We start from the raw sequence: 72,089 nt of genomic DNA on the forward strand, positions 1-72,089 counted from the left end.
ACAGTCTCCCCGCTGGAGCACTACCCACCTACCCGATTCAAGTGCACAGCGCTGTCAGACGATGAGGGTACAAAGAACTGCATGCGTTCCTCTGACCCGCTGCCTCTAGACTTCCCCACTAAATCGTCCTAACAACTGCACCATGTGTCATTAGCATTGTCATCCCTGGTTTCTGAACCAGGTCAACAGATTACATATTTCATACCAACACAATGATTACCAACATTATAAGAAACAACAAAATAAGGCTTAACTGTCTTCCATTATGACTCCAAACAATAGGAACCGATAAAGACATTTAAAATAAAATGAATGATCAAAAAAGAAGATGGAAATTCAAGACGTTATTTGTTTACTTCAAATTTACACATTATAAAATTTATTAAACATTGAATTCATTTTTTAGTCATAGGTGCCCAATATTTAATCAAAACTGAAGACTACATGTTATATTCTAAATATGTTGAAGTTAACATTTCTTATCTATAAAATGGGGATATCTAAATACGCCAACTGTAAATACTTTCCCAATAGATGATTAATTTTTTGGACTTAATTAATGGACAGGATGGGTGCTAAATAAATTATTTTCACATGTCTTTTCCAGGTGGAAGCAATAAAGGGAAATGTCAGTCAACATTTTATTTTAGTTTTCTAAAATGTTAATGTAATGCTTAAGAATCTGAAATGTCATAAATTTTATGACAAAAAAAGATTTGACAAAGTCAACAACACAAAAAAATGTATTTACTGCAAAAGGAAAAATAGTCTGTTATTTATACCCAAGCCTTTATACCAGCGGGGAGGCAGTAAGGCAGTGAGATTATAATTATGTATTTCATATTAAAACATAATTATATTTTAATCTGATTTATAACACTTTCCTAACTGTGTAACTCTGGGCATGTTACTTAAAATCTGAGTCTCCAAGAAGTATATAATAAAGGTAATAAAAATATCTAATGTTCTCTGAGTGTATACTACATTCCAAGAAAGACTCTTTCATGTTGGTACAATTATCATCATCCCCATTTTATAGATGAGGATGATGAGACACCAAAGAACTAAAAATTTGTCTAAGATCACACAGCACCTCAATCTGTCAGTTTGTCTCCAGAGTCCATACTCTAAACCACAGCTATGCTGACTTTTAACAAGGCGTGGTATGATTATTGGGAGAATGAAATAAGATAATCCAGTAATTGCTCCATAAATGTTAGCTTGCATATTCTTTTTGTTATTTGCAATTAGAATTCTGAATTATTACTAATATTCACATCATTTTTGTGTTAATAATGTGCACATTTAAATATTATAGGCTTCATATAATATCTCTAAGATAAAATACTTGACATTAACATTGTAAAAGGTGCTTGACAAAATTGTACCTATTGTTAGGGCTTGATTCTGTTCCTTTGCCTGTGTGTTATTGTGGATTCTTTTAGAGAAAGGTGCCAAATAGGCTTTTGCCAAAGTTGAGTTCAGTAAGAGTAGGGAGTAGGGACTGAGAGAAGAGGGCAAAGCTGTGAGCTATTCAAGAAGCAAATGGACAGGGCCAGTGATAGATCGAATAACCAAAGTAAGGGAGACTGAGGAGTCTGGGATGTATAGGATTTCCAGGATAGCATCAGGTTTCTGGCTTGGACAACTGGATTATTGGTGCAAATGGCTGAGAATGGTGAGTTTAGTTTTAGACAACTTGAATGTTTTGTTGCTTTGAGTATATAAATGGAAATAGTTTGGGGCTGCATGATTGAATTTTTGGAAACTCAGGAAGGAAAAGTAATCTTCATGGTAACCAACATATAAGTTACAGGATATTTTAACTGGACCCAAACTAGTACCCCTGTTGGTCTCCAGACCAGACGAAGACTCTTTATCACAGAATACTTAAGGACAAACAAATATCCCAATTTATGTGCTTGGAACCTAGAGAAGGGATGTGGGTTCAATTTTAATCATCTCCAAATGTGGAGTACAGACATATATGGTGGGATTCTGGTGGAGTGATACAATTCAGGTTAGAAAGAGAAACAAACAAACAAAGAAATCAGCATAAGGAAAAAGAATAATAAATGGCATGGACTTAGGCTTATGGCCAGGAGGCAGGCAGAGTAGGATACCAACCTTTAAAAGTAAACATAGAGTAAACTATAGGTCAGTGGCAGGGACTTATAAGGCATTTTTAAAATTCTGGAAATTTTATTACTTTTTCACATAATTATTTTTTTTCATGGACTATCCATTTTCTTTCATAACTCACAGCAAAACTCTTAAAAATAATTGCAGGCATATGTACTGCTTCATTAGAAAAGTAAGGGAGGCATATTTAAGGAGTTTTTCTTCTCCAGATACAATTTTGAGGAGAGAAGGATCTTAAACAATAAAACAAATATTAAAAAAATGGTATTTTAAAAGACAGTTTCTCTGTTTTTATTCCTTTAGACTCTAGAATGAAATAAGGATCCAAAAGCATAAACTGAATGGAGATCCTCTTCTTTCCACAATCTGCTTTCACATCCATTTTTCTTTGGTGGGAGATTATTTTTACTCCTCTAACACAGAACTGATTAGGTGTGAATTCCAGCCTGATAGCTACGTATTCACCCTTCATAAGGGTCTCCATGAGGCAACAGAAAGTATTCATTTTAGCCTAAGGGTTTTCTAAGAGTTATGAAGGCTTAAGAAAATGGGTTTTCCTGCAAACCTGAGGGGTTTATTACTATTATTATTATTGGGTCCCTCAGCCAATTGGTATCCTAACAAAGTTTAAAATGCCACCAGAGGTATTTTGTAAGGTTTCCCTGCCCCCATGGTGACAAAGAGGAGGGAGCGTGGATAAAAAGAAAATTATAGACAGTATCAACGTTTTTTCCCTGTTTTCCAAATACATACATGTAGATTGCAATAAAAAATATATATATATATGCTTGTATGCAGTGAGGAGCTGATTTAATGATTTTATATTGCTGCATAATAAATTACCATATAAATGTAGCTTAAATAACAGGCATTTATAATCTCACATTGTCTATGGGTGAAGTCTGCAGACAGCCTTCCTGATTCCTCTGCTGGCGTCAGCTAGACTCCTCTCTCATGTTGAGGCTGGAAGAATCCTCTTTAAAGCTTATTTAGGTGGTTGGCAGACTTCATTTCTTGATATGATTAAGGGCCCTGGCTTTTTGCCAGATGTTGGCGAGAGGCTGCCCTCAGATCTCGGAAGCCACTCGCAATTTCTAGAGCCTGCCCTCGGTGCCTAGCCAAAGTGGGCTTTTCCAACATGTTGGCTTCAGTCAATGAGGCAGCAAGCAGCTTCTCTCTCTTCAGCTGGAGCCCAGACCCTCTTTTAAGGGCTGATTGAGTCAGGCCCTTGCAGAATCATCTCCTTTTTTGATTAACTCAACTGAGTTGGGATCTTAATTATGTCTGAAATATCCCTTCACTTTTGCCTTCGTTCTTCACCCGCCTGGCTCCAGATAAAGATATGAAGCTGCCTACTGCCCCACAGCTTAAATTATTTATCCATGTTTAATTTGAACTGTAATTTCTTGATGCATATATATATTGAATACATAATGCACATATAATGTATATATATATATGTATGAAATGTGATAGGTTAGAAATAAATTAACCAAGCTGGCTCTTGTACACCTCCATCTGAGAGTCCCATAGGAAACTTGAAATCAACATAAGCCAAACTGACTTTTTTTCTTACTTTGAAACATGATACCCCTATTTGCAATGTTCTACGTTGGTTGGTCGTTCTCACATCCTCCAGGAAATTGAGTTATTCTATATTAAACATACCACTGTGCAGTTATATCTTTAAGTTCCTTCTAAGTAAGTTGTTCTGAAATAATAGCATGTGGAGGCTTGTTAAACAGAAGTTGCTAGGCTTCACTCCCAGAGTTTCTGATTCAGCGGGTTTGGATTGGGGCCTAAGGATTTCCATTTCTATCAAGTTTCCGCATGATGGTGACGATGCTGGCCATGGAGCCAGCACTGCAGCTCCCTCTCTATAGCCTTGAGCCAGGAGAATCCTTCAACTTAAGTTGTGCCACTGATGGGGAATACCTGGTTAAAATGAGGCCAGTTAATGACTTCTCAATGGTCAGGTACAGGACGTTTTCCCAGCAGGATATAGCAGTGAGGAGAACCAACGAAAATCTCTCGCTCATGGAGAATTTAAATGTTAGCAGTAAAGAAAGAGAGTCCCAACTGATAGCAAGAGAAGAGCACAAACTGACAGTGAGAGAAACAGCAAGGTAAAGAATCCATGAGGCCTCAGTAGTCATCAATAGGAGAATTTCTGAAAAATCATAAGCTGAAGGATACCAGGTATGGGAAATCTAGGTAGTTGGTAATAGCAGCAGTAGGAGAACCAGAGAGAGGGAAGAGCTACCAGAATACTAATTAGTGTTTCAGGAAATCTTTTCCGAGTGTGGCGGGGAATGATGGAGAAAGGTGGATAAAATGAGTTCCTAGAGATGTGAAATCTTCTGTTACGCTCTAGCCTTCAGGAGGCCCAGCTCCGTTGTGATCCTTGTGTTTTCCATAAAGGTTTACCTTAAGTCTTTCTTCCATGTTCCCCTGAGTTCTATCTATTTTATCAAGATTCCTGTCTTGTTACAGTTGTGAGATAAATTTTAGTACACAAGCTCAGTCCTAGAATAAATACATGGATATCTCAATACTTTTTTCTACTACAGCACTTTCTAATTGTCATATTAACATAAATGCCTGGATTAATTTCTGTTCATTGTAACCTGAAGAACCTAACACACTCTCTCAGCCTCACTCATCTGCCCTAATATCAAGTCTTTCTCTGGACTCACTCAGGCACATTCATGTTCCGTAGCAGCCTCCATGGCACTGGCTGGTAATAAAAAGATGGAAGCATAGCAGGGGTGGTGGGATGCACCCTTATACCCATTCTAAGTATCCTACTAGTAATTAGAACAATGTTGGAGCCAGATTTTAAAACAGCGCAAAGTGGTGAAATATTATAACAAAATCTAAAGTCAGGCCAGGATTAAAGTAAAGGTGGAGGAGTTCTCAGGCAGAGGGAACAACCCAGGCAAGTGTCCTAAAGCAGGAATGTGTGAGAGGCTAAGAGAACTAGCACAGCAGAAGGGATGAAGAGTGTAAGGAAGGAGCTAAAGAGGAGATGTGTAATGAAAAAGAGATGGCATGGGAGCTTGTGGGCCATTGTAAGAACTTTTTGGCTTCTACTGTGAATAGCAGGGCAGTGATGGTGATCTTTTTAGTAGAGGAGTTACACAGTCTGCCTTCTTTTTAAAAAGATCATTCAGAATGTAAAGAGGACTGGGATTGCTTATGAAAAGAACACATTTTCTTCCTTTAAAAGTAAGAGAATATTTAATGAGATGGTTGTTAGTAAATGTGTGATCTAGACATGCGGAGTTATTATGAGGATTCATTAGCCAGGATCATTAGCTAATTACAACTAGATACTCTCTTTTCTGTTCCCGGGATTTAGCAGCCCGATAGATTAGAGTTTATGAGTCAGAGCAACCTCAATGCTGAAGGAAATGCAGCGCTACCAAAATTACAGGCGACGTTCAAATGTTTCTCTCTCTAGTTATCCTCTTCTCGATTCCATGCTGTGCACTGTCCACATATTCCAGACCTTGAACTCTAGCTTTCTTCTTATTCTTCGAGTTCTCCCAGTTACAGACCTGCATTGTCATGCCTCTCTTGCCTGTTCTTCAGTCTTCTACTATCATGCTTAACTCCCACCCAACCGGCATAACACGGGGTCAAATAGTCTTTTTCTGAAGTTTTTTGAGAACTACCCTAGTCAGATACAGAGACTCCTTCCTTTGCCCATGTCACATATTTTACATCCCAGTAATATAAGCTTTATGACATTTAACCTTATTTGTTTGACATAACCATGAATTCCTTGGGGGCAGGGGTAATGTCTTACTCAAATTTCAGAAAACTCCAGGGCTACAAGGCATGGAAAATCATATTGTGGCATTTGCATGATACTGAAATAAATATTTGGAACAGCTGAGGAATGAACATCCATTTGTTTTTTCATGCTGATTTATTCAATGACTTGGATTTCATCACCTTGTACTTGTCCAGCCTTGTCTCTTTTTGTCACTGTAAATTACTAAATGCAGGGCTGACCCATGGCTGAATGGTTAAGTTCGTGCACTCAGGTTGGGGGGCCCGAGTTTCCCCAATTTGGATCCTGGGTGTGGACCTAGCACTGCTCATCAAGCCATGCTGTGGCAGCATCCCACATAGAAGAACTAGAAAGACGCACAACTAGGATATACAACTATGTACTGGGGCTTTGGGGAGAAAAAAAAAAGAGGAAGATTGGCAACAGATGTTAGCTCAGAGCCAATCTTCCTTAGCAAAAAGCATACTAAAAAAAAAAAGAAAGGGCTCTGGGGTCATCCTCAGATCCCAGCCTTGCCGTTAAAAAAACAAAAATTACTAAATGCAGGGGGAGTTCTTGTGAGTTTTCATGCCTCTTCCCAATATTTGCTCTTTGTGCTATAAATGTAGCACAAAGAGTTACTTTGAGTTACTTACATCAAAGAGACTAATGATCTTATTAGAATTTCTACTTCTCTCTGGAAATATTTAGTGCAGTGTTCCATATAATACTTTATAAAATGTAAAACATGATACAAATGCATTATTCTTGATTTTATGATTCAAAAATTATAACTGCTGATTAAAAATAGGGAAGCCATTGATAGAAATCAACACATTAAAAAGTGAAGGCTGACAAAAAAATTAGTGGATGACTGATCAATTCTGACAGTATAGTTCTTGAGACTCAGCAGCAAGCAGAGCTCATGTAACTTCTCTGAATGATGAAGATTTATCAAGAAACCATAAAACTGTATCAAAATACTCTGATTAATAAGGGAGGGCATGGTGGTATATCAGAAAGTATGCCAGCAAAATATAATTTCATTATTTCTGTTATAAAAGTGACATGTCAAAAAAAAGCATGCATGTAGATATTTTACTAATGTTGTATTCTGACTTTGATATTGTGTACTAAAGAATCTAAACAAACTTGCGATAAGCACTGACAATCACTGCTTTGTCGTCTTATAATCCAAAAAATAATAATAAAAATAAAAAAGTGTCTAAACATCAATCATCTATTGCCATAAATAAAAAACTCAGAAAATCCCTCCTTCAGGCATAAGAAATATGTAGCACCTATTGCTGATATAACTGGCTCTTACAGATGTTGTTTACACCTTTGGCATGAAGCATATGCAACATCTAAAAACATGTATTCTTTAAAAATATGGAAATGCATTCATTTATTTTTCTATCTTTTTTTAATCTTTCTTCACCCCACAAATGACTTTGGCTATTTTTTTTCCTAGAGGAGAAAATGTACCTATCATTTTAAATAAGAAAGAAACACTTCCCCATTTCATTATTACACACACAGAAAGGAGTTCAAAAAATGAAAATCTAGTGAAGTAGTCAAGCCTTAATGAGTATTCGTAAATATGTCTGTTTTCTGCTTTTGTAATTTAATGAAGTCGCAGATTAGGGATATTAAGCTGGTTATGCTCTGCTGCAATTGAGACAGAAACATATTTTACCAAAACGCAAAGGCTGAGATATGCGATTTTACAAAACTGCTTCAGAAAACTACATATGTTGTATTTTGATTAATGTACTTTTTGCCTTTGGCATGTTTTCCTTTGTTACTCTATTTTTCTTTTTTATAGAATTGGCCATGCATCTGTTCCCTTTTTAAAACACAGACTACTATAAGCATTTTCCCCATTGTCTGATAACCAGGTACATGTAATGAATTCAACCTAGTACTCACACTACCATTTTCTCTTTACCTTTTTATCCAGTGCACCATAACAATATTGACTCAAGGAAATATCTAAACTCCGTTGGAATACACAATACTGAAAAATGGGAGGAAGAATGGGTCATATAATGAAATTGCCTAGAAGAGAACAGTTTAATTAGGCTCCCAAAGTGAAATGTTATAAACATACTAATAATATATTCGAATATTGACTATCACTCTAAACTTTAGCTTTGCAATTGCTAATAGATTAATCACACCGTAAATAAAGAGTGCTACAGTCTTAAAATTGACTGAAAAATATTTTAATACACAAAATATTTTTGAGAAAGACCAATTTTATAATCTCATAGAACTGCAGTAAAGGAAACAATTCCACAATAGGAAAAAATTAAATGAATAAAAATATCCAACAACTACAATATATTGATGTAATATTGTGTAAAACATGATGGCCATCACTTCCTTTACTTATTTTTCCATAATGGATTACTCCAAAACACAGTGGTTTAAGACAATAATCGTGTTATTATTTTCACAAATTTGTGGGTCAGGAATTTGGGCAGGGTTTGACTGGGCAATGCTGCTCCATGTAGCGTGGCAAGGAGGCTATCTCAGTTGTAGTCAGTTGTAACTGAGCTGATATGGAGTGTTCAGGAAGCCTTCTCTTGCCTACTTGTTTTTTAGAAGGAGCATCTGCAAGGCTGAGCTCAGCTGAGTCTCCCTCCCTCATCTCAGGGCTTCTCCAAGTGCTCTCTCCAGAAAGGTTGTTAGCTTCCTTACATAAAAGTTCAGAGCTCCAAGATGAAGAAACAAGAAATGCCAATTTTGTTAAAATCTAGGCCAGTGTTTGGAATTGTGTCATATTCACTGTCCTCTGTTAAATGGGAGTCATAGGTCAGCGGACTTCAAGGGAAAAGAACATAGATTCCCTCTCTCAATGGAGAATTAATGGATTTGCAGCCAATGCTAATCTGTCACAAACATAAAGTCTCACGTTACATCTTGGCTTTTTTGTTTTCTCCCTGTTTTCTCTCTATATTTTTTATTAAAATTAGGAAAACAGCATCAAATTAAATATTTGTGCATGTGGATAGTATATAGTCTGTAAGTACTTCATAATTTCTTTTAGTTTTTTTCTTGAGGTTCTCAATCATTTTGATGAAAACCAGCACCCCAAAACACACATTTTGAAATAAAATTAATTAGAATTTGGATCTTTTATTACTTTTGCATTTCTATGTCCAGATGTGGCTATCAAGAGTAAAAGAGGGGCCACCCAGGTGGGGCAGCAGTTAAGTGCGCACGTTTCACTTCAGTCGCCTGGGTTTGCCGATTCAGATCCCGGGTGCAGCTGTGGCACCGCTTGGCAAGCCATGCTGTGGTAGGCGTCCCACATATAAAGTAGAGGAAGATGGGCACAGATGTCAGCTCAGGGCCAGGATTCCTCAGCAAAAAGGGGAGGATTGGCAGCAGATGCTAGCTCAGGGCTAATCTTCCTCAAACCCCCCCCCCCCCCCAAAAAAGAGTAAAAGAAACAAAAATGTAAAAACAGACACAATGGAGCAGAATCAAAAGAAATAACCCCATTTATATGGAGTCAACTAATATTTGACAAGGAAGTCAATAATACTTAATGGAGAAAAGATAGTCTATTTAATATATGGTGCTGGGAAAATTGGACATTCACATGTAAAAGAATGAAACCAGACCGCTATCTTACACCACTCACAAAAATTAACTCAGAATTGATTGAAGACTTAAATATAAGACCAGAAACCATAAAATTCCTAGAAGAAAACATAGGGAAAAAACTCCTTGACATGGGTCTTTGCAATGATTTTTTGCATATGATACCTAAAGCACAATCAACAAAATAAAAAATGAACAGGTGGGATGATATCAAACTAAAAAGCTTCTGCACAGCAAAAGAAATGATCAATAAAATGAAAAGACAACCTACTGTCAAATTAATAAACACAAATCTCATTAAATTGGAATCAGGAGATCAAAAAGGGGAGCTCTCACACCTATGTTTACAGCTGAGCCCAACAGGAAGAAAGATTTTCTCTTCTTGACTGGCAAGAAGTACAGCCAATGAGCGACTGTCACAACTCAGCCAGTATAAAGCCACTACACGCTGAGCTCTCAATTCCTCCAGTGGACTCTGTTTACAAAGCCCTCCCAACTTCTTCCTCCCCTCCATAAAAACGTTTCTCTTCCCTTGCTGCTGGGGTACTTGCATGAGGCTTGCCATGGTTGTAGACCCTGAATTGCAATTCTTTCCTGATTCCTAATAAATGCATTTTTGCTGGAAAAATAACTGGCTGTCTATTTGTTTAAGGTCAACACTACAGAATGGGAAAAAATATATCTGATAAGGAGTTAATATTCAAAGCATATGAAGAACTCATACAGCTCCACAGCAGAAAAACAATCCAAATAAAAAATGGACAAAGGAACTGAGTAGACATTTTTCCAAAGAAGATAAAAGAATAGCCAAAAGGTACATGAAAGTTACTCAACATCACCAATCAGTAGGAAATGCAAATCAAAACCACAATGACGTGTCATCTCACACTTGTTAGAATGGCTATCACCAAAAAGACAAGAAGTAACAAAAGCTCGCTAGGTTGTGGAGAAAAGGAACTTTTGTACACTGTTGGTGAGATTGTACATTGGTGCAGCCACTATGGAAAACAGTATATAGGTTCCTCAACAGATAAAAAATAGAAATACCATATCATGTAGCAATTCCACTTCTGGGAATATACCCAAAGAAAATGGAAATAATATGCCAAAGAGTTAGCTGCACCCCCATGTTGATAGCAGCATTATTTACAACATCTAAGACTTGGAACAACATAAGTGTCCATTGATGGGTGAATAGATAAAGAAGCAGTGAGATATATATATATGTGTGTGTGTGTGTATCACTACGTATATATAATGGAATATATATAATGGGATGCATATATATAATGGAATATTATTCAGCTATAAAAAAGAATGAAATCTTACTATTTATGACAATATGGATGGACTTTGAGGGCATTATGCTAAGTGAAATAAACCAGACAGAGATAGACAAATAATGCATGGAATCACTTATATGTGGAATCTAAAAAAAAAAGCAAACTCATAAGAAAAGAGGTCAGGGGCTGGCCCCGTGACTGAGCGTTTAAGTTCACGTGCTCCTCTTCGGTGGCCCAGGGTTTCATCCGTTTGGATTCTAGGCACAGACAAGGCACCACTCATTGGGCCATGCTGGGGCAGGGTCCCACATGCCACAACTTGTAGTTGTGAAAGGACCCACAACTAAAAATACACAACTATGTACTGGGAGGCTTTGGGGAGAAAAAGGAAAAATAAAATCTTTAAAAAAAATTAAATAAAAATTAAAAAAAAAGAAAAGATCAGATTTATCTTTATTAGAGGCAAGGGGTAGAGGGTGGAGAAATTGGATGAAGGTTGTCAAAAGGTACAAACATCCAGTTATCAGACAAATAAGTACAGAGAATGTAATGTACAACATGATAACTATCACTAACACTACTGAAACAAACAAACAAACAAAACCCCTGAAAATTAGAAGGGAAAATAAAATTTTAAGAAAGAAATTGTGATAAAAATTCAGAAGTGATGTATGAGACCACGTGTGTGTGTATATTTGTATGCTGGGTTATATCTGAATGACACATAAATAGCAGTTCCGAAGAGGAAGAGATGCACAAAAATAAAAGATACAGAGAGGAAAAGGTGCAATGCAAGAAGAAAAATGAACAGAAGCTAGAAATTATGGATTGATGTTTGGGATTTCTCTTTTTTCTCCATGTGGTTGGCTGAATAATTTTCTAGTGGACAAAATACAAGAAATATCCCAAAGTCGTGGTCAATGTTCTGATTGCTCCTCAAAGCAACAATGCCCCACTGAAGCTGAAAGAGTCATTCAAAGAGATCCCCTCACTGAGTGCTGGATGTTACAGACAGTTCACTGGATGCTGAACTTTGTGTTAAGAGCCATGGGCATCTGGCCCCAGTGAGGTAGAAAAAATAAAAGTACAGCGAAATTGGAGATGTAGGCCGTGAACCAATTCTTCCATTAGAGATCAGTTCACGTAAAAGAAAAAAAATATATGTGACAACTTGCCCCTAATTTGGCAGAAAAATGTTAACTTAAAGACCCAAATGAGCAGATCTTAAGAGTTGGCAGCTGTCTGTTTCTGGATCGCTGAGGAAGAAATAGCCAGCATTACTAATTGAGGGTAATACTTTTAAGTATCAGAAAGTAGCATAGATTAATTGCTAAATGAGTGGTGTCTGCAAACCTTTCTCCAGTTCAGAAGAGAAACAAACTAGCAATAACTACTGCATCATGCATGGGTTTCCTGAATGTAATTATTTTGAAGTAGACCTTAAAGAGCAACACTTACATAGAACAATCTGGAAGCCTATTCCAGCTCGGGAGGTTAGAATTACAGAATTTTGCTGGCTCCACCTTAACTTACTATGTAAGTAGTTTTCCATTATCTGTTTGGAAGTCAAAACAGTATCAAATATTTTTTGCATAATATTTAGTCAGTTAGAAATTGCTAATTGTTATTCAATTATTTCATAAATATTGGCAAATGCCAATTCTTTATGAGCCACTGTGATAAATCCTGGATTGCTGGACTGGTAGAAAAAAAAGAGTAAGAAAAATCCCTGCCACCAAGAGGCTTACAGTATAATGGGACCATGAAAAGTGAAACTAAGGGTTGCACTGCCAGTAAAATTGGCTATACAATATAACAAAGGAGTGGAACAAATATTATTTCAGCAGAGGGGATGTTTGTTTTGTTACACATATGGAGAAAGGCGGGGAGCAGAGGTGATATCTGTGGTTTATCGCTAAACTGCAGGATCCTAACAGTTCCAGGCACCTAGCAGGCGCTCACAATGAGAACAATGAATAAATGAATACATGGACAACTGCTAAATAGGAGAGTGGAGGCTGAAAAACATTTGTACTGGTAGAAAAGAGGCATAGGGTGGGGTATGTGAAAGAATACTTCTGCCAAATGAACACATGTAAAGAGGCGTAACAAAGACAGAAAGTTCACGTGTGTGGGGAACAGCATTGGAGCACTATTATGTGGTTAAAGTACTCATTTTTTAATTGAGGAGTAGAGAAAACGTAGCTAAGAGGCAAGAATGCAGAGGGCCTTAGGACCCAGACTTGGATTTTGGATTTTTTTCCCCTGAAAGCAAAGGAGAGCCAGTGAAAGAGTTTGAGTGCTAAAGTGACATGATCCGATTTTCAGTTTAGAAAGATCCCTGTGACAGTAATGAAGATAGTAGATTGGAAGTTTTCAAACCTGGAGGCAGAGAGAAAGGCTCTGCACAGTTATAACAGTGCAGATTAATAATGAAACCCAAATTATCAGTGACAAAGAGCAATTAAAAGAGGGAGGATGAGTTAGAGTTCATCTTGTCATGGGAAATGAGGAAGGATTGTGATGCTTATGTACTTCTGATTCTGGACCCTGGGCGGATGGGTTGCCTTTATTCAAGATATGCAGAAGATAGATATTAGGATTGAAATGTTGGGGTTGGGGGTAGTTTCATTTTGAACGTAATGATTTTTGGGTGCCTGTGGACATCCCAAGTGAAGATGCATGGTAATGCCAAAAAAAGAGGATTTGGAATTCAAGAGACAGACTTTGGTAGAGTTATATAAATCTGTGACTCACCAGTGTACAGCGGAAGTCTTGAGCTGGAATAAAATCTGAGACAGTGTATAAAATGGTAAGAGTTATAAAAACAGAATGCGGCAGAATGGAGTATAAAAATATCAACGTTTCAGGGTAGTTAGAAGACACATTCATGAAAAATTGAGTCAGTTGAGTGTGGTTATGGAATTCAAGAGGAGAGAGAAAACCAATCGAATAAAGGAACAAGCGTTAAATGGCCCAGACGTGTCAAGACATAAGTTCTGAAAGCTGTTGATTCCATTTATGTGGAATTCAAATTACAGTGTGCAGAGAAATTTTTAAAAAATGAAAATGTAAAACAACAAGGTCAGGTAATAAGATAACCAATCTGAGACACTTGTCAAAAAAAAAGAAAGAGAGAAAGAAAGAAAGAAAAGAGAAAAAGAATAGATAAACCAGGATTTTGTTTTATTACTGGGGGAAATAAGTTATAATAATGGTTATATATATAACCATAATATAACTGCGCACAATATTTAAAAATATGGTAAACATATCTGGCATGTTTTCATATTGTGAATTAAAGTTTATGTTCTATCTTATTATTTAAAAATCCAACTAATACATAGGTTAGCTTTTAATAAACAGAAATGTCATCCAACCAAAAGGCCACATTTTCAATGCTTTAGTAATAGAATTCACTATATTTCATTTTAAGGCATTAATTAAATGCATACCATACACAGTAGAAGATTCGTTATAATTAAGCATCTTCATGAAGAACTGTATATTTATCTTAGTATTAATGACTGCCAGGACTGAAACACTGTTGCCAAGACTGACAAAGATACATTGTAAGAGATTCATCTTTGAAGACTTTCCATGATTAGAAAATAAATGCAAATAGACTAGAATAGTTTTCACAAAATGATAATCTTATCAATTCTATATGACGTTTTCTATTTAGATGATTTCTACTACTGGATGATTCATTTGCTTCTCAATGATATCAGGATATAAATATACACAAACATATGTGTAAAGTACTGTACCAAGGGTTTTCCCAAGCTTAGCAAACATGATGTTTTACCATTTTTCTCACACTTGATTAAAGCCTTACATCAAGCTATTAGGACTCAAGAAAGGTGAGCTACAGCTGAAGCATTGTCTTGTGAACATAGCAAACTTAAAGTGCCATCTTATTTTTCAAGAGGAAAATAAAGATTACAATAAGGAAATTCTTCCTTTGAATTTCCAGAATTTTTTAGATATTGGAAAGGACAAAGCCAAGTTATGAGAAATACAGGGGGAAACGAGAAAAGATTAAGTGCAAAACCTAGGAGCTCCAGAAGATAATCATTCTACTTTAAAAACATTTTAAAGAAAAAGAAAAAAAGACACAATAAACTAGTGGGAATACTTTACATTTAGGATTAAGTTTATTAAGGGTGCACATTCTAATGACAGAAATGCTCCCGAGATGAATCCATCACAGCTTCTCTTTCGTATTGGCAGATGTCTTCCTCTCCTGGGACAGTGTCCTTCTAACATGAATTAAATTAAATCAATTAAAAAGTCATCCTTACCTAACCTAATTAATGTGGTGGCACAAGCAAACAGTAAACCATTGCTTTTGATTTTAGTTTTTAAGTGCTTTCAGAGTAAATTTCTTGCATTTTGAATGGAAGGATACATTTAACACAAAACAAAAATCTGACTTCACAGACGAAATATAAAATGTGCTTTCCCAGTCATTAGAATTCTGGTGGAGTAAATCATTTGCCTTTTCCCACTGACAGTATCACCCCTCTGTTCTTAGGCCCTCAGCAAATCCTTTGCAATGTACAGAGTGAAAATTTCTTTTGAAAGAAAAGAATCCACTCTGAAACATTCGTGTCCAGCCCACACAGGCGTGGAGAAAGAAGAAACGCCCCAGACAGACACTTCTGAGTCAGTGCTTGTCACCAAATCCTGGCACTTAGAATTCCTTAGAATTCTGTTACTTGCTCCCAGTGTATTAAGGTCATAAGATTTACATAGGCCTGGATTATGTTAAAATTTTTCCAAAAACACATTGCCTATCATGGTTTCCAGGCATGTGTTTATCCATCAATTCTTCATATCAAGATATTATTTGGCCCTGAAATTAGGGAAGCCAAAATAACCAAAATGCCTACTCAGTCTTCCTGCCTCCGGAGAGATAAAAATACACAGATAATCAACACAGCTGCATGTACCATCACAATCCATGGTTTTGTTTGTGTAAAAGTTCACAATCCTTGTGTATTGTGTATCAGTGGATCGACCTATTTGGCTCAGTTCATGGGCTCCAGCACTCACTACAGTGCTCCCTCCATAACCCTCAGTTGATTTGTATTGTAAGAAGACAAAATGGGAATACTTTTGGAAAAGATAAAGGTCTACTGGATACCTGAGCTAATGTCTGAAAAAAAGATATGAAAAAGGTACCTTCTCCCCTTGTTAGATTTGCTTTATTAGGAAAAGAGAGGCAAGTGAACAGATGAGACAATGGAAAGCATCAGCCAGACATCTAGGCTGAGATCAGGAGAGCTTTCCAAAGATGGTAACAACCGAGCTAAGATTTGCAGGCTGGTCTGGAGTGCACCAAGGGACTAATGCAGTGAAAGGGCACTCTTGACAGAGACATGTGCAAAGGCATAGACATTTGAACAAGGATGGTGTGAAGAATTCCAAATACAGATCAAAGATCTCTTATCCTAATAATCCTTACCTCAATCCTAATACTCCTAGAACAGAATCTGTTATTGTTCCACTTAAACTTGTTCCTCCCACACTGTTCTCCATATTAGAAAATGAACCTATCATCTACATCTACCCTAAAGCAAAATCTGAGGAATCATCCTTTTTTTTTTTTTTTTTTTTTGGTGAGGAAGATTGGACCTGATCTACCATCTGTTGCCAATCTTCCTCTTTTTGCTTGAGGAAGACCGTTGCTCAACTAACATCTGTGCCAATCTTCCTCTGTTGTGGGATGCCACCACAGTGTGGCTTAACGAGCGGTGCTAGGTCTGCACCTGGGATCTGAAACTGTGAACCCTGAGCTGCCAAAGCAGAGTGTGTAAACTTAACCAGTACACAACCGGGCTGACCCCAGGAATCACTTTTAATTCCTCCTTTCTCTTATAGCCAATGCATCACTAAGTCTATTTGTTTCTGCCTCCAAAACATATCTAGTACTTATCCACATTGCTCTCTCTATTATCCATCTAAGCCAGGTCACATTCATTCCTTAATTCAGTAACTGCAATAACCTCTGTGTGGCCCCCATGCATCTACTTTTACTCATCTACGAATTATTTTCCATGAAGCAGCAAGAATAATATTTTCAAAACTTAAATAAGGTCATTCCTCTGTTTAAAACTCTTAAATGGCTGTCCATTCCACTAAAGATAAAATCTAAACTCCACCTCTTTGATTTCTTATCATATCACTCCCTCCCTCATTTATGATTTAACTATACTTGTCCCGAGTGGCTTCCATTAGTCCACGAAGCACTTGCCTGAGAACTTTGCATTTGCAACTCCACCCCACCTCAAAGTCCCTGCATTGTAGTGACGTCATCCTTCTTTGAGACCTTCAGTTAAAAGTGACCTCTTCAGTTCCACAGCAACTCAACCCAAAATAAACCCTTTCATTCCTGCTCCTCTCCCTTCTCCCCACTGGCTGTTACATTACTGCTTTTGTTTCCTCTACAGCAGTTATCATTATCTTTATATACATAACCACAGATATAACTATGAACAACCACAGAAAATATTTAGGACTAAAGCCCTAGCTAGGAAGAGAAGTGTATATTCAGCTACCATGTCCAGTATCTACATATTTTACCCCCAAGCCTTCTGTAAGTCTTCATGGCCATAGTAAAAATTGTTTCCTGTTTTATATTACTTCCCTTAAAACCCTTATGTGACAATATTTTTATTGATAGAAGGAACAGTGGAAATAAGAATAAAATGTTTAAAAAACTCCTTGATGTCCAGCAAAACACTCAATTTGGAAAATTCTCATGTAGAGAAGACCTTGTTAAGATGATGACTGGAAAAGGAAAGAGTTTGAAAATATTCTGTCATGAAGAAATTGACCTTTAAGTAATGGATAGCACACTTAGTCTAGATAAGAACACATCTTTCACACAAATATGCCTGATATGTCACAGCTGAGTCAATGCTGAAGTGTTACTGAATGTTTTATTGTGAAAAGATGTTATTAGAGGTTAATTTGAAAAGATTTCCCAAGGATGTTTCTTTTCTGTATTGTTTTTTGTTGTTGTTTTGGAGGAGGATGTAAATGATGTGAAGGAAGAAGGAGATGTAGAAAACAGAAATTATTGGAGGGTAGATTTAAATGATAAAATGACAGGGTCCCGCCTGGTAACATAGTGTTTAAGTTCCTGTGCTCTGCTATGGTGGCCCAGGGTTCACAATTTGGGATCCCAGGCATGGACCTAGTGCCCCTTGTCAAGCCATGCTGTGGTGGTGTCCCATATAAAACAGAGGAAGATTGGCACAGATGTTAGCTCAGCAACAATCTTCCTCATACATACAAAAGAAGAAGAAAATGACAGAAAATCTTGGAGAGGTCAGCAAAGAGATTATAAACTGTGATAAGTAAATTAGCTGTGAGGACCACAATATCCATTCATTCAGAACGAACATGCTGTAGTTAGACACTCAAGTCAAAGCCTGCATTAGCTGACCTCTCAAATTTGTGCTCTTAGTTGTAGGGAATTTTACCATTAGACTTACTGCCAGCCTTAGTCAGACACATTGAGTTGTAGTTACGATTTGTATTCAAAGCAGGTTTCAACTGCAGCTCTCATAACAGCAATAAAGGTTGCCAGGTCAGGATGTTTCATCTTAATGAATAATTTATATTACACTAAGTCACATGTCGCGCTGTGGGAAATACTACTGTAGGTGAACATTTTAGAATATTATTCCAGTTTTAAATTTCCACTTTCTTCAGTTGAAGGAAAAAATATGAGTTTAGTTTCCTTTCAAAGGAATCAGGAAGACTTTGAAAAGGATAAAATGACTCCCGTGACAAGTGCAGAGGATTTCATTTTTATAGTATTACATCTAAAAAGAACAAAAATCCTAACGGAAAAACAAAAATTTAAAACATGCATTAAATCTAAGAATTACATAAAATTTCTGCTGAAAGCAGAAGTCTCTTTTAAACTAGCCCAGGCTAATAAAATATAATTTTAGGATAAATTAGAATTTCTGGATTCTCTCTGGTCTTAAACCAGGAAATCACAATCTACTGGAACAAAATTGTTGAACAACCAAGGATCTTGCTACTATTGGGATATTCAACAAGAATGAAAGCTGTCTATTTATCAGTATCTACTTCCCTGATAGAGAAAAGAGCTATATTTTCTCCTTCTGTCCCTAGCTCAGATATTTCAGTCATCTCAAGGTTCCAGAGAAATAAAATGTAACCACATCTGTCAAGAATATTAGGAATATCTGCTGTACGTGGTTTACTTCCACTGCTGGCATAGTAAGTACACAATAAATATTTACTGACATGAATTTATATATTTACACATATACACAATAAATATGACATCTCCCCTAATGCAGAGGTGATTAGAAAAATAATAAATAGCTAACATTTGTGGAGTGCTTAGTAAGTAAGGTACTGTGCTAAATTATTTTATTTCTATAACCTAATATGACCTGGACAACAACATAGCAAGAAGGGTATATGGCCATATGAGAGATTACAGCGCTGTGGTTTACTGATATCAGGCAACTTGCCCAGGACCACATTGTTTGTAAATAGCAGAGCAGCAATTTCTATGATATGTCTGATCAAGAGCCCATGGTCTTAACTACTTATCTCGTTTTGTCAATCCTAAAAAGAGATAGAAGGGCGAAGCAAAGATACGTGATGTCAAAATATCCTCTATTGCTCTCAGCTGTTGACCGATTGGAAGAACCCAGGCCTGCTATCAGATTCTCATGAGACTTGGTTTTATTAGCTTTTATCCATCCCTGGACTTCTTATGGTCCTTGCTTATTTTCATTGAGGATTAGATGAACTTTTTAATCTCCCATGATGTCTTACAGTATGTTAAAGCATTTTTATTAAGATTATAATTAGGAATATAAAATAAAAAATATATTTCACAAACATCAGATGTTTCACAATTTATAACTAGCAACTAGTATGCTTCGTTTTAAAGGAATCCTGCATTGTGTTTTTATTACATTATAACCAGAAGTTAAATGCAAAGCTTCGGATTTCCTTGTCTAATTTTTCTTATTCTGCTCCATATATTTTGTAATGTAAATGGAACCATATGGCACTGATAACTTAGTATTTTTGCTTTATTTTTTTAGAGCAGTTTAAGGTTCACAGCAAAATTGTGAGGAAGGTAGAGATTTTTCCATATGCCCCTGCCCCCACAAATCCATTGCTTTCCCCATTATCAACATCCCCCACCAGAGTAAATGGTACATTTGTTACAACTGATGAACACACACTGATACATCATAATCACCCAAAGTCCATCATTTACGTTAAGTTTTGGTGTTGTAAATCCTGGAGATTTGGACAAATGTATAATGACATGTATCCATCATTAGAATATCATATAGAGTATGTTCACTGCCCTAAAAATCTCATGTGCTCCAACTATTCATCCCTTTCCCCCACCTGTTACCCCAACCCCTGGCAGCCATTGATCTTTTTACTGTCTCCATAGTTTTACCTTTTCCAGAATGTAACATAGTTGGAATCATACGGAATGCAGCCTTTCCAGATTGGCTTCCTTCACTTTTAATGTGCACTTAACATTCCTCTATGCCTTTTCATGGCTTGATAGCTCATTTCTTTTTAGCACTGCACATTTTTATAGCTGAAATTTTAAGAACATTGTTTGCATGTACCAGTTTATTTATCCATTCACCTACTGTAAGACACCTTGGTTGCTTCCAAGTTTTGGCAATCGTGAATAAAGCTGCTATAAACATGCATGTGCAGGTTTTCACATGGATGTAAGTTTTCTACTCCTTCAGGTAAATATGAAGAAGTATGATTGCTGGCTTATATGGTAAGCATATGCTTAGTTTTGTAAGAAACCATGAAACTGTGTTCCAGAGTGGCTGTACCATTTTACATACCCACCAGCAATGAATGAGAATTCTATTACTCCACATCCTTGTCAGCATTTGGTGTGGTCAGTGTTCCAGATTTTGGCCATTCTGATAGGTGTGTAGTACTATCTCATTGTTGATTGAATTTGCATTTCTCTGATGACATATGATGTGGAGCATCTTTTCATATGCTTATTTGCCATCAGTAAAACTTCTTTGGTGAGGTGTCAAGGTTTTTCAGCCCAATTTTGAATATTTGTTTATTTTATTGTTGAGTTTTAAGAATTCTTTCTGTATTTTGGGTGATAGTCCTTTATCAGATATGTCTTTTGCAAATATTTTCTCCCAGTCTGTGACTTGTCTTCTCCTTCTCTTGACATTGCCTTTCACATAAGATTTTAATTTTAATGAAGTCAAGATTATCAATTATTTCTTTCACGGATCTGAAAAGTCAGCAGCATACCCAAGGTTATATAAGTGTTCTCCTATGTTATCTTCTGTGAGTTTTATAGTTTACTGTTTTATATTTATATATCTGATCTACTTCGAGCTAATTTCTGTGCAAGGTGTAAGATCTGTGTCTATATTCATTTTTGTGCATGGGGATGTCCAGTTGTTCCAGTACCAGTTGTTGAAAACACTATCTTTGCTCCGTTGTATTACCTTTGCTCCTTTGTCAAATATTAGTTGGCTATAGCTACGTAGGTCTATTTCTGCACTCTCCATTATGTTCCACTGTTCTATTTGTCTCTTCTTTCACAGATACCACACTATCTTGATTACAGTAGCTTTATAGTAAGTTTTCAAGTCGGGTGGTGTCAGTCCTCCAAATTTGTTCTTCTCCTTCATCTTGTGTTGGCTGTTCTGAGTCATTTGCTGCTCCACATAAACTTTAGAAACAGTTTGTCAATGTCCACAAAATAACTTGCTGGGATTTGGCTGGGATTGCATTGAATCTCTAGGTGAGGTTGAGAAGAACTGTTTGACGATATTGACAATATTGAGTGTTCCTCTCCATAAATATGGAATTTCTCTCCATTTACTTAATTCCTCTTTGATTTCATTCTTCAGGGTTTTGTGGTTATCCTCATATAGATTTTATACATAGTTTGTTAGATTTGTACTTGTGTATTTCATTTTTTGGGTGTTAATATAAATGATATTTAGTTTTAATTTCAAACTTCACTCATTCATTGCTAGTATAGGAAAGCAATTGACTTTTATATATTAACCTTGTATCCAGCAACCTTGCTATAATTACTTATTTGTTCCAGGAGTATTTTTTTTTCTTTTTCTGATTCTTTAGAATTTTCTACATAGACAATCAAGTCATCTGTGAAAAAAGACAGTTTTATTTTTTCCTTTCCAATCAGTATATCATTTATTTCCTCTTCTTGTATTATTGCATTAGCTAGAACTTCCAGTAGGATGTTGAAAAGGAGTGATGAGAGGAGACATCCTTGCCTTATACCTGATCTTAGTGGGAAAGATTTGAGTTTCTCACCATTAATATGATGCTGACTATATGTTTTTTGTAGATATTCTTTATTGAGTTGGAGAAGTTTACTTCTATTCCTAGTTTACTGAGAGTTTTTATCATGAATGGGTGTATGATTTAATTTTTCCAAACAAATACATAGGCAATTAACAACTATTATAGCTTATGTTTCACAATTGTTGGAGTAGTAATCAAGAACCTAAAACAGTAAGTGTATATATATATATGTATGTATCAATTGTGATGCATGCATGATTCTCAGGGACACAACTTCATGGAGACAAAGATCTACACTCTGGTACCAAACTCATCTGCACTTGAAAACTGGTTTTGCTATTTGTCATCTGGGTGACTTTGCACAATTTATATAGCTTTTTTTAAGCCGCAATTTCCTAAACTGTTAAATGGTGATAACTTTGGTACCCAATTTGAGTTGTTAGGTGAATAACTGAAATGTCATATGCAAAGATCTCCATACTGTGCCTCACTCAAAATAAATACTCAAAAGTTGTTAGCCCTGATGAAGAAGACGGTGGATCTCCTTGAAGTCTAATGAGATTAAAGAAGTTATTTTTAAAACAGCCCATTCAATAATGACTGGAAAATGGTATCTGTTTCTTACTCTGTTTCATATTATATCATGTGTCCTGTTTCTCTCTTTTCTTGCAAGACTATTTGTTTAGGTCCCTGGTTGAATGCAGCGCATTTTTATAAGCTGAGAAGCCACTTGTTTAATATCTAAATTTATTTTCTATCTGGCTCTTATACCCACAAATTCTCGCCCTAATATTCAGATGAATAGTGCTCACAAATAAATACTTGAAGAATATTTCAAAATGATAAAGAGCGGAATTGCAAAACACTACAACTTCTATATTGTGCAACTCAGAACTATATAAAAAGAAGCATGGAGTAGAATTATTTTACTCATTATACATAACTTGATGCGAATCACTGGCCTCCAAGATAGTCCCACTAATACCATTATCTTTGGCATTTTAGTGATGCGTAGGTCATTTTGCTCTTGGCTTCCACAACACTAAAGCATAAAATACATGTGGACATCTTGCATAATTCCAGACTCTAGGTTTTCCATAACCATTTTGAAATAGTAGCTGAGCTACTGTCTCAGGACATTGCGACATTGTGGTCAATTACATGACAGGCCAAATTTCTTAAGTGCATACATTATCAAGTGAGGCAGGTGGGGAAGGGGGATCTTGATTATCAATAGAATGTGAAAATGTTATTGTAGGAAGCTCCTTTTCTCAGAGTCACATATAATTTGCCAGTGACCAGTATGTTGGGCAAAACAGTGCTGTTGTTTGAAGTAGAGCCCAAACAGTGTCAGAGTGAATAACACCCCGACAGACTAGGGCTAGGAACGTGAGGAAGGGTAACTCGGGAAACAGCTGAAGTTTGTTTGTTTGTTTGTTTGTTTACTCTGTCAGTTTCACAGCAGCAGGCTACGTAAATGGGAATGGCTTCCACATGTTTTCATGGGATCACAGGCTCTTCCTCTGGGAAATATTAGGAGAGAGAAAACACAGGTTACCATGATTTCATTGATGTTGTCCCGTTTGACTGACTCTACACGGAAGGAAAGAAAACAAATATTGAGGGAGGATTTTTCACAATCTAAATCTCCCTGCTTACAAAGAGAAGGATGGATTAAAAAAACTTTTAAAATGGCATTGTAGGATTCTCACTCTTTATTTGCATAAACCTGACAACCTGCAGATCATAGCAATTAATTTCTGCTTAGTTTTAGCCTTATTTAATAAATGCAAAAATTATCAAAAGAAACTTAGTTGGAAGAAACATAAAGTCCCTATCCACCTAGAATATTAAGAATGACATTAATTGTTATGTTTTACTTTTTAGTTTGACAACAGCAAAATTGATTTTTAAATCAATTCAAAATATGGATCAAAGTAATCCCATGATACACATACACACACACACACACATTTTGTTGAACTAATTAGAATGTTTCAGTAAAATGGACATTCATTTATGGGCAGAATGCTCTCTCATATAAAAAATGAGATCTGAATGCATTGTTTTATGATAAATGTTTAGGGGAATTGAGGAGGCAATTCTGAAATGTTACATTGGCTAAATGAGACTGTACCATAATGTTCCTAATCCCTGGGTCCTAATAAACTTGAAATGGTGTTATTTTGTATGAAAGCAAAAGAGAAAATATACAAGCAAATGTTTTACTTGGTGGTTAGCAGGCTTAAAATGACAAAATTGCCAAAGTGAAATGCACAAAAATAGTGCATAGGGAGTCACAGAAGTATATGTTTCACCTGGATTGTGGTTTGAGTTATTGTGACCTGTAAACTACATAAGCCTGCACTGCTTGGTATAGTTCCCTATAAATACCTTACCTTTCCAAAGATCTGTAAATTTCTTGGCAAAAAACATTTCTTATCCTTGTTTTATATTCTACTCAACGTGAAATTAGGCCCTCCAAATAATTTTTAAGTATATGTTTAATGGTGAACAACCACTAGTATGGTAAATAAAAGAGTCCACTCTGATACAGAATTTAAATTAAATATGCAAAATATTTGTGGAGTTTTTATCTACCGTATGCAATACATCTAATATTTCTAAATAAATGAATTCCCCATATTATTGAGATGCAGCATCAAATAACCAACTACATTTTTCTCTGTGCATTTGGATGAATTTATAGAGTACATTTTCAGCCATTTTCTTTCTCTAAAATGGCAAGCATCACATCCGAGGTAACTGAATGAAATTGTTAAGTATTTCCCTCAACGATTGCTTTCAAGTACAGCAACAAATTGCAAAATGTGATTCACTGGGGCTTCTTTTAAACTATGTTTCGTGTGTTTGAAATATTTTTTTCTGTCATCTGAAAAGAAAGATTCGTACAGCTTCAAACTGATTCAGCAAATTTAGGAATATCCTGCAGGGAAATAAAAAATCCTCAAAGTAGCACAGAAAATCCCAATAGGGCCACTTAAGTAAAATGTGTCAATGGCTTAGTTGTTCACAAGTTATAGAAACATCCTGCTTCAGAATACACAAAATCTATTTTTTCCTAATTCACCCAAGTAATTTAAAATCTAAATGTGTGTAACACACTATTAGATATTCTCATTACGATTGACACATTTTTACTGAAAGAAAATAAAATTGATAATCTCATCCCTATTCTTTTTTCCCTTGAATTGTTCATTAATCTACTATTGAATATTTTATTAATGAATGTTTCATTTAGTGTACTAATAAGAGTTTCCTTCAAGCTATGTTAAAGACACAGAAAAGACGAGGCATATTTCATCTGCCCCACTTTGTGAAGCTTTCCAACATCCCTGCTAGTTTTCCCTCCTCTTTACTTCCAACCTCTGACATAGTAACTTCACTATTTGTTTCGTTCAATTTTTCAATTGCTTGGCCTTCTTCTTGTTTCCCACCAGCCCATTAGTTACTCTTGTTTCCCCGATGTTTCTCCATTCAACCATACCCTCAGACACTGACTACTATGCAATACCATCACTTGGTTATCAGCAGTTAATGCAGATATCAACTTTGTCTTGTGATTATATTACAGAAAATGTTTCCTATAGTACTTTTAAACTAGTAGAGCAGTTATGCACTGTATCGTTCTTTAAGTGTGAAAGATAATGATTCTTTTAAACCCTAGTTCAATGAAGTGACTGACTTTGGAACTCTGAGCCACATCCAAGAAATAGAAATTCCTTGAAGAAATTTCCTCAAACCATCTTAAGTCATAGAAAGGAAGAAAGTCTTCTTCAGAGACTAGGCATAAAGTATTAAAACACTCCTGGGAAATGGAATGGAAAACACAATAGTGACTCATAAGAGATCACCATTTCTTCCTATTAGTCATCTTCAGTACTAATTCAAGAGAGGAAAAATGCCTTTGGCAAAGTATGCTGTATTATTCACCCTTTTATCACTCAATCACTGACTCATTCCTCCATTTAATACTTATTGAGCACCTTTTCTGTGCCAGATATTATTTGTATGTTTTGGGTATACAGCAATGAATAAAGCAAAGTTGGCTATCATGTCAGGGGAGGGGTACATACAATAAGTGTCTAGTATAAGATGTGGTAAGTGGGATTGATGTGGGGTCGGTGAGCCGAGGAGTCGAAAGAAAGATTTCTTGGGCTCTCAAGGTCTGGCAGTAGTGCTCTTTTATTTAGAGAATAGTGTGGAATAGCATGGGGACAGGACCCATGGGCAGACAGAGCTGCTGCATGGGGACAGGACCCATGGACAGGAGGAGGTGGTGCTGACTGGCCGCTGCCACTGCAAACATGGGTGGAGAGTAAGGCTAAATTTAAGGGATAGATCTGGGAGTTATCTCTTTACAAGACAAAGGAAAGAATACGTAAAAAAGCTAAAATGGTATCAGTGCCATCAGTGCCGGTAGGGTCCGGCCATTGGGCCGTCCCACACTTTTAGATAAGAATCAAACCAGATTGAGTAAATGGCAGAAGTCACCGCTTAAATATTATCTTCAGCTAAAGACAAAAAGGATTTGGGGGGTGGGGGTGGGGGTAGTCAGTTACATGAGGTTGCCAGACAGTAAACAACTTAAGTCCTTGCCTTCCCCATTAAGAGTTTCCAGAGATAAGGCCATCTGCCTTCTTCCTGGCACAGAGAGGGAGGCATCTTTACAGATGGAAGTTTCCCTTACAAATGTAAATGTTTCCCAACAAAGGGCAAGCAAACTCCAGTCCTAGGAGCCTGCTTCTCATCTGCAGTTTTAAAATTAAACAGCCTAAAATCCTCATCAGGATGAAGCAAAGTTAAGTAAGGGGAAGGTGATTGTATGGAAGAGTGGAAAATATTGGTATAGAGTGGATGGCTTCCCCAATAGGATGACATTGAGGGGGAAGCCTGAATTAATTGAAGGAATAAGCCAAATACTCATCATGTGCGGTGAGAATGCTGGCTAAGACCCAGGAAAGAGCATGCCTGATATATTTCAGAAAGAATACAAGGTTATAGCGGCTATAGTCAAGTGAGCTGATCAGAAAATCCTCTCTACAAAAAGCAATTATAAAGCTGGATAAAATTGACAAAAACAAACATTTCAGCTCTCTGGAAATGGCTCAAAGGCATATAATAATCACAGAAGCATTTATTTTTGAAAAAATGCCGAACTTGGTGGAAAAGCACAGGGAATCTGTGGTCTTTCTCTCCTTAGGCTTGCTCCCGTTAACCCCTGCCCTGCCATGCCCCAGGGGGCTCAGTCCTTGAGGATTGGCTTCTCTCCGCCGTGGTCTATGGAAGCTCACTCAGCTTCCAGCATTGGTTGATGCATCAGTATTGTCCTTGGAAGTGATGTTTTCACAGATGAGTGAGTAGGAAGGGCCACCAGCTCTACTGAAGTTTCTGTCTTGTTTGGGGCAAATATATGCTTGGCTGAGGTTGTGCACCCCCATGGGGGGACCAGAGAGGCTCAAATTAACCCAGCAATCCTGGCCAACTCTGAAGCTGCGCTTGTGCTCACTGAGGAGAGGCAAAGAGGTCCCTGTGAAAAGGACAAGCCAGGGAGGCCATGAAAACCCTGAGGGCACTTCCTTACCTGCCCAGAGCCTCACCAGATAAAGGCTGCATTACTGGATCAAGGCATTTGAAAACAATTAAACAATTGCTGTCCAAATACCGGCTGACCATTAACACAAACACAGAGGTACACTCTGGGAGACAGGCTTAAAAATAACATCAAGGAAACACACAAACAAAAAACTAAGGAGAAATATCAGCTGCCAAACATTGCAGGGGAAACTAATTTCACAGATCCAGCCTGGGGAACAAGTTACTAAACAAAGAAACTATAAAGAAACATTCAGCAACAACAGCAATCTTCACAGGATGAAAAAAATCAATGTTAGAAACTTTGCGCTTGAGAAGATACTGTGAAGAATCGTAGTTATCTTTAGTTTCTCTGCCTAGACCAAGTAGTGGCTCCCCATAAGCTTACAGGAGTCTTCGGCATTCCTTAATGCTGCCACTTCTTGTGTACGAGTGACCTATGAGGAACCGTGCAGAGTACGTCTTACCAGTGGCATAAAGTCTCATCTGAGTCTTGGGCTAGAATTGTTGGCGTCTGTTCTCTCCTTTGGCCTGGATAGATTTGGGATTGCTAAATGTCTTTTTTCACCTGTGCATTTTCTATGACTTTTATTCAAATATTATCTGAAAGTTAGACAACGGAGCACCAAAGTAGGCAGGAGAGTCTTCCAATATGGGTGCAGGCACTAAATGGGAAGATTGCCTACAAAGAATTTAAAAGCAACAATAAAACTGACCAAAAGTTAGTTTGTTTTGTGATCACCATTATCCTCCGGCAATTCTAAGCAATGACAGTGATAAAATACTCAATAAAAAAATATATTGGTTTAAATTCTGAACAGTTGCCAGTGGTAGAACTTGCACTTTTGGACTCTGGGGATTTCCAGGGAGAATGACCGGACTCCTAGAGCCTTCAGTCACCATCCAGGGGATATTTTTTTCACCACAAAGGATAATTTCTGAGCCATCCCTGCTGTGACTCAGCTATGACATTGGACCACAAAAGCCAGACAGAAAAAGATAAAGTCATCAGACTCCTGCTCACCAGAGAGGGTAGCTTCCACCAGAATTCACCTCTTCTCTCAGCACAGACTCCACAGAGATGACCACTGGCTCAGGCAGCAGCCCCCGCCTGGCCCCTGATGAGAACGCATTTCCCTTTGCCCTCTACCCCGTTTGCCAGGACCCATCAGAACCCAGGCCCCTCTGCTGCACCACTTGTCCCTCCGAGAAGATGAGGAATGGTGAGGATCAGAGCTGCCCCAAATGCAGAGAAGATGACTCCCAATCTATAAGCCCAGAAAGCCTTCTGTCTTAGTAGAAGTTACGTTGACAAAGCCAGGAAAGGGTATTTGTCCATTTTCTCTATTTGTCAAAGGTGGAGGCCAAGGAAACAGCTGCCTGTACAGCCCCTGGTAGGCACTTCCCTCCTTGTCTTGAGCAGGGACTGAATTTGGTTTATACGCGGTGAAGAGACTGATGGTCAAAGTGGTAATGCAACTTATCTAAAGCCAGCTGGCTGATCTGTGACAGATTCAGGGTAAGAACAACAGTCTAAATTAGGCATGTGCAAAGTACAGCCCATGGGCCAAATCTGGTTTGCCATCTGTTTTTATATAGCCCAGGAGCCAACAATATTTTTTATGTTTTCAAATGGTTTTAAAAAATCAAAAGAGGCAACAAAAGCAAAGATAAACAAGTGGGACTACATCAGACTAAAAAGCTTTGGCACAGCAAAGGAAACCATCAACAAAATGAAAAAGCAGCCCACAGAGTGGAAGAAAATATTTGCAAGTCATATATCTGATAAAGGCTTAATATCCAAAATATATAAAGAAGCTCATACATCTCAATAGCAAAAACAAAACAGCCCCATTGAAAAATGAGCAGAAGATCCAAACAGACATTTTCCAAAGAAAACATACAAAAGACCAATAGGGTATATGAAAAGATGCTCAACATCACTAAACATGAGGGAAATGCAAATCAAAACCACAATGAGGTATCACATCACACTTGTTAGAATGGCTATTATCAAAAAGTCAAGAAATAACAAGTGATGGTGAGGATGTGGAGAAAAGAGAACCCTTGTGCACTGTTGGTGGTAATGTAAATTTGTGTAGCCAAATATGGAAAAGAGTATGGAAGTTCCTCCAAAAATTAGAACTGGAAATACCATATAATCCAGCAATTCCACTTCTGGGTGTTTATCCAAAGAGAACGAAAACACTAACTCCAAAAGATACAGGCACCCTCATGTTCACTGAAGCATTATTTATGATAGCCAAGATATGGAAACAACCTAAGTATCCATTGATGGAATATTATTCAGCCATAAAAAAAATAAAATCTTGTCATTTGTGACAGCATGGATGGACCATGAGGGCATTATGCCAAGTGAAATAAGTCAGACAAAGACAATTACCATATCATCTCTCTTGTATGTGGAATCTAAAAAGAACAGAAAGAAACTAAAAAATAACCTCTTAGATACAGAGAACACATTGGTAGTTGCCAGAGGCTGGGGTAGGAGGTAGGATAAATGGGTGAAGGGGGTCAAAAGTACAAACTTCCAGTTATGAAATACACAGGTCATGGAAATGTAAGGTACATCATAGTGACTACAGTTAATAACACTATGTTGCATATTTTAAAAGTTGCTAAGAGAGTAGATATTAATAGTTCTCATCACAAGAAAAAAAAATTCTGTCGCTACATAAGGTGACAGACGCTAACTGGGCTTATTGTGGCGATCATTTTGCAATGTATACAAATATTGAATCACTATTGTACACTTGAAACTAATATGATGTTATATGTGAATTATACCTTAATTAAAAAATAAAGTCAAAAGAAGAGTGATGTTCTTCATTACTAAGTTTTTATAATATAATATGTAAAAATCAAATCAACACACTTTATCACTTATCTTTAAATATCATTTTATTCTGCACATTAATTTTGAGAACTTCTGTTTACGTAGTCACTCTTCAAAGAGGTAGACAGCCACATGCATTTCTTTTGAGAATCACTTTGTACCCCTCAGAATCATTTGAGCTCGCTTGGAGTGTACAGTTCTTGAGACTTTTTTCTGTGTATACATATTATTGCATTTCTTTTTCCTTTTATTTTTAAATGAAATTGTATATATTTAAAGTGCACTACATGATGGTTAGACATAGGTATACAAAATGAAATGATTGTTACTGTCAAGCTAATTGACATATTCATGTCCTCATATATTATTGCATTTAAACAGTAGCTTTGAAATAAACAATGACTGCACACTGATTTTAAAGACCAAGAAACAGAGCTTCAGTTACTTCAATCCTGTCATTCAATGTAGCTACTTATTATTTTTTAAATTGTTGTGTTAGGCAGAATAATGACTTCTAAAGATATGGACCTTGAGGGTATTATGCTAAGTGAAATAAACCAGACAAAGATGAACATGGTATGATTTCACTCATACATGGAAGATGAACAAACACATGGATAAAGAGAACAGATTAGTGGTTACCAGAGGGGAAGGGGGGTGGGAGGAGGGCAAAAGCAGTAAAGGAACGTGTATGCATGGTGACAGATAAAAACTAGACTATTGGTCTATATAGAAACTGACAAATAATAATGCACATCTGAAATTTATACATTTTATAAGCCAATATGATCTCAATAAAATAATTAAAAAAAATAAAGCAATCCACACTCTAATTTCTGGAACCTGTGAAAATGTTACCTTATGTGCCAAAAGGACTTTGCAGATATGATTAAGTGAAGGACCTTGAGATGAGAGATTATCCTAGATTATTCAAGGGGAGGGAATCTAATCACTTGTGTCCTCAAAGGAAGGAGATCTTTTCCTTGCTGAGATTAAAGGAAAAAGTGAATGGTCAGAGGGCTGCAGCATTGCTGACTTCGAAGGTGAAGGAAAGGCACTACTAGCAAAGGCACGTGGTGGCCTTTAGAAACCAAGGAAACCAATTCTCTCCTGGAGCCTCCACACAGAAACATAACCTTGTTGACACCTTGATCTTAGCCCAGATTGACCCATTTGGACTACTAATCTCCAGAACTGTATGTAAGATAATAAATGTGTGTAATGTAAGCACCTAAGTTTGCTGTAACTTGTTACAGCAGCCATAGAAAACTAATATAGCTACGAACATATTTGAAAGCCACACAAAATGGTACCTAACAAACAAAAACTTGGTGTTTTCATTTTTGAAATGCATTGTGAAATGACATTTTTATGAATCTTCGCTAAATTTATCCTTTCATTACTGTATTTTCCTATTGCCAAGATTTTATTAATTTTAATTTCCAAAAGGTCTTGTGTTTTAAAAGAGCAAAAATGACTCTTCACTTCATTGAGAGTAAATATAAATTGACAGATCTGGATATACTATCTCTTGAAAACAAATTTGTTAAGAAGGTCAATGCTAAGTCATTGGTATATTTGCAAATGTAAAAAGTCAAAAACAGAAACTGTTATCTTATTATCTATTACCAATATAGGTCTAGGATCTATCCATTTCTTTCCAAAGAAAATACATTGAGGTAATTAACACGTATTAGTTGAACAACTTTTCCTTTTTTTACCATACTACTAAATTTTACTTATTTTTAATTTTTACTGTTTTGATTATACATATACAGAAGTCAATATGAAAAGATTTCTCTTCCTGCATTTTTTCTGGCTATACATATTATTTGTTTCATTACATAATTATTACTTAAAATAATTTTGTCATCTACAGGAGAGGATGTTAAAAATTATCTATTCTGTGTGTCAAACATGCCATATGCACCACTGAGATTTGGCCAATCACATGCACACACACACGCAAAAGTTTCTTTCCAAGTATTGTACATTTTGTAAATGACTCTTTGTTTATTGTGTGACTCTTCCTGTTTAACACTCCCTGTAGTCACACCTTTATCTAGTAATATGGTAAAATAACAAATCAAGGAATGAGAATAAATACGACCTTGGATGAGATGCTATAGTAATAAAAATTAGGTCAGAAGAGTGTATTTGAATCTATAAAAGTCATTCAGGATTGCTACTTTTCTAGGAATGCTTTATAATTAACACAGAGATAAAAATGGTATTCCTTAAAAAATGTATTAAAGACTATACAAAAGCAGAGTTTTTTCGATGGAGACTGATATTTTACTTTATATCCATGCTTAAAATGTCATTCCAATTTCAATTAGGAAAGTTTGCCATATAAACTAAATGATGATTGTGGATAACAGTGAAATGAACGTGGGAGCGCAGATATCTCTTTGAGATCCTGATTTCAATTGCTTTGGATACACACACTCAGAAGTGAGAATGCTGGATCATATGGTAGTTCCATTTTTAATTTTTTGATGAATTTCCATACTGTTTCCCACAGTGGCTGCCCCAATTTACGAAAAATATAATATCATTCAGCCTTAAAAGAGAAGGAAATCCTGCCATTCAGGACAACATGGATGTACCTGGAGCACATTATGCTAAGTTAAATAAGCCAGGAATTGAAGAACAAATATTACATGATCTCACTTATATGAGGAATCTAAAATAGTCAAGCTCTTAGAAGCAGAGAGTAGAATGGTGATCACAGCAGCTGGAGGGCAGGGAAAATAGGGAGGTGTTGGTCAAAGGGTACAAAATTTCAGGTATACAAGATGAATAAATCATAGAGACCTACTGTACAGCACAGTGCCTATAGTTAACAACACTGCATTGTACACTTAACAATTTCTAAGAGAGTAGATCTTAGGTTGTCTTCCTATCACAATAAACAAATAAATCAGGTGGGGAGAAACTTTTGGAGGTGATGGATATGTTTATGGCATTGATCGTGGTGATGGTTTCACAGATGTACACATCTCTAAATTCATCACGTTGTATACATTAAATATGTACAGCTTTTTACATGTCAGTAGTAGCTCAATAAAGTGTTTTTTTTTAAAAGTCACATATTTCATTAAAAAGCAAATTGTGAGTCAGCCCCTTGGCCAAGTGGTTAAAGTTCTGTGTACTCCGCTTCAGAGGTCTGGATTTGCAGGTTTAGATCCAGGGCACAGACCTACTCCACTCATCAGCCATGCTGTGGAGGCATCCCACATACAAAGTGGAGGAACATTGGCACAGATGTTAGCTCAGGGCTAATCCTCCTCAAGCCCCCCCCCCCCAAAAAAAAAGGGAGATCGGCAACAGATGTTATCTCAGGGCAAATCTTCCTCATCAAAAAAAAAAACATAATATTAATGATGATCTCTAGCCTGTATTAGTGCATTGAGTCTTCATAATAGAGAACTAAAGTGCTTTCTGCCATGCCAGGCATCGTGCTGATTGGATGCAGTGCCTTCTTTTGACTTGTAACTGCAGTCTCTCATCCATCTTCAGCCTTATCGTGTTTTCATGGATAGTGTTTTGATAGTGATAGAACTGGATAGTGTTTTCCTCAAGAGTAGAAAATCTTTTAACCCTCCATTTCTAGCAAACGTTGATTCTTGAAGTTTGTTGGATGTTGAATAATCTTAAAAGCATTTTGAAAATGTCTCCTAATTGACAAATTCAAAATTTACGTAGAAAACATTTAACAAATATTTATTATGTGCCTACCAGGTGTAAGTCAGGTGGGTAATTCTCGAAATAAAAATCACTGACTTCAAGGAGATGACAATAATATTAAGGATGTATATCTACAATAATAATAAGTAAACAAGGGAAACTTTAAAAAACCTAACAAAACTAAACTAATGGTGAAGCAAAAGTTGTGAAGGAAATGCACACAGGGAATGCAAAGTAGAGAAACTCCCCAAATTGTGAGAAGGGAGGTCGTCAAGGATGACTCCTGAGAGGGTTTGCTTAATCAATCCTTGAAGGGTGAATATGAGCAGAACAGGTGAATAGCTTAGGGGACACGTGTTCCTGAGGAAGAAAGCAGTATATTTCAAGTCACTGAGTTGAAATGACCGAACAACTACAGTTCCATTAAACTGGCTAGAGCCTTGAGGATAAATGAGGAAACTCCAGAAGTGAGGCAGGCGAAACTAGCAAAAGTGAAATAATCTGAATTAACTCAAGGATTCTTCTGTGAAGAATGATTTCAACCACTTCATTTGAGCTTTTTGCTACTTTTGTACTTTTAAAAAATATGTAGTCTAATGTTTCATGTGACTGACTATCTTCTGGAAAACATTTAAGACTATTTTTCCTTTTTAATTTATATGACTCCCTCACCATGATATGAAATAAATGTTGTTGATAGATTTTTACCAGGGAATTTTTAAAAAGATCTTTGTCTTTCAAGTAATCCATCTACTTCACAATTTGAGAAACATTGAGAATTATTTTTTTGTGATGATTAATCCGAGACTATAGTGAATTCTTCCTGTTACTTTATAGTTAATTTATTAAAAGTTTTCCCAAATTTCAACATTAATCTGTTTAGAGTCTCCTAAAATAAAGCTCATTTTAAAATTGATGGCTCATGATGAATGTTTTAATATACTCTAACAATAATAACTGTTATTTATTGAATGTTTACTGTGCTCCTAGTAATATATTGTAGGTGCTTTAAAAGCATTACTTCGAATAATTCTGAAGCTAACTCTATGAGATGGAATATTATAATTTCCTTTTTACAAATAACAAAACAGAAGTATAGCGAGGTTCAGTAACATATTAGGAGTATCCAGAACAAACGGAAGAGTACAATTGTTTCTTGGACACTTAAGCTTATATTTTTGTTTTTAACATTGTGCTGCACTGTGATATTTGTAGTTCCATAATTTGAATAACTAATTCAGTTAGTATTCTTAATTTTGAAAATGTGGTTGGTTATTTATAACAGGGGACTAAGCTGGAGCTATAGATCTAGTCCTCTCTCGGGGTACCTGGATGTTTGTGCGCACACGTGTATGTCTTGTTGACATTTTATGACTATATAGTTATATATAATGCAGCACTTAATTACTTGCTATAGCCATCATATTTTAAGAGTTGGCACAGTACCTTAGGTGCATTTAGCAATAACCAAGCACATGAGACTGGATGTGTAAAGTCAAAAGGGCAATGTATTAATTTGCAAGAAACAATAGAATTGATGCCTGGAGTGGAATACATGTATTGGCACGATACTATTTATAAAGTTACTTACAATGTCAAATCAAATCAGTTGCTGGATTTACTCATTTTCGATAAGAAATATTTTAACAAGGGTTAGCGTACGTTAGTACACATGTACAGCCCATTCTATCTTGATAAACAAGCTTAAACATGGGAAGATAAATGACCATGCAAGTATTGTTTATTGCCACGGTTTAAAGGAAGAGCAATCAAGTGGCTCACATAAGTGATGGTGTCATGCTAGGATAGTTTGATGAATTTATCTCATAGTGAGAGCTCAATTCTAGAAATGTGATTAGAATACAGCAAGTTGATAAGCTACAACTTAGTATACCGTTTCCACAGTATCTAAACACTTGGAGTCTATTGTCTAAACTAGCAGTGTCTAATAGAATTCCCTGTGATGATAGAAATGTTCTCTATGCTGTCCAGTATTGTAACCTGCAGTCACTTGTGGCTGTTGAGTACTTGGAATGTAAGTAGTATAACTAATTGAGTTTTCATTTAATTTATATAACTTAAAATTAAATTTCAATTGCTATGGATGGTTAGTTGCTACGGTTTTGGACGACGATCTTCTTAGACTTTCTTTCTTGGACAGGGCTTCTACATAACTTGAAAGAATTTAGATATCCTATGCTTCAGTGGTACTACTGTTCTTTATGGATGAATGATTTGTTTAGACGTATTACATATAGACTTGCTAAAGATATAGTCAAAGGTTACCAACTTAGAAGTCCGACTAAGTTCATTTTGTGTATCTCTGCAGTGATCAATTACATGTTTTGTTTGTGGTTTAATTCTCAGAGGTAACCTTTTTTTGTATTCCCAGACCTTGGTGAGCAGAACATTATTGAATTCTCAACTATTGACAACTCTGATATTTGTTTTGCCACAATGTAACACTGCTATCAGACGTCTCATCTTCTGCATTACTTTTCTTCACTTCCACACATTTTCTTTCTTCATTAGAAAAATAAAACCAGAGAGAGTGGTTGAGATAAATACACAGGTTTGAGATAAAGTAAATGAACAAACGGAAGTATTGCATTTTAATTTTTTGCACTGTTGAACAACAGTATTTATGAAACTAAATCTGATATCCTATACAGACCTATAGCATTGATTACTGCTCTGCATTCTCTGAACACATAATAGAAGAGTCAATTGGAAAGTTAGGGTACAATATGAAGCAGATATACATCATATCCCTGTCTTATGACTTCAGGAGCAACTTAACACTTTTAAAGAAAATTGATAATATTCATAACTTATGAATTGTATTTATGGAATTTGACTTAGAAACACTGTCATATATGTACGAAGAAGCATTATAGCACAAAGCATATTGCAATAGCAAAAATTTTGAAAACAATCTAAATCTTTGACTTCATTACAATAGATACATATATTTATTTTGGCTTTACACAGGTTAAAGTCCTATACAGCTTTAAGGCCCTATGCAGATATCATTACATATCCTATATAATGCCACAAGCAATTTCAGGATACAATATAAGTTAAAAATACTAAATTCAGTTTTGTGGTTATCTTCAGGATCTGATGACTGGCGATCTCTAGAAGGCCTCATATTTTACAAGACTCTTTGGCATCAGAAACCTTCTGGCAACAAAATCAACAGAAGCGTGTCGAAATCACATAATGAAGCAAAAATGTTTGACATTTGTGTATAACAAGAGAAAGTAAAGTTAATACGTAAAATATTTTCTACCCAAATTTTGATAAAATCTTGAGAAAAAATCCCTAAAATACATACATTGAAATTCATTCTTATTTTGTTTAAGATGAAATTTCAATTTCCAACAAGCAAAAATTATCTCACCCTTTTACTGGGTTTTCTATGTTCATGACTCCAGTCTAATTCTTTAGCCACAGTCTCAGGTCACAGAGTTACCCTCTGACCTCTGTTAATCATTCAAATGCTCTGTGGAGACTATTAACTCAATATTGAGCCCATATCGATACATTCCTTTACAAATGACAATGGGGGGTGTGTGTATACATCTATAAAAACACACACGTATAAATGCCCTTGTATTCTCATATATGTTTTCCTCTCTCTTAAAGTCCAGGTAGCATCATAGCATCATTTATATGCTGCCAGTCATTGAAGCCTGAAACTCTGGAATTGTATCTCACTCCTTCCTCACTATACCTCGCAAGTTCAATCAGGTGAATTTTGTCTCCAAGTGTATATTACCTCGGTTTCCTATTCTCAATTTGCCATGACACAACCCTAGATCTGACCTTCATTATTCCTCACCAGAATACTGTCATCACTCCTTACTTAGATGTAGCATGGCTTCTACTGAATGGAAGGTTTCTGTTTCACAGGGTCCCTGGAATTGTTCCTGGTTTAGACCATCCGCAAATAAGTCTATGTTTCTCACCTCTGCAGAATTAATAACTATTTTTTCTGTTGTTGTTATCATTAATTTTGTGATAAGGATCCTGTTGCTTCTCCATTCATGCAGACTACATTTTGAAAAGTCAAATTGAAACTTTAATATTTTTATTCATTTTCCTATACACACTTCTTCACATCATATTCTCCCTATATGTGTGCATGAAATGCATGAGATGGCCACCATCTCCAGTGATCATGGCTTTATGTATTTTTAAGTCCAGTTTATTACATTATCTAAGTTTCTAATATCAGTGATTTCCATGGGCATAGCCATTGGTCAAAATAATCTGTCTCTTCTAAGCTACCATATTTTTCTAATATATTTTCTCTATAATGCATTGTGTGTGTGTACACACACATGCAAATATATCTTATCTTGAACTTCCAGAATACTGATCCTCAGTACAGAGGCAGAATTTTATTCATTAGTTTTCCTCTTGTCTGATAGAGGTCTCTACCCATGTTAATTGAGTCAAGTTCATTCAAAAAATAATGATCCTATTGTTCAGTCTCTGTAAGTGACTAGAGTCTGAATGTGCAATCAGATAAGCATGAATAAGCATGAGTCTATACAGTATAGATCCAGCTGATAATTCTGCAAGTCAGATGTGAAAGTTTGCTTTTACTGTGGAAGTAGATGTACACATTTCATTATTGCATTAGCTTTGATTTCAAAATTTCTATATATCTAGTTTTAACTACATTAAAAGAAAAGTGAAGGTGAAAACTTACATTATATTTATATACAAAGCGCATTAAGAAAATGTCTTCATGGACACAGAGAATGCCAAAAGCTTGCACTTTATTCCCAGAGCTCAGACGTCAGCACTGCCAAACAATTGCTGTGAGTTGGAAAACATTCTGGATATTGATATTCAATATTTTTAACCTTTTGTCAGTAGGTGATGAATTAACTCAGCTCCCAAGGCTGTTGCCGGTGAGAGCTGGTTTAACTCATTTCTCACTGCAGGGAGAAGAGTCAGATCCAGGGAGAACAGCCAATAGAAAAAAGAAAACACATTAAAAATAAAATTAGTGTACTAGTACTCTAGCACTGTTAGGCATTCCAGAATCTCAGGGATAATTAACATTCTTAATATAAAATATTGATGTTATGCAGTATTAATGCAGTATCACAGTAAGAATTGACAGCGTTTAATGTTTCATAGCAGCCTCCTAGCTGAGTATAGAAGTTTTCACAAGCAAAAGGAATTTGATTTTACACTAAAAAATATTAAAACCCTCTGGGATGGAATGCAATTAACTCTTTCTTGCTTTCTATCTTTACTATCTTACCTTACTCCTATGCAATGAGACTGCTTCATTTTATTTATTTTTTATTGAAGTATAATTGATATACAATATCCTATTAGTTTCAGGTGTACATCACAGTGATTCAATATTTATATACATCATGAAAGGATCACCACAATAAGTCTAGTTACCATTTGTCACCATACAACATTCTTACAATATTATTGACTATGTTCTAGTTACCATTTGTCACCATACAACATTCTTACAATATTATTGACTATGTTCTCTATGCTATACATTATATCCCCGTGACTTATTTATTTTATAACTGGAAGCTTCTACCTCTTAATCTCCTTCATCTGTTTCACCAGCCCACCCAACCCCTTTCCACTCTAGTAACCAACAACTTGTTTCATGTATCTGAGTTTGCTTCTGTTTTGTTTGTTCATTTGTGTTGTTTTTTAAATTCCACACATAAGTGAAATCATGTTGTATTCATCTTTCTCTGTCTGACTCATTTCACTTAGCATAATACCCTCTAGGTCCATCTATATTGTTGTAAATGACAATACTTCATCTTTTTTATGGCTGAGAAATATTCCATTGTATATATACCACACCTTCTTTATCCATTCATCCATCAGTGCATACTTAGGTTGTTTCCATATCTTGGCTATTGTAAATAATACTGCAGTGAACATATGGTTGCGTGTATCTTTTCAAATTAGTGTTTTGTTTTCTTCAGATATATACCTAGAAGCAGAATTTCTGGATCATATGGTAGTTCTAATTTTTAATTTTGTGTGGAACCTCCATACTGTTTTCCACAGTGGCTGCACAAAATTCCATTCCCACCAACAGTGTAAGAGTGTTTTGTTTTCTCTGCAACCTCATCAACATTTGTTGTTTTGTTTTTTATTTTATTATTATTTTTTTGGCTGAGGAAGATTTGCCCTCAGCTAACATCTATGCCAATCTATTTTGTATGTGGGTTGCTGCCACAGCATGGCCATCAATGAGGGGTGTAGGTCCGCATCTTGGAGCCAAACTCAGGTTGCCAAAGCTGAGCACATGAAACTTAACCCCTAAACCACGAGAATGTCCCCAATTTTTTTCTGTTTGATACCAGCAATTCTCATGAATGAGATTGTCTCATTTTAAATTACTTTTTGCCAGTAGTTTGTAAACTTGGATAAGCTTCTTGACCTTGGTGCTTCCTCATTTGGAGCAAAAGTAATATAAATCACGCCATTGCCTAAATCATTTATCTCATGAAGAATTGCAAAATAGTGGCTTTCTAGTTCTTTAAATCATTCTTCATTTACTAGTTGAAATTACTCTGTATTGTAAAACTCCCCTCACATCTAGTAGGATTTTAATAACCCTGAAATGTAATCCATACAGGAAGTAAAGAAAAAATTCTTCATTTTTCTCATTATATCAATTTTCATCATGATAGGTGGGTGCCTTGGCAAACTCCAGTGTTCTCTAAGCATTGTTTTATTTCTCTATGATTTCATATATCTCTATCCCTATCTATCTATCTATTTATCAACTCTTGGATTTTATATACTTAATGTTCTCAATATTTTAGCAATCATTCCTTTCAAACACAAATGATTTAAACTTAAGGCAGTAAGAGAACCTTCAAGCTGGCTCCTGTGCCTTTTAAATGGACTCCATAATCCTGTTGCAGCTTCCCTTCTTTGTACCCAACATGTTCCAAACTTATCTCATTTCCTTCCTGCCCAGCACCAAAAAGAGCTTTTTCTCTAAGGAGGCTAATGACTTCTTATGTTGAAAGGCTTTTAATGAATTAACAAAATCTGGCTGCTAGAGGCGTTTACAGCTACTAGGTCACTATTGCCCTTAAATCTTTTCAATGGACTGTGTTAAAACATGCAATAAAAACTAAAAACATAAAAACAAATTGCACTGCTTTATTAGTTTCAAATATAATATTTATACTATTTTATCTCATGCTGAAAAGTAAATTCCTACACAATATTAACATAATTGCTTATTTTCTTTATCTTACGATATCCCAAATTATACACGAATTATGTTCAAGGTAATAATAATACAACAGAATAAAATTTAATATGACTTTGCCTTTATTTTTGTCCTTAGACTGTTTTGAGAATGTATAAACAGCTGGACTATTTTGTTCTCTATCAGTTTACATCCCTAAGTTATGTACAATTAGCTTCATCTGTTTCAATTGATTTTAATTGAGATTTTTCTGTATGATTTCATTTTGATTTTTGATTATATAAAACACTTGCATGATTCAAATTTCAAAATTATATTATAGTTATATTTATGGGAGCTCTCTTCATTCCTGTTCCTTTCATTCTGTTCCCCCCTCTTCTTGTAAGTAATAACTACATTTAGTAATTTTTGCTTGGTGTTCGTTAGTTTTTTGCAAATATAATCATGGTGTGTGTATGCTCACTTTTTCCACTTTCTTACTCAAAAGGCAGCATAATACATATTCTGATTTGTCTCTTGCTTTTTTCTCATTTAACAATATATTGTGGAGATCGCTCCACATTAGTGTGTAGAGCTCTTGCTCGCATGGTTTGATAATGGCCTAGTACTCTATTTTGTGACTGTATAATTTTTTTTTAACCCAGTCTTTCTGGATTGGCATTTTGATTGTTTCTAACATTGCTATTACAAATAATACCAGCGCAAACAATTTTGTTCATAAGCCATGTTGCAAGTGTATCTTTAGGATAGATTTTTAGAAATGGGATTGCTGTACTAAAATATAGATGCACAGGTAATTTCCATAGATGTCACCAAGCTCCTCTCCATAGTAGCTGTGGCATTTTGCATGTTCATCAGTGATGTATTAAACATATTGTCAAACGAAATATTTTGCTGCTCTGACATGAGAAATCATACTTTTATTTTGACTTTCTCTTGTTACATGCAAAATTAAGTGTCTTTTTATATTTTAAAGAGCCAGTTTATTTCTCTGTGATGACTGTTTGTATTTTACCTATTTATGTTTTATAGTCTTTATATTCTAAATTTTTAGAAACTTCTTATAAATTAAGTATATTAGCCTTTGTTTGTGAGATCTGCTGGAGATATATTTTCACTGTTTGTCAACTATGTTTTGACTTTGCTTATGAGTGTGGATTTTTGCCATTAATTTATTATTTATAATATAGTACAACCATAACTACCTTATTAACCACCCCTTGTTTATTTGTTCACTTCATGCATACCATTGTAAAGCTCTATACCAGGAGACAGGAATACTATCATAAATACGATGACTCTTGGTTAGAAGACACAGACCTTGAAGAGGTCTTTTAAATACAGTGAAAATTCTCTATTTGGAGATGTATAGGGAATACATAAATACATAAGGGCTTATCTGATATCTTATGGGATGTATTATATCATAATTTATCTTATACTCTAAAAAGCAACGCTTCCATTGCTTCCATTTTTTGTAACAAATAAATGTGTAATGGGTCTCTGCAGGAGTCAGCTTGCTTTTATTGAACTACTATTTAGATTAAATAGATTAAATAATTGTAAAATTATTCATCCAAGGTTTTCACATCTAGATATGATGCAGGAGTAGGTACTCTATTTAGCCTTTTGCCAAAAACAACTAGAAAACCAGGAAAAAAATACATCAAACAATGATTTTCAAAAGGGGAAACATAGCACTGTGGGCTGGGACTGCTGAATAATCACTAACAAGGTGAATTTTAGGATGTCCCAATTTTCTGCCTACAAAGAGTATCCAGGCTTTAGTTCAGAGCTTCACTGAGAAGGGGAGACAGATTTCAGGGTTTGGGGTGGCCAAGGCAACTAGAATTTACATAGCAAAACTGAGGAGAGAGCTATAATGAGAGAGGGAGCCATGGAGATCTGCAAAGGGATCCCCTGAGATTTTATTGAGTACTAACTTTTACACGATTGTGGGAGAATTACCCAAGACCAAGAAAGAACATCTAGAAACAAGCTGGGAGAAAAATCTCTGAGATATGTAGGACCAAGGATCATTTGTGCTCTGATCAGCCAGAATAGAAAGGCTTGTTAACAATTAGATTCCTCAGAAAAGTTTTGCCTCCATGGTGGGAACAAACTAGCCCTAGATTAACTGTTGCTCCGAAATACCCAACAAAGTATAAAAGCAAGCCTCAAAAAAATATGAGTCCAAATGACTTACCAGCATCCTAGAGCAAATGCCAACCATATTTAAGGGAATGAAATAAAATTTAACAATCAGCAACATGAAGTGTCAAGGCCTACTGTCCAACAGAAAAATTACTAGACAGGCAACAAAGCAATAAAAAAAAGATCCATACCACAAGGAAAAAAAGTATCTATTTAACCAGGCCCATAAATAACACAGATTATAGCATGCAAGACAGGTGGACGAAGACAGGAACACATCTGAAGACATGAAAAGACTGGGATCAAATATCTGGAGATGAAAAATATCCTGAAAGGATGTTATCATAAACCACCACCATATTAAATTCCAGTAACAACAAAAAGAAATATCACTTCATGAGTTACAATGTTATAAAAAATTTGTTTTATTATGCACTTACTTTGAATAAAGCTCAAGATTTTTTTTCCATAGATTTATTTTTTAAATTGCATTTTCCCTTTAGTGATAATCAGATCCTTTCCCTATTTAAGTCATAACATATTTCCTACAAATTAGATAATTTTCAGTACAAACCAAAACCATTCTTACAATCAGCTGTTACATTAAGACACTCATCCTATTTAATTTTTATGCAAAGTAGTTTTGTTTTCCCATTTGGTTACTTCATTATTCCTTTAAGTCTGAATAATATACAGGGATGTCACGGAAATTTACACATATCATCAAGTTTCCAAGAATTTTTTCCTTTCCATTTTTAGAATACAATAAAAAAATCCAACAAACACACAATCTGCATGGATGTATGGACCTTAATTATTAACAGTTCAGTTTATTTATTTATTTATTTGTGTGTGTGTGTGTGTGTGTGTGTGTGTGTATGTGGAAGATTGTCCCTGAGCTAACATCTATGTCAGTCTTCCTCTATTTTGTATATGGGGTGCTGGCACAGCATGGCTTGATGAGCAATGTGTAGGTCTGAGCCCGGGATCTGAACCCACAAACCCTGAGGTGTCCTCAGTTTATTTTTATATGGGAAAAATCTGTATTGTCTTTGGGTTGATAATTTTAATAATTAGCACAGGAATTTCCTGTTGTCAATGTCATTTCTATTTCTAAAACTTAAAAACTTCTTGTGAGAAAAAAGGATGAGAAATCAAGAAAGAGGAAAATACTAAAAATACCAAACAAGGAATTTTAGACTCCCAAAATGCTGCTGTTTCCTCTTTCTCTCCCTAATGTTTATTTCCGATCTTATTGTAAATTTCATTCCTGCCTTTAACTCTCACTTCTTTAATGTCATATTTCTTTCTTAACTTTTGGAAGGTTTTGAAACTTTAAGAAAGCACCATAACAGAATTGTGTAAGTCTTTGCTTGCTCAGATGGCCCTGTAACAGTAAGCAGAACATTTCCCACCTTCAAAAGTACTTTCATTATTCACACAAATGCAGTGCAATTTATCAGTTGAAAATGTCCTTATATTCAGACACAACATACAAGTTCAAACCCAGTGCTGTGAAATTTCACCCAAGGCACTCCAGTCTTACTGGTAGGGAGATTCTTATTCACAAAAGCCTATGACACACTTTCTTCCATGAGAGTGTTGCTTCTTGTACAAGAATGAAATCGGAGTAAATTTCTAAGCTTAAGCAGTTGAAAGCAGGTAGCAAAAGAGAAATATCACAAATCCATATTTCCAGCCCAAGCCTTCCTCTTTCTCCTTTCAAATTCAAAGTATTTCTATATTTGTAATTCTCAGCCCTAGACTGATTTGATCGTGTTGTCTATTGTTCTGTCAAAGCTTTAATATTCTACCTACCTGTCTATACGTATTTCAGTATTTACTTATGGTAAACATGCTACAATTGTGCAGACTGAGAAACATGTATGCATTTGGAAATCATTACTCTGCTGACCTTCATTTGGGAGCCAGAGAGTTCAGACATTACTAAACTAATTTTTCTGCTATAAAGAGATACCATGTTTAATCATCTGTGAATTAGCGTCACCTCAAGATGACAGATAATTGCTGAAACATCTTTCTAATTCTTTGCGTCATATTCTCCTATTTGTTTCTCTTCTAATAAATATCTATTGCCTTAAAATCTGGTCCCTACCCTACCAAGCAAATGTCTGCTTCTGACCTTAGACTATGATGAGAAGAGTTGCAAGGTCATGATAATAATTGTTTTAATTCTTTTTTCTTCTCACCCACTGCTATTATCACTGGCATCGTTTTCAAGTGTCGTATATACATTTTTCCAATCATCCTCAAATGTCCTTCTGCCTTAACCTCTGCTATAGCTTAAGGCTGTTTTTCCCATGAAATATAGAAGATTTCCTCAGGTTGTATGTATCCAAAAAGTAATAATTAGTGTATATAAGCAAAGTTGGTTCCTTCTATGTGAAAATAAAACTAGAAAAAGGTAGTATAAAAGGAAGCATTTTTTCCTTCAGTTTCCTTTTTGAAATGGAAAAAAGACAAGTTAGCTTCAGTCAAAGGAAAACAGATTCAAGTTAATGAGACTGAACCTATTTTATAGAAGGGAACCTGTTTTGAGCAGTGCCCACAAGCACTGAAAGGGAAAGCTGATGAAAGCATCAGTGAGGAGATGGAAGAAAAGAACCATCTGTGCAGTTACACTGGTAAAAGAAGCTGGCACCTAAAATCCTCAAATTTTTGGAGAGGTCATCTAAACTGTCCTTTTACTTGACCCACCCCTGTTTTTAGTCCATAATTACTGTCCCTGATCTTCACCTCTTCAACATATTAATGCCACCATTCTCAGGATTGTGGGTAAGAGAATTAAGGAAAGATCAGAGCTGCAATCAAGATGGCATTTCTCAAACAAGAGCCAAATCCATCAGTAGGACTAGGAGCATGAATTTCGAGGCCGATTAGCTCAAACACTTTATGCTATGAGCACCCTCTTGGAGAAATCTGTCTAGACCACCACTCTCCAAGTCAGTAGCCACTAGCAACATGTGGTTATTTAAATTTAAATTGATATTAATTAAAATTAAATAAAATTTTCAATTTAGCTTCTCAGATGCACTAATTACATTTTAACTGACCAATAGCTACATATGGCTAGTAACCACCATATTGAAGAATACAGATTATAGAACTATTTGTAACATTGCAGTAAGTTCTATGGGACAGTACAGATCTATACCCCACAATTTTTAAAGTGGAAATAACAAAAGTGGGTTCTTCAATGACAAGAGTTATTGTCTTTCAGGTTTCTCAAATGATAACTCTAAACAAATTTATCCTAAAGCAATCCTAATAAAAGGTAATACAGCACGTTTATGTAAAGTGTTAGCACAGAGCATTACTTAGGAATAAATCAGACTTTCACTATTTACTGACTGAATGTGTTTCGCCAAGTTACTTTATCATACTATATCTCAGTTCTCTCACTGAAAAATAGAAATACTAATAAAGCCACATCATAAGGTTGTTTGAGTTTAGTGCAGGTAAAATACTTCCTGGAACATAGAAATTCCTAAAAACCTATTAGCTAGTTATTTTTATTATTCTGTAATAGTTACCGTATACGTTAAATAAGAATCATGACAATAATTCCCATTATTAAACCAAGGGCTTCTCTCATACAAACTACCAACCTAAGCCCTGAATATACCACTATTCCTTGCCGGGAGCCGCCTACCAGTCAGCTAAGCCTCTACCCAAGGACAACGGTCGGGGAGAGAGAGGAGGGAACGCACGGCGGACCCTCAGAAGATGGCGGTCGGCCGCTCCTGATCCTACTCACGCTACTAATCTTAGCAATCTTGCTCTTGCTGTTCTTTTTCTGTACATGGGGTTATTTTGGGCAAAATCTCTCCAAGCAGGGGGAAAAAACTAATGTAACCTGGCCTTCTAAAGAAGGTTCAGGGAACAACAGCCTGAAGGGAGAAAACGTTCTGACCCCCTCCTGGAAAGGCGGAAAAGGGATCTTGGACAGCCCTCAAGGAGGAAGCCTTCTAATAATCAGCCTCAACAGAGAACATTCCCTCCTCAAGTATTTCTAGGAGGCAGATATTATCCTAGGCCTGTTAGGACAGGAGGTAAATGGTGGTACCCACCCTGGAGCAGAGGCATGCAAAAACTACCCCTTCCTAAGGCAACTCATGATCCTGATAAAGTTGCAAAGAAATATCATAATATATTGACACAGAGGAACTGGGATTATGATGAGGGTTGGGAACCCTATAAAATAGTTAATGGTAAAAGAGAAACCCCAAGCACTGTGCATGTGTGGCTTTCGATCAGATGGAGCTGGGGGCCTGTGTGTACTTGGTCCCCTTATACTTTGCAATACTTCTGCTTTCATTATTACAGGAATAAAGATAGAGGCTTAGGGCCATTCGACCCATGGGGAACTGAGTCTAGACGTTGCACCCCATTTTGCAATCAGTCTTAGGCATCTAGATGCCTAGTAGACATATAGAAAAGGTCAATATCTATATTTAATAAAGGTTGCTTGCTTCTCATAGACATACTGTGCTAATATTATAACAAGATATGCTTATGTACGCATTTTGTTTGCCAAAATTATGTACTGAGACAATTCCATGAAATCATAAACGCGTGACCTGGACCCTATATAAGTGCTTGAATGCTTCGAATAAAGCAGACTTGGAAACCTCACTTCCAGTCTCACTGCCTCTCATTCGCCGACACTGTCCATCCCTCAGGAAACCTGGACTCTGCTGGAGCTGGACCCCGGCAATTCCTAAGCAAAAAATGAAAAAGAAGAGAAAATTTTACGAATTAGATTTATGGAACACTGGATATTAGACAAATGCTTCTACATAGAAATTTGAAAAATTACAATATGTTTGAAAATTATAAACTATAAATACTATGGACTATTTATCTTATTCATTGGTGTATAAATTGTGCCAAAGAGAAAGGTTAGGGAAGTCTTCAAGCCTCTGTTCCACCTGCAGTATATTCATCTAGCAAGTCACTGAGAGAAGGGAGTACGATGGTGCTCACTCTCCGGTATTCTCAATGGTTTATTTTTACAATAAATATTTCAATTAAAATTGCTTTGATTTGATTTTCAACTGCAAAGAAAAAAATAGTCAAAACCTTTATTTCAAGGACTTATTACAAAAATTAATCCTCTTAGTCTTTAAAGTATTTCAGACACCCATTGAAAGTCTAGATCTGAAGCATCAAGAGTTATTTTCATGTCTCTTAGCTGCTCATTAGTTTGATGTATTTCTTACAGACACCATTAATGCCAGGCTGCTGATCGATTCCAGCACACAACTTGACCTCATTACTAGATGGCTGCAATTATTTTGCGTAGTTATTGAGAATTTTATTTCCAGAAAGCAAATGTTAGAAAGGATTTTACCTCTAAATTGTATTTTAAACCAGTAAGATTATATCCATGCTAATGAGATTAGCAACTGCTTGAAGTAATAGCTGAAAATTTGTTTGATATAAACACGTTTCTACAAAGTGTCCTGAAGATTATCCCTAAAGAAGGAAAATAATGTTCTTGTCAAAATTGTCGCTTAATTTTATTAATAAAAAGAACAGTAACATTGATTTCACTGTGTTCAAAATAAGAAATTCATAATTCTAGTTAATGAACAAAAAGGACCAAAATGAATGTAGTTAAAAACAAATGACAAATAATTCTGTCATTTTTCTGTAAAATGCCTATTTTCCACACACTCATGGCATTCGCTCATGTCAACATTATTCTTAACAAAGAAAAGGTAATATTTCCATTTTCTCTTGGTCCCAGAGAGAAATAATCTTTAAAAAAATCCATGCTTAAATATTACTATTTCCATATGGCATAGTGAATGAATGGGTGCTCTAGAAAGACACACTATGGTCGTGTCAAAGCTCTTGTTTTCCCATTCTAAAAGCCACACTTGTACCATGAAGTTACATCATTTTCTAGAGTTCATTATGCTAGTAAATACTATTTAGCATATTGTCTTAGACTAATGCTACCCTGGATGTAATGTATGTGACAAAGTGAGCTAACCAATTGGAAAAAAGCATTGCCAATGTGACATACATATGAATACTCCTCTTATTAATGAACAAAGCAATTTTTTTGAAAATTACAGCTTTTTACAAATTATTAATTCTGAAAATATTCCGTCAGAGTAAGTTTTTTAAATATGCCGATGTGTTTTCCATGAAGTCTGGAAAGCAGGTTCATTTTGTCCTTTGGCCATACAATTAAAACTTTTTGGGGAATAGATGCTCCACTGCAAAAATAAGGCTATTCATTTGGTTCAATTCCCCAGGATAGTCTAAATAATGTATCTACATCCTTGGAGTAAGGCAGAGAAAGTCTTAGAAAGATCCTGAGCTTGCCCCTTTGCCAGTGTTCTAGAGGCTATGAGGGGAACCATTAACTCTTTGAAGCAGAGTGATGCCCAATAAATTGTACTATAGTGCTTTTCATTTATCAGACTCATTTTATAGATGTGAAAATGCAACAACAAAAGTTAACTGGCTCAATTTCTCACTCACAGTTCATAAGTGCAGAGACTGTATTCCTAATCACTACAGTATAATGACTTTTTAGGGAACATGGATATTTAAGGGGAAACAAAAATAACTAAGACCCAAGTTTATGGGAGTAAGTGATGCTAAAAGAGAAAAAAAAGAAAAGGAGGAACCAAATTTAAGAAAGTGGCTAGCAACAAGTTACAAGTATGCCAGAAAATACATTTAAAGTACATTAAAAAATGTACTAGAAGAGACTTCTGGATTTAACAATTAAAGACATTGCAAAGCTTCCTCACAGACAAACAGAGCAGAAAATATGCTTCCAGTGGAGAGTCGGATTCTGAGAGAGAGGCGAGAGGAAGAGTTTCAATGATCATGCCCGCTTGATCTTTCTTTACTCATCCTGGTGAGAAATTAGTGAGAGTGTGAGAAGAGAACAGGAATGCAGCGTTAACATACATCCCTCCCACACTGAAAAAAATCATCAGGGGTGGGGAATGAGGCTTTTCCCTCTCATACATGTTACCTTGGGCTTCAATTTCCTTGCCGAGTAAACCAGATGACTAAACTAGAGATTCACTTTCTTCTTTTACAACTTGAAATTTCTGTGTCGTAGAGATCTTCCTCTAGTACTTATACAGTGTTGAACAGAGTTAGCATATATGTTTCTCTTCATGGAATACTCTTGTCAATTCTGAAACTTAAATTGATTTCTTTGTGACATTTATACCTGCCACCCACTTACTGTTGGTATGTTGTTAAAAGACAAAATGTATTTGGGCATTTGCTAAAACACATCACACGTTTTCTTTCTGTGTCTCACAAAAATATTCTCTAAAGAGATCTTTACGTTTGTCATGATCAGGGTTTAAGTAGTCATAATACACAGAGGAATAAGTTCTTGGTCTTTTAATAACCAAGCCCATAATCTTTCAATATAGATTGTTCTTAGTCACTTAAACTTCCCCTCTATTATGAATCTGTCTTCCACCTTAACTCTTGATACACATGATAATATCTTAGAATTCGATATAATGATAGCTAATACCCTTTCATAATCCAAATTTCAAATATCCTCATCTCTACCATTTTCTATTTTCCTATGTCAACACCACAACTGACTTCCAATAACTTCTCAGTTCCTCTAGGAATGCCACCCATTCCCAGCTTTTCTCAGCCCTGTTCCTTTGTGTTTTCATTTCCTCTTTACACTTCCTAGATTCTGTTGTCCATCATTACAATCACTTTCTTGCATATGCCCTCAGCTCATTTTCTTTTTTCTCTGAAAATAAAGACAAAAAAATACAAAGTTCCACATATTCTCAGCCTCTGCTTAAGTACTCAAATGCAACTAGAGGAAAACAAAACCATACTAAATCAGTTCACTTTAGATTAATGAACTTTAATCTCAAATGGAACACCAAAACTATCTGGAATCATACCGTATTTTCCTAGTGAATTTTCCTGTTCTCCTTGAAGATTATTTCACGCCTTCTCGTCTCTCCTGAACATACTCTCCTCTTCATTCTCACTTAATGACTTTGTTTATACTTTGTAGAGAATATAAAAGTAAGGAGAAAAATGTTCTGAGTGTTCTCACTACCTCGTATCAACATAGCTTCCTCTGTGCCTGTATTGTCATCTCTCCTGTAATTAAAGATTTGTGTTTACGCTTATAGCTAATCCCATCTCTTTGCATTCACTAGAACCAATAGTTGCTTACTTATTCCAATATAACGAGCCAGATCTTGGCTCCTCTTCTGTTCAGATCAGTCTACCCTCTCTACTGCATCATTACCACTAGCACAAAGAAGTCAGTAATATCTCATTATTTATAAAAAAAAAGCAAAATCTTCCCTTTAATGTGCCTTTTTCCCATTTCCTTTCTAATAAACACATAAAAGAATTGTTGATAATGCTTTCCTCAATTTATTTTCTACAGCACTTACACAGATCATTATTCCTTCATTTTTGAGAAACATTTTCACCTGATACATAGGACCACACTCTATTCTCTTGCTACCTCCCTGACCAATCCTTCTCCATTTCATTTACTTCTTCTTTACTATTTCTCCAATTCCTATAATTTACAGTGCCCAGGGGATTATTCTTCGGAGTTTTCTATTCTTTATCTGAACTCATATTTTAGATGACCAGATCAAGTCTTAGAAATTTCAATCGGTATTTCTAAAACCTTTTTTTTTCCCATTAATATCTCCCCAAAGAGAAAAAATAAATTGAATTTATATTCTCCCTAATGAAAGAAATTAAATATTAAATATAAAAATTTGTTAGATAGGTTTAAGCTGTGGAGGAACACAGATCACCGTAATATCAAAGATTTTTCCACCCTCCAAGAACCAATTTTCACTTCCTTGAGGGAGATAACACCCCTAGTGAGGATGCAAGCTTTAAATTTTATTTATATTCTGATGAATCTCAAACTTATATCTCCAAGAAGAATTGCTTATCTGAACTCTCAACTCATAACCAAATGCCTAAATGACATCTTCTGTTAATGCCTAGTAACTATCACAAATTGAAAATGTCCCAAATCAAAATCTTGATGCATCTTTACTCTTCTAAAGCCTCTTTTTCTTCCCTGAAATCTTCACCTTCTCAAAAAGTGGTAAGGTAATTGTTGCATTAGTTCAGACCCAAATCTTTGAAAGCATCTTTGATTCCTTTTTATCGTCATTCCATCCATATATCCTGTTTGATCTAACTTCACAATTTATCCAGAATCTGACCACTTCTCATCATTTCTATTACTAATTCACTTGTAAAATCCACTGTTATCCCTCAACTGGATGACTGTGATACCTCACCTTCTCTCTCTGATTTCTCCTTTGCTGTTCACTCATCTGAGTCTATTTCTCAAACGATAATTTTTATGAAACATCTAAGTCACAGAAAAATTCTAAATCTTCTAATAGCATCCCATCTCAGTCATAGTAAAATTGTATAAACGAGCCTACAAGAATTTACATGATTTGCACTTGCATTATCTTTCTGATCTCAAGTTTGACCATTCATCCTATCGCTCTGGTCTAGCCACCCTATCCTCTTTGATGGTCTTTAAACACACAAAACATTTCTCCACTCAAGGGCAACTGAAAGTATTCTTCCTTCTACTTGAACTTTCTCATGTATTTCTAAATATCACTTCCTCAATCATTCTAATTCTGTCCCCTCCCAAAAAAATCATTTTGTCAGCTCTTCACTGATCACCCCATTTAAATTAGAATTCCACCCACGCCGACATTCCCTATTCTCTTACATTGTTTTTATTTTTCTTTATAATATTTACCACCATCTGACATACTCTATTTACCTGGTTATTTGATAAATATTTATGTCTTCTTTCATGAATTTAACTTTCGTGTACTCAGAGATATTATTTTGTTCACTATATCTCTAGTGTGATGCAGACAGCCTTACAAACAGGATCCTCTAAAAATATATGTTGGATTAACTACCATTCATGTAAAGCAGATGATGTACACATAAACAATTAAAATATATAGAAATAGATGGAAAGAAAAACAAATAAAGAAGGAAAGAGGGATAGAGGAATATAAGGAGAAAGGAGTAGAGACAGAAAGAGACATAATGAGAGACAGAAAGAGAGAGAGAGAAAAAAAAATCTATAAAGAAGTTTCTTCATAGAAGAAGAAATTCTATGGTATGTAAATATAAGCATATACCATGATAGCCTTTTCAGAAATTTAAAATTTTTTTTTCAAAATAATAACAACAATAGCTCCAGTCCAATCATGAAAAAAACTTCAAATAAACCCAAACTGAGGGACAAAATACCTGACCAGTAATCCTCAAAGCTGTCAAGATCATGAAAAATAAGGAAAGACTAAGGGCCCTTCACAGACCACAGGAGACACAGGAGACACGACAACTATGTGCAGTTTGGTGCCCTAGTCTGGCTCCTGGAGCACAAAAAGGACACTCACGGAAAAACTGGTGAAATTTGAATAGCTGTCGATTTTGCTAACAGTCACGTACCAACCTTAGTTTCTTAGTTTTGACAGATGTACCACTGTGATACAGGCTAGCAGCATCAGGGAAAACTGCAGCTGGGGGATGGACACACAGGTGCTCGCTGTACTACCTGTGCAACTTTTCCACAGGGCTAAAATTAATTCAAAATAAAAAAAGTTTATTCAAACAAAGATGAAGCAGGATGATTACAATAGATTGTAATATGGTAGAAAATATTATTTTAGAAAGAGTATCAAGAAATGTGTCTGGTGTCATTTGACCAGAGCCCAAACTAGTGAAGAGAGGGATAGAGCCATTCAGATATCCGGGGGAAGAAGACTCAGAAAGACCAGAAAGTGCAAAGATCCTGAGTTGGGCTCACAAATCATCTTCAGTTTCCATGAAAAATATGTACAGTGCTACTAGAAACACAGCAGGAACTGAAGAAAGCGTTCTCTGCTTTTGTTTGTGAATATATATCACTCAGTCTTTTCTGTCTGGCTCACCCCAGAAATTCAACTATTATGTATTTAAATAGAAAACACAGACTTATTTACAATAGGCATTTCTATGCCCAGCTAATTATTAGATTCTGTTATACTTTGATTATTTCCTTTTGTTTCTGATTCATGTAACGCATAATGAGAAAGTGGTTCTTATTTTTTTTTTCGGCAACATAAAATGCTAAAATGAAAAATCATCCTTTCCAAAATGTATGTGTCATATACACTTATATCACTTTAGCTTCTGTATTATCATTTCCTTAGAATTAAAACTATACTTATAAATTTTTTAAGCAAATTCCCTTAAAATATATACAGAGATTGAATACATCAACAAAACTATAAGATCCTTTGTAAATGATAAATAAAATTTTCAGAGCAGCTTGAGTAGTCACAGACAGAATTTAAGCCCTTTTTCTGGATCTATGGGCATGGGTTACTGCCTGTGAACTCTGAAAACATAAACACCATCTCCAGTGTGGCCTTCTTTAAAACCTGAGGCATTTTAGCTACTCAGAAAGGTCTGTCATTTAGTGTGAACTTGCAAGATTCATATATAATACTGTCATTTATCAGCTAGGTTCCAATTTGTTTATATAAAACAAAAGTAATATTCACAGAGTCCAACAAAATCCCATGGATTTTGGATAAGCAAGCATGAAAAACCTTTACAGAGAAGAAAGAGTATTTGCTTAAATTGTATAACAAACTGCAAAATCTTGCTAAAATATAATTTGAAGAGCCAAATCATTTAATGTAATATGAATACTGGGTTAAATCATTTATTTACATATTTTCTGGAGCAACAACAAGGTGGGTGAGAATATAATGAATTGTATCACTTTTGTTATATTTTAAAAATCTTCAAAAGTTAATTTTAAAAATAGAGAATAAAAATAGAATTAATTAAGAATCTCTGATACTCATGGTTAGATTAACTTACAAAAAGATTTGAATTTTCTCAGGTTATTTAGCAGCTTTTAACTATCACAGATCAAACTAATCACAGATTTTTAAAAATATGTAGCTATCGCTTTTCTTTCTCATAAAAGAAGACTATACAAATAAGACATTTAAAAATGAGACCAAATGAAAGCTAGTGAAACAATCAGCGCACAAAGATATTATGAGAATTAATAGGCAAGCGAATGTGTATAATTCCCTGAGGGACTGATTATCTTTTGTGAAGTAAAGATCCATAAAATCCTATGTAGCAAAAGAAAGGGAAAGAAGACCTTGTCTTTTTTCCTAACTTTATAAATATAATTGTTATATTGTTTCTCTCAGTAAAAGTCACTGCACACAAAGGAATGCCAAGAAAGTTTCTATCGTTATTAACACAGGGCATCACAGGTCACTATTCAGTAATACACCGTTAATGTTGGAATTTTTTTTTAATTGAGGTAACATTGGTTTATAACATTATAATTTTTTTCAGAGTATAAAATTAACATTAACTGACTTCATCTACAAAATGATCACTGCACTCTATGGTCCCTATAAAATAAATAATTTTTAAAATTGCTGGCTTATTTTGTTTCAGGATGAAACAAATTTATAAACCCATGTTCTTGCCATAAGTATGGACTTCTGATGGTGGGCAGATTTTTAAGGCTCTATTAGACTTAGAAATTATCTATGTTAAGCTTTTTATTTCACAGAGAAAGGCATTAAGAATCTGAGAGTTCAACGGCTTGCTCAGGGTCACGTGCTACTTCCTTGAGGAGATAGACAAACTTCTAACATAAGATTGTACCATCCTACACTATTCTCTGGGACTTAATGCATGTGGGACCTTTATCTGTGTCTTTATCTTGTTGTGTGTTGGAGGAGTTACGAATATTTGTAAAACTTTTTCACTTTCCGTTCACAACACAGATGGGTACTTCTATCTTGTTTAGTTTATTCACATTCCTCATCCTCAAAATGAAATAGTATACCTAGTCACCAAAAGTTAGGCTTACTGAGATTATTAAAACATGACATATTTCATGCCTAAATTAAGTTGTTTAAACATGATTCAAAAGCTTCCTCATGAATCAAATATCATGTTTTTCCAGCAATGATTCTATGTGCATATAAATATTTCGTTCTTAGAAAATATATAAAACATGTACAATTATTGGACAATTTTCCTTGAAGACAAGGTTATGTTTGAATTGCTGTAATGAAAATGAAGGCCTGTGGAGTGTTAACAGATTACTTTCAGAGATAATTGCCTATTAACTTTTTCCAAATATGGGAACTTTTGACATATAACTTGTGGACAATAAAAAGGTCTGAGTAAAAGGGTGTGCGTAGCATATCTGATGCTTGGTCTGACAACACATTATTGTAGCAGAAAAACAGGTCTTCAACAAACTACTTCTTTGACATATTATATTTTCCAATTTAATCATGTATGTTCTAATAATGAGACCAGCAAATCTGTTGTGAGAATTTTTAATAATTTGATCATCATCCCATGCACTGTGGACAATGGAGAGTATGACTGTGAGAGTGAGCAGAGAGAGTCTGATTAGTGATATAGCCATTATTCCAAAGCCTTTAACTCGGATTTTCCACCATTGGTAATATGTCCATAGAGGGTTTTTTATTTGTTTTGTTTTTTTAGATTTCTCTTCAATTATCTCTTCTTTTCACATAATATCCCCAATATAAACCACCCCTCTACTTAAAACATAACCTGTCACTATAGCTCTAGGTCCCCAAATGATCCGTTACAACTTCACTTTGTCTCATTGTGTAGTCTGTCATTTTCTTCAAGAAGATAGATAGTTCATGATCTATGAAAATTCTTCTTTGTCACATTTCTACTGGATAGTTGACATTACTTTGAAACAGTGGCAGTTTATTCCTCTTATTCTTTCAGTTTTTCCTCTTTCTTTTTTTTTGAAGATTAGCCCTGAGCTAACATCTGCTGCCAATCCTCCTCTTTTTGCTGAGGAAGACTGGCCCTGAGCTAACATCCGTGCCCATCTTCCACCACTTTATATGTGGGACGCCTGCCACAGCATGTGGCTTGCCCAGTGGTGCCATGTCCGCACCCAGGATCTGAAACAGCGAACCCCAGGACGCCGAAGCAGAACCTGAGCACTTAACCGCTGCGCTGCCGGCCCCAATTTCTCCTCTTTCTGAAGTCCACTTTGATCTGGGGAAATACGTGTGTGTGTGGGTGTGTGTATAATTTGCACATTCCACTCCACCATGACACACTAACTCAAACACGTATTAGTCCTTTTTTTTTCCCCCCCAAAGATTGGCACCTGGGCTAACAACTGATGCCAATCTTTTTTTTTATTTTTTTGCTTTATCTCCCCAAACTCCCCCTGTACACAGTTGTATATCTTAGTTGCAGGTCCTTCTCGTTGTGGGATGTGGGACGCCGCCTCAACGTAGCCTGATGATCGGTGCTTTGTCCGCTCCCAGGATCCGAACCCTGGGCCGCCGCAGCGGAGCGCGCGAACTTAACCACTCGGCCACGGAGCCGGCCCCTGTATTAGTCCTTCTTAAGAGTGAATTCAAAATTACATATAAATATATGTGATTACAGGGGATTTTGTTATATCTGGCCTTTGCTTTTCCTTGTCATAAAATAAGGCTATACAAAGAAGACTTTAAAAATGAGACCAAATAAAAGCTACTAAAACAATCAGAGCACAAAGATGTTGGGATAATTAATAGGCAAGTGAATTGCCTAAAAGAAAAAAAAAGACACAGATTATTAAAGTGCAATAATAATGCTTCTGCCACTGAATTTAACAAACATGTAGCCTAAATTCTGACAGACAGGTTTTTTCTTTTGTAATTTTTCATTTAGTAATAAAAAGACTTTAAAGCTAAACACAGCCTTACCATATATTCTAGACATTTAATTTCTTTTGGTATTTACCCAAATGAATTAAAAGCTAATGTCCACATAAAAACCTGCAAGTAAATATTTGTTATTAGCTTTATTCATAATCGCCAAAACTTGGAAACAATCAAGATCTTCCTCAATAGATGAAAGCACATACAAACAGTGATACATCCATACAATGGAATATTATTTAGCAATGAAAAGAAGTGAGCTACCAAGCCACAAAACAAAATGGAGGAACCCTAAATGATTATTGCTAACTGAAAGAAGCCAATCTGAAAAGGCTATCTACTGTATGATTCCAACTATACGACATTCTGGAAAGGGTAAAACTGTATAGTGAAAAGTGGTAGCTAGGGGATGGGGGAGGTGGGCAGTAGGAAGAACAGAAAGATGAATGGGTGGAGAACAGAGGATATTTAGGGCAGTGAAACTATTCTGTATCACGTTGTAATGGTGGATACACGATATCATGCATTTGTCAAAACCCGCATAACTGTACAACACAAAGAGTGACCCCAATGCAAACTCCGGACTTTAGTTAACAATAGTGTATTCATATTAGTTCATCAATTGCAACAAATGTACCACACTAATCAAGATTTTTAAATCAGAGAGACTGTGCAGTAGGATGAGGGGCGTACAGTAATCCTCTATACTTTCTGCACAATTTTTGTGCAAATACTTCTCTAAAAAGTAAAGTCTATTAATAAATAAAAAGGTTTTTAATGCCCTATAATCTTTCGCCATTAACCTTTGGCATGAGAGAATTGTTTGACTGCATTGACTGTCTTTTTGCAGTGAAGAGCTCAAGATGTTATGCTGTAGGTGGATGATTTAGTGATAAACCATTCTTCTCTTTTTTAGCCTTTCAAGAATAGCTTCCTAGTATTATATTATTGAAGTATATAGATTTATTGTGAAATGTAACGTGAATAAAATATTGTAGTAAGTCCGTAGCAATTATAAATAAAACAAGCTAGAATCTCCATTCTACATATGATAAAGTGAGAAATGATAAAGTGAGAAAACACCCTAGACAAAAAGGTACTTTTTCTATAAATGTTTAAAAATGAAAACACATGGAGATGTACAGCAAAATGCTCAGATGAATTATAACTCAGCTCAACACACACACGCTTAAATCATTAAAATAATGAGTATTATTTATATAAAATAACACTTTTTATAGTCCTGACTTCTATGAAGCAAATTCAGTAATCTTGCTGCATCATTAATCTGTGATTGCCCATTTCTAAAATTTGTTCTCTTCCCCATAACAAATATCTGACTGTTATTCTGTACAATGTTGGAAATGACAATATATTTACATACACTAACACATACATATCTTCACATTGTATAGCTCTACGTGATGTCCTTCCTTCACTTTTATAAGCGTATGTGTAACCAGTCAATTTCCAAAGTGAGAAGAAAATACTTTAAGCTGCTTCTCTTCAAGTAGCTAATAGTTTTTACAATTAAAGAAAAAGGCTCTGGCTTATTTATTACTAAAAGCACAGTGTTATTATTTCAATGTTGATTAAGTCCACATTATAAAAGTTCAGGATAACTTATCTTGGTCCCTAATTGTGTTCCACAATGGGATTGAAGGAAAATCTAAGAATTCTACTTCAATTATCACTTGCAATTTGAATATCCCGGCCATGAAAGGCAGTGACTAGCGTGTACTGTCAGCTAGATTTGCCTCTGCCTCATAGTCTGGAATGTCTTTTAAAGAGTTTGGAATATGGTCAACTGAGTTCTTTTTTGATAATTAGATTTATCAAGTAACAGAATCTATGCTTCTTGAGTCTCTTAAAGAGACACTGGAAATATGCCATCTCAGAGATAGCATAATTGTCCTCCTGAACTTCTCAAAGATGTCTGTTGTTCCTATTCAGATTCATGCATCATTTCCAGCCTCTCTTTCACTATATCTTCATATAATTATATAAACAACATAATTTTCTTCCTTCACCCCCTCTTTCCTATCTTCCTTTCTTTTCTCATTCTATTCACCATGGTAATACTTAACAAAGTACCAGGTTAAATGCTGCAGAACAATAAAGAGAAACCAAGCACTTATCCTCCACTCAAAGAGTTTAGGTTTTGGACTTAAGACACAATGTAATAATATACAGAGTAAAATGTGACACATGTAATAAAAGAATTGCATGTATTATAGTGGGAGTTCTAAAGAAAGGATTTCCCTTGCTTTCAATCAATTTCAAATGTTTGTGCTTCATTCAGGATTCATTTCACAATTCATCTTGCAGTCTTCTAAGTTTGAAATATTTTCCTGAAAAAAATTACTAACCTGTCTTCCTTCTCTTTCAGTGAGTTTCCGAAATCCCACTTTTCGTGGAATTTTCAAAAAGTAAAATAAAGTAAATGAATTATTAGGAAATAAATTGTCAGATCCAAAATCATGGTAACAAATATAACAGAAAACCAGAACCTAGTCTAACACATTCCATAGTGAAAAATCATATTAAAAAAAGAAAAGTAAGCATTCTTACTTAGTGTGTATATGTGCTTGATTTTAAAGCTAGAAATCAGAACTATATTTTAATTTATACGTATAAAATGCATTTATTATCCACTTTCCCTTCTATTTTAAGTATCCTTTCTCTTCTTCCACTTTGATTCACTTTCTTGATGCAGGGAGATCATTAATTCTGTGTTATATTTCTGAACTGCTTTAGACTTTTTCTTGTGTGCAGCTCCAGCATTTAACAAGGTTTTCTTAGCTTTTCAGGTTCAATGAATTTGTGAAAGTTGCAGTTGTGTGCATTTCCAATCTTTTCCTTTGAAAACCAAGGGGAATTGAGGTGGTTAGGGGCTGCAGGGCAGCAGTCAACTATTACAGTTGAAAAAAAATAATAATATAGTGTTTGCTCTGCTAAGGAAAGCAACAAGGGAATACGAAACGAGGTTTGCCGTTGAGCAGAGAAATATCCACTCCACAAAAGTAAATAGAAGACACAAAATACAGAACATTTCACAGCGCAATATTTAGAGATTAGGTCAGCCTTCGAGTCATTTACTACACGCCAACTAAATTAACCAAAGACTAATGCTACAGGGAAGAACTCCAAGATTTTATCCTGTAGATGGATGGTGTAGCGATAAACTGTGCTTTTCTTGGTCTTTTTGAGGATAGCTTCACAGTATCAGTTCATCTTATTGGAAATATATAGATTTATTAAGAAATATTACATTAATGAAAGTTTATTGGTTATAAGCTCTTAGTAATCTTAAAATAAGCTTGACTCTTCCTTCTGTATTTAACGTTAAATGTGTACAAACTGAGAAAACACTATGGATTAACATAGGATGCTTTTTCTATAAATTTAAAAAATATGGAGAATTACAATAGAAGGCTTAAATGAGTTATAATTCAATTTGATATATTCCTTACACTTAAGCCATTAAAATTATAACTATTATTTACTGAGAATTCATACCAAAATGCAGTTTTCACAAAATAAGAAGGCATAATATGCTGAATGAATCTCTTTTTTATAAAAATCTACTTTTAAAAATATTCTGGCTTTTGGGGCTGGCCCAGTGGCTCAGCGGTTAAGTTTCAGTGGCCCGGGGCTCGCCTGTTTTTATCCTGGGTGCAGTCCTATGCACATGCTGCGGCAGGCGTCCCACATAAAATAGAGGAAAATGGACACGGATGTTAGCTTAGCTCAGGGCCAGTCTTCCTCAGCAAAAAGAGGAGGATTGGCAATAAATGTTAGCTCAGGGTTAATCTTTCTGAAAAAAAAATTTAAAAAAATTCTGACTTTTATGAGGCTAATGTAGCTATGTTACTGTTCCATTAATCTAAACTTATCTGTAATTTTAATTTTTTTTGGTCATTAAAAAATATTAGAGAGAAATGGAAATAATAAAGCAGATCCAACTTGAAAAATGAGACGGGGAATAGTAGGAAATAGAAAGTGAGTGCTGAATTAAAGTGAGTTTCAGTATTTGGGGCAGGCCACTGTTTCAACAGAGGGAAAGAAGTCTTTTAGGCTGGCCCTGTTGTGAGCATATTACTATGCTGCCTGTTGCCTGAAACATAATAAATATCCAATGAAAATTTATTCATCATTGAGAAGAAGTCATGGCTTACAATACTAGCTCTGCTACTCCTTAGAGTGTGGACTTGAGCAATTTGTTTTTCCCTTATGGGCCTCAGTTTCTTTGCTACTGAAAAAAAGAACTGATTAATGTTCTTTCCAAGCACTAAAATTTTATGTTTACATAAAGAGGGAAGTTTTATACAAAAATGTATTGTTCCTTAATTGTATTTTAAATTGCTAAGAATTCATTTCTTTTGCTATTCTGAATAGAAATAGTCTGCTTTCTCAAATACTGCATATTGGATATCCATTAAACAGTTCTGGAAGACTCAGATCCTAATCACGAACATTAATTAGTTGACTTTACTGCCTCTCCCCCTGCTCTTGGCTGTTTGTTTTGCTCTCAGTTTTAAGGGATAACCATTTTAACATAAGTGAGGCTTGAGTAAGTTTTTAGGCCAAGGGGGAGGATGAAAGCAAAGCGGGCTCTTTTCAATATCAAAAGAAGTAGATTGGTATTCTGAGCACAAGTGGAAGGAATAGCTTCTGAAAAGAGAAGTTTGGGTTTTTTTTAAAGGGGTTTCAAATTGCTATGACTTCAGAATTCAGGGAGGTAACTTAGAAGTGGGAAGCAGCCATGCTTAAGACAATATGGGGTGATGGGGACGGTGGGAAGTCCTATAGAGGGTGACCTAAGTGCTTTCTGATTCAAACCTTTTGGATAAATCAAACCTACTGATCTGTGTAACTTGCTTGGTATTTTTTTTTTATAATTCTATTAAGTATTACCAACAGGATTTTGTGCTCTTAAATCTCTGACTATTGTAAATAAATATGGAATTTATGTATTAATGACGCCTTACCTATCTGGAAAATGTAACGTAATCTGTAAAATTAATAACATATGAGATAGAGATAATAACTGGAATGGCTTTCTCCGCATGAGTAATGTTTCCTCCTGCACTGTCTAAGCATCCTGCATGTTAACCCAGAATCAAAACTTGTCCTAAAGTGAGAGATAAAAAGACATATATTTTTTTCTTAGTCAGAAGCTGCATCTGTAGGTCTCAGACTTCTCCAGGAAAAGAATGTGCATAGTGGTTGCCGGCACTTAGAATTATTAGTACATTTTGATTGGGGGTAAGTTATGTGATTCTCATGAGTAAATTCAAAAATTTGGCATGTGTGTTCTGACAGGTACCAATCTGGTCAGACAAATAAAGGGCAGCTCCTCTCTGGGACAGGGTTGTTGTTGTATGTGTGTGTGTCTGTGTGAATATGTTTGTATGTGATGACAGAGACAGACTGACAGAGACAGAGAAGAGAGAGTGAGAGAAAGAAAGGAGGAAAATAAACTCACGATATGAAAAACTGAAGAGATCTTATAAATCAGAGATGCTAACCTTTGGCATGGAAGATCACTGGATTATACTAACAGTATAATCTTTCTTGACCTTTGCATTCACTCATGTTTTCACCTAAGTCAACAGGAAATTATTGTAGAAGTGACAGGAAATAGTTAAACTGTTTTGTAACATTGAAACAGGCATAGGTATTTTCCAGGCTTTTCCAGTCATTTCAAGTTGACTAGATAAAAATAATATATAAAACTACTGTTCAGTTATCAGTATATTTACTGAAACCTTCCTTGAATATCTTCACTTTCCAGTAAATACTAAAGTTACACTTAATCGTAAAATGTATCTACAAAATGCTCCTGACATTAACAAAAAATTTTCAATGATGTTTAGGCAATTATTTATTCATTTATTGTGCATTCTAAATAACTATTAATCAAATTTTACCTTTGTAATATGATAAATCTGGACCTAATAGAAGGTTGGATTGAAAAAACAGAGAAGGAAGAATTAAGAGGCTATAATGACGGTTCAGATAGAAATTTTAGGTAAAATACAAAGATGAGAAGGGCAGAACTGCATTAGACTACTGGGCCCTATTTCAATATGCACAAAACATGCGAGTGGAAAGACCCACAAGAGGAAAGGTGGGAGTTAGGAAGACAGATGTATCCACTCAAAAATGCTGCTCACACAGAAGGATAAAGGAATTACAGACTGTTTAATCTAAAACACAATTCATTCAAAACTCAAAATGCTTCCCTGAGTGTTGAGATTGCAAGCATTATTTTGCTTGCCTTTCGTTGTTTTTTCTATTTTCCTGAAGAGAAAGTGAAAGAAATATAATAAATGATATTTAGAAAGTGTGACTATAAGCACTGTCACAAAAACTGCTTCGAAAGGATGCTGTAAAAATCTCATTTTAGGGGCTTTTGGAGAGGAAGACAGACCCCCAACCTTGCCTCACCCCTCAATCCTGCCATAGAGACATTTTATAAAGTCTGCACTCCAAGTACTGAGTCGTATTTGGTAATTGACAGAATACTTTTAAATGGTGTCATTCAGTACATTCCAACCCCTTAATGGATTGCAACTCAAGGTAAAACTGGTTTTTGACTGGAATTTTCTATAAACAAAGCTTTAAAATGAGCATCTTTTTATTGAGACTGAAGAAAGAAATGTATTTGCTTTCAAATTTTATCCAAGAGAAACACATACTACTTAAACTGCTATATTTTATCCTCTGTCTTCCATCACTAGAAAAATCCATGAAGTAAGAGATATGGATGGTTCATTTGCCACCATATCCCAGCTGCTGCAACAGTATAGTCCCAGCCCGCATAACGATGTTCCAGTCACCTACCGACAGCACACGCAACAGTGCTCCTGTAGATTAGTGCCATATAGCCTCAGTGTATAGTAGGCTATACCATCTAGGTTTGTGTAAATAGTGTAGAGGAAGAAGAAATTTTCTTCTACCCTTCTAGGTTCTTCTGGCTAGTCTAAGAATTAAATTGACATGAGATCGATTAACAGAAGAAAAACAAAAGTTTTACACAACTATGCATGGGAGAAACACAGGAGGATCTAGGAACTTGTCAAAATGGCCAGAGCCCTCACCTTATATACCACCCTCAGCTAAAGACAAAAGAAGGTGTTGGGGGTGGGGAGAGTCAGAGACTTCAAAGGGAGGGAAGGGAATTCACAGGTGGGTGAAAAGGAATGAAAGTTTGGGAAAAAGATTGTGTGCTTGGCCACATAGAAACAGAAGAACACAGAGGGGATCCCAACAAACAGGCTTTTCTAGGTTCCTCCCTGTCTCCCACCCAGATCACGTTAGGCTGAGGTGATAGCTGGTTTCCCGAGACAGGCTTTTTAATCTGACTTCTTTTAGACAGTTAAAGGGAAGGTAACAAGAAACACTTGGAGTCTTTTGTTTCTTAAAAATAATCAACCTAAAATAATCCTATTAAAGAAATACATTACAGGGTAGCAGATTTGGTTCCCCTTCAGGACACTTTATGATGTTCACACAATGATGAAATCACCCAAGGACATCATTCTCAGAACATATCCCTCTTGTTAAGTGACTCCTGACTGTACCTGGAAAACAGTAGATTGAGTTTTGTTGAATGAATTCATGTATGAATCATAAGGACCATTACCGGGGAATATTGATAGGCTTGAAAACCTTGACTTGTGAGGGGTGAGGTGAAGGGAAAAGTTTCCGAAGTTTTCAAGTCTGGTCAGTTGAGATGTCACTGGTGTCATTAAGAAGAAAAGAGAGAGAGAAAAAAATAGAAAATAAAATAAATAGAAAAAGAATTTTAAAGGAAATAAGTTCTGAAGTAGCTATATTGTTGTCATCAAAACAGCCAAGTATAAAGGTGAAATTGTCCACCGGTCCGTGGGAAAATCTATAGGAAGTTCACAGCTGGTGATAGAGATTTTGGAGTTATTTTCCTAGATTGAGTACTGCACTCCTGAAAACACATGAACTTGAAGGGCAGAGAGTATAAAGAGAGTGGGTTGCTGCTTAGGAAAAACCTATATAGAGAGATGGAGAAGAAGGAGGAAAAATTTAGAAGAGTGGGAAGGAGTAAAAGGAATTAAAAAAAAAAAAAGAAAAAAACGGTGCCATGCAAGCCATGAAAATAGAGAATTTTCACCAGGAGAAGGTGGCAAGCCCATCAAAGGAAATGGAATCGTCATCTAAGGTTGAAAGTGTCATCTGTAGCCTCCTCTCACCCCTTGTCTGAATCAGGAGCAGACTGATCTAATTGAATTGACCCCTTGGGTTCAGATTTGCTGCGGTAGCTCTGTGAGAACTATTTTACTTTGAGGAAATTTAACTGTGTAAGTGTGCTTTCTCTACTGTACCTAATCATTTTCACTTGCTTACAAATTTTAAATTCCCCTTATACTACCTTGAAACCCAGGTCTTCCTTAGCAGAGCTTGGCAATGAAGACATCAAAATCTTCCATATGTACACAAAAGAATGCCAGGTATGTTCATATGTATATTTCTTAAGTGTGCATTTTATTGAAATTTGATCCCAAGTTTATTATATAAATGCAGCAAACCCTCAAGAAATATGTGGTATCATTTTTCCCTCTATTGCTAGAAGAAAGATTGGGTTGTTTTAAACAAATCCAACCTTTCCCCCTCCTACACCGACCAGAGTCTGCTAGAGATGGTTTTTCCCATTGCCTTTTGTGTGATTGACTGCCAGTCTTTCCTGTCATCATACAGCTGCTGCTCTTTGATTACTTTGTGATGAGCTTTCTCCTTTCTGTCCTGTTAGCTTGTTGCTTTCCTTCTTCACCACATCTCAACGTTTTCGCCTTTCATTATCCGTTTGCTATCAGTCTTCTTTGGCTTCTTTCTTCATTCTCAAGTCCCATAACTGTAATCCTCTCTATTTTTGGTCTGCTGATTTTGGATCCTTTTTCTCCCTTTGTTTTTTTTGTTTTACTGTTCTGCTTTATGTAGCTACAGCGCATTTTTTTTTTTTTTTTTTTTGGTATCATGCTACTTTGTAAATATTGCATCAGGTCTGAAGTTTTACACCACAGAATATTATATTAGTGCTTCCCCTCATTGCATTTTACTGCTGAACTTATTCCCCTTACATCATATCACCCTCCTTTCCCTGACATTTTACAGCTGTGAGTCCTCTGTCTTTGTGCAGCGCCAATGAATCAACATCCTTTATTGTACGAAAGCAATTTACAGTGGGCACTAGTGAATTACTCTTTTTGGCTACTCCAGGGGAAGACTGTCTCTTTTTTTTATTATTATTATTTCTTGTTTTCACTAAAGAAAAATCACTCCATGTAAAAAGTAATACAAAATAAAGCCCAGACTTGTTACAAGTCAGTAATAGTGATTTTCCCTTTTTTGTTTTTATGTCATTTAATTGGAAGAAACAAAAATTCAGAAAAACAACTACAACCTCTAATTTTTATTAATTATTGTGCAACTGAGGCTGTGTCGTCATGACATGAAGGCATGAAAAAATTAAGTTCAATTACCTATTTGTTGAGATCTTTGGTAAATATCAACAGTCATAATTAAATCCAATTTTTATTACAGAATTGAAGCAAATCTTCATGTGTCAGCGAAAAAAATTAAAAACACAGGGATTTCTTACACATTTTAATCCTAATTATAGCCTGTTTCAAAATAAATTATTAGTTAAGAAGGGTTATCTAATTAAGACAACTTATGATCAGTGTGTTTTCCATTACCCCCAGATCACCATCCATCACTTTCCTAATCTATGAAACAAAGATTTGAACAAGAAGTTTTCTATAGTAATTTTCTTCTAAATTCCTATTTCTAATTTTGCATAATAGTTCTAGTTTTGTTCTCCAAAATAACAACAAAGAGATAAATGAAAAATTTATCTTCTGAACTTCTCTCTTGTCAGAAGAATTTGTAATCCTAGAAATTAATTTCAGTGAATTCTATAGGGAGCTCATCAAAGAAAATTTTCTATAAAAAGTACTTAATCTGAAAGGTCAGGACCTAAATTTGTTGAGACAAATTTTTCTTTATTTCAAAAACCATAACTCTTTATGCAAAGCAGCAATAAGTTCATAATTGCCGAATCTGACTAACACTTTCTAAATTTACCACGCTTGAGCCCGTTGTTGTGGCTTCACAACACATCTTCTCTAACACTTCTCTATTCTTGACATCTTTATGCTCTGGTTCTCCTTTTTCTGTGATGGTTCCTTTTCAATATCACCATCTGTCTTCACCAGCTTTTTATCTATGCAGTCATATGCTGTCGATGTGTTAGTGATTCTTAAACTTGTATCTCCACCCTACATTTTTCATCTTGCTTTCAAGACATACATATATCTCATGACAAGCCATATCTGTATTTTTCGCAAGATACTGAAAGTTGAACCTGACCTTACCGGATATCAATCACTATTCCCCCTCACCTTAAATCTGTTCCACATCCTACCTCTATCTTCATCAATGGTACTATCATCCATCCAGTCACTAACCCAGATCTAGGACTTCTCCGCCTGCCTCAGGACCCACAACTGCTCACTCTAATATACCTCAGGATCACCATTTCAATAGACTCCCAAACTACAATTCCTGTCTTAGTGGTTACCTTTGCGCACCACAGTCTCTGATGCTTTCAGTGACATCCTTCTACAAATCAGTTTGATCATATCCTTCTACTAATCTCCTAAGTTTCTTCCCGTGGCCTTGAGGATGCAGAACAAACACCATTGGATGGTAAACAAGATCTTACATGATCTGACCTTCACTAGCTTTCCAAGTATCTACTACTGATTCTGTTTCCTGTCACACTCTTTTGGCAAAGGCCAATAATTTCTGTTCTTTCTTGGCCTTTAGTCTTTGTTCATATTTTCAATCCATCTCTAGTGTCACTCCAAAAAAAATCTTATATCTGATAAAATTCTATATATTCTCCTTATTCCCCTATAAATGCTAAGGTAGTTAATTTACCTTTCTTTTCAATACCTTGTATTCTTATCTAAAAAAGAGTATTTTGATAAAATGTGATTTTAAACACCCGATAAGGGAAAGCTCTGTGTTAAATGTGCCTTGACTTTTACTTTATGCTCTTTTCTTCTATAAGACATACATACTTGTTTACAATTCTTCATCAACTTTATGGAGAGAACCCTTTTGTTATATTTGTAAATTCTAGAAGATTATAATGGGAATCTTCACTTTTCCCTGGGTTTTACATGTAGAAATTGTTAAGTTTGATTTTATATATCTATTGATACTAGCTATCCTTGAGTATGTAAATTTATCATTTTAAGCCAAAATTTGCTAACACTTGTTCCACAAACCAATGATTCACAAGTACTTTCCAAACTCAAATAAGTTTTGAAATGCTGTGTTAAAAGTCAATAGATGTTTTTACTGTAAGAAATCTTAGAACCATTATTGTATTGATGTATACTTTGAATTTTCAGAAGGGAAGTATATAATAATACAGTATTTCACAAACTTTTCATAAAGAGTATTTTTTAAATGACAACTATCATCTTATATCAAATGAATGTCTAACAACTATTATCGTATATCAAATCAATACCAGTTTTGAAAATGCTGATCTAATTTTCATTCTTTCTAAACTGTCAGAAGATATTGCCTAGACTAATTCAATTAGTGAATACTATATGTTATAAGGAGCTAAGCTTCCACAAGAAAATCATTAGCAAACATTGCCAAAAATCAATTATCTTCATGTTGTGGAAATGGTTAGAAGATTTTTCCTCCTGCCATTCTTTTTTTTTGTTTTTTGAGGAAGATTAGCCCTGAGCTAACATCTGCTGCCAATCCTCCTCTTTTTGCTGAGGAAGACTGACCCTGAGCTAACATCCATGCCCATCTTCCTCCACTTTATATGTGGGACGCCTACCACAGCATGGCTTGCCAAGCGTTGCCATGTCCGCACCCGAGATCCCAACAGGCAAACCCCAGGCCGCCGAAGTGGAACGTGTGCACTTAAATGCTGCGCCACTGAGGCCCTCCTTCCATTCTTGATAATCTACTATTTATTAAGGGTTATGGGTTTTATAGAGAGGGAAGGATCTGAAAAATGAGGCCATCTGGTTAATAAGATGAAAGTTGTAATTTATCAAAGCCTTGTCGCTTCGGTATTTCTAGGTAAGGTTGTTCTGTCAGTGGTGGCAATATCTGGTGGTGATCAGGTGCCTAATGGGAGATTCTGGTTTTCAGCAAGTGATGGAAATGATGTCTGTCAGACTAGGTGACAAAATATGGTAGTATATAATTGAAGCGACAATACCCAACAAAAGTGCAAGGGAGTGCTCCAGGTTAACATAGAGGGTATCTTTGAGCATCTGTGACACTTTGGGGACTCTATAAATAACTTAGAATATGAGAAAATAGAAAAGTCCCTAAGTAAATAGGTGGCAACAATAGTGAGCAGACTCTGGGTTACTACTGTTTGATATATGGTGCCAAAGGCCCTCAGATGTACCACCCACTTTCTCAGCAATAGCAATACGATAATGGCTAAAACATAGTTGCCAACCTTAATAGCTCTGAGTTTGGAACCCAATTTGTACCGTAAGTAGGGGATCGCAGAAAGATTGAGTTATATGGATAAATAGGTAATTTTGGGGAAATTGTCAATCAAGTTTAATGTGTCATCTAAAATCTTTCACAACACTATTTTCAAACTGGACACCTTCAAGAAAAAACCTTAAGATCAACTGAAGCAGGTATTAAAGACACCGACCTTAACTAGAAAAAGAGCCAAATCTTGGATAAGTTCGTCTTCAAATAGGACAACTTCTGCTATAATCTTTCACTGGAAGATTAGCTACCTGACGCGGGGTATCTTTTTGCACCTATTGGTCATGATTCTGTCCTCAGTAGTAACTAACAGATCTAGTCACATTGTTCTACAAATGCTTTAGCCCTCGTTACTGAACCCCAAAGCCTGGGTTCTCTGCCATCTTAGCATCTGCTCTCTTCTCTGAGAAAATGGCATTTTCAAGCCAACACAGAAGACAAACACTCTAAAGGAACTGTAAATAAATGTTCCTAATACTGTGGTGAAAAAACGTATAACGTAATTATTGTATTTATTTTAGACTTAATTACCTAGATTATGTGTCTTCTTTGAGTAAATTGTCTTATTTCTACTCTAGTTTCCACAAATGTAGTATTTCTCTCATAATACAGTGTTCTTTCCCATCAACACTTTAGATTACTTATCACTGGGCTTCATATCCATTCCATATTCTCTCAAGTAATCTCTGTGGATTGAAGTAAGACAACTACAATAGAGGGGACTTTATTTTTCCAACATATAAAATCAAGAAGATTTTGGTAAGAGAGATTTTTGGGGTTGTTTTCATTTTTTTTAACTCCAAATTAATGTTACAGTTATTAACTTTAAAAAATGCATGTATTTCCTTATCAATAAAACTTACAAGTAAATTAACATATTCATGAAACTTATTAGAGGAGCTACGTTTTAAATTTATTTTAGGTAAACATCAAATGAGATTCTTAATCCATACTG

Source organism: Equus przewalskii, chromosome 16 (assembly GCF_037783145.1).
Source record: "Equus przewalskii isolate Varuska chromosome 16, EquPr2, whole genome shotgun sequence".
Lineage (NCBI taxonomy): Eukaryota > Metazoa > Chordata > Mammalia > Perissodactyla > Equidae > Equus > Equus przewalskii.